Here is a 72,089-nt window from a genome sequence, read left to right as displayed (position 1 = left end):
CATCTTTTTCATCCACCAGAGGTGCCCTTGCAGCATTGCGAGGAGTTACCAAGTATCTGACGCTACGCGTACAAGGGACAGTATGTGGCCAGCGCGTATCAATTTTGGTTGATAGTGGAGCAACCCACAACTTCATCAATGCACAAATGGTTGAGCAGAGAGGCATTCAGATAGAGAGCTTCGATGGATTTTCAATATTGGTCCCAAGAGATCAGACCATGACATGTGCTTGTTATGTTCCAGAGCTTTCAATGACGATGGGCACCTACACATTGACTGAACACTTTTTCGTGGTCGGTATTCTGGACACCAACGTGATACTGGGTGTTTAGTGGCTTATTACTCTAGGGAAGGTCATGACGGATTGGAAGACCCTAGAGATGGAGTGGGATGATGAGAAGACAGGGAGGCATGAGAAGATACGGGGACAGCACACATATTTGCCTCAAACTGTGTCGGCTCATTGGATGGAGGTAGTCATCTGGAAGGGAGACATAGAGTGGGCATTGGAGCTATGTACATCAAAGGCAGTGACTACAGGGCCGATAGTACATCCAGAGATCCAGTCCATCCTTGATCGATATGCCATAGTGTTTGGAGAGATTCCACCAGGACAACCACCGGATCAGGGGTTTGAGCACACTATCGAGCTTGAGCAAGGCATCCAAGCAGTGATCACCACCCCCTATAGGCACCCCAAGGCCTATCGGGACGAGATCAAGCGGGCTATCCAGGAGTTGCTAGCTCTTGGGCACATTCGACCGAGCACGAGTCCTTTTGCTTCTTTTGTGGTGTTGGTGAAGAAGGACGGTACATTAAGGATGTGCATTGACTAAAGGGCCCTGAACAAGAAGACCATGAAGAACAGGTACCCTATACCCAGGATTGATGAGTTTATGGATGATTTGAGGCGAGCATGATTCTTCTCAAAGATTGAATTGAGATCTGGGTACCATCAGATTCGTGTGAGGGAGCAGGATATTCTCAAGACCGCCTTTAGGTGTCACTATGGGCACTTTGAGTTCTTGGTGATGCCTTTTGGGCTAACCAATGTTCCAACTACATTTCAGTCCTGCATGAATCACATATTCCGTAGTCATTTGAGGAAGTTTTTGTTGGTATTTTTTGATGATATTCTCATTTACAGCAGGACTTGGGAGGAGCATCTCTAGCACATTGAGACAATATTGCCTATCTTACAGGAGCAACAGTTTTATGCCAAACTCTCCAAGTGTGAGTTTGGGTTGACAAAGATGTTGTATCTGGGACACATCATAGGGGTGGATGGGGTGAGGGTCCACAAGGAGAAGTTCGGGGCCATCATGGAATGGCCGGAGCCAAGAAAAGTGATGGAACTTCGAGGATTCATTGGCATTTGCACTTATTATCAGAAGTTCGTCAAAGATTTCTCACAAATTTCTACACCCCTGACAGATTTGATGAAGAAGGGGGTATTTAGTTGGTTAGATACAGAGCAGTGAGCCTTTGACAGGCTCAAGGAGGTTATGAGCAGCTTCCCAGTGCTTGCGTTACCAGATTTTACACAGGCTTTTGTCTTGGAGAGTGATGCATCGAGAGAGGGGATCGACACAGTATTGATGCAGGGAGGTCACCCTATAACATCTGAGAGTCGAAAGCCCCTTCCACACAAGAGCTTGTATTCCATATAAGACAAGGAGATGCTGGCCATCATGCATGCATTGGCTAAGTACTGGTAGTATTTGGTAGGCAACAGGTTCAGGGTGAGGACTGATCACAACAACCTCAAGTTATTTTTGGAGTAGAAGTAGCTATAGGAGAGGCAGCAAAAGTGGATTAGTAAGATCAAAGCATATGACTTTGACATTGAGTATGTCAAAGGTAATAACAATGTGGTAGCAGATGCCCTTTCACGTAGACCAGCCACATTGTCTCTTATGAGCTTGGATACAGATTGGAGGGCTTGACTCTTATTAGAGTACTCCAAGGATAGGTTTGCATGTGAGGTTCTGGATGGGCAGGTGGCAGATGACAGGTACAAGGTGGTCGATGAGATCATCTACTATAGGGACCGGATCTTCTTGACTGAGGGGTCTTAGCTCAAGAAAAAGATACTCCAGGCATCACATGATTCCCCATTGGCAGGACATCAGGGTTTTACCAAAACCTACAGGGCCATTAGGGAGAGGTTCTCATGGAAGGGCCTCAAGGAGGACGTACTCTAACACATCTGGGAGTGCGATGTTTGCCAGAGGAACAAGGGGGAGATGAGCCATCCCGTAGGATTATTGCAGCCTCTTCCCATTCCGAAGGGGAAATGGGAGAGTATTTCGATGGATTTCATCACAAGGTTTCCCATGGTACAGGGCAAGGATTGTATCTTTGTCATCGTTGATCGACTGATGAAGTACACACATTTCTTTGCCATATCCACACACTATACAGCATCACAGGTGGCCGAGATGTTCTTCAAGGAGATCTTCAGGCTACATGGTCTTCCTAAGACCATCGTCAGTGATAGGGATAGCTGTTTCATGGGCGGGTTTTGGAAGGAGCTTTTTCGATTGGTGGGGATGGAGTTGACACCAAGTACCAGCTATCACCCACAGGCGAACGGAAAAATGGAGATAGTTAACAAGTGGCTGGAGGGCTACTTACGTAACTATGTTAGTGGGCAGCAGCGAGCATGGCTGAAGTGGATGCATCTTGGGGAGTACTGCTCCAATACTTCACATCACATGTCCATTGGTATGTCACCATTCTATGCCTTATATGGGTATCATCCTTTATCTTTTTTCGACGTGATGTTTGGTGATAGCAGGGCTCCTAGAGCCAAGATTTGGATCCAAGAGAGTTAGGATATACTCCGAGCTCTCAAGGATAACATGGCTACAGCGCAGAAACAGCAGAAGCTGTATGCCGATAGGGGTCGGGTGGAGAGGCAGTTTGAGGTAGGGGACATGGTCTACCTACGATTACAGCCATACTGATAGTCATCACTGAAGCAGAAGGAGGCTGAGAAGCTCAAGCCCCGCTTTTATGGGCCATACAGGGTGATACGCAGGATTGGACAGGTTGCATATGAGTTGGAGATTCCCCAAGGCAGCAAGATTCATAACATTTTTCATGTGTCATGCCTGAAGATTGCATTGGAGTAGCAGGTGACCGTGACAGATGAGTTACCACCCATGGATGATGAGGGGCATTTGGTATTGCATCCAGAGGCTATCATTGACACTAGGGAGAGGCAGTTGCGGAGCAGGATGGTCCGGGAATTCTTAGTGAGGTGGAAGAATTTGTCGGATGAGGATGCCACTTGGGAGAGTGATAGGATCTTACAGCATCCATCACTTCAGTTGCTTGAGGACAAGCAACATTTTGCCGGGGGAGACTGTAATATTCCTAATTAGCTATGGCTAATTGGAATATTCGATTTTGTTCGATTTTTGCCTTCTATAGTTATTTGTAAATAAAAAGTGAGGAAGGGGGAACATAACTCACTTTAGAATAAAAAGTCACTTCCTAGGTATCATAATTTTGTGACTTAAGGGGGAACCAAGGGGGCCAAAGGGGGATGCAGAAATGGGGCCCACACAGACACATGGAGGGACTATGCAGGAGGGAAGGAACACATGGCAAGAAGGGGATCACGCAGGAGAAGGTGAGCCTAGGGATTGTGAGGGGTAGAGGCTGTAAAATAGAGAGGAACCCCCTCATTTGGGATCATCTAGTTATGTGCATTTTGAGCTATTCTTTTTTACTTATGAGCATGCTGGTTGTTTAGCTAGTCTGCAGCACTTTTTAGTGCATTGAGTGTCTCTGTTTGGAGATCTCACCCTTAGCCCCGGGGGACTTTGAGTGTCTGCTCAAGCAAGGTATTTCCATCGGTATTTCAGCAATAGTTTATTAGCATTTCAACAATAGTCTCATCAATGTTTTGGAGGACTATGCAACAACTGGAGAGGGATGTAGTTCATTTTCGTTGTAGTGCTGGATTGGGGTTTGCAGGTGGGTTTATGTTGGGTGATTGAGCAAGGGTCCAAATCTTATCTCATTGGAGGACTTTTGGCAGGGTTTTAGGCAGTGTTTCAGGCAGAGTTTAAAGGGGTTTCTTCAGTGGTAGCACAAGGCATTGAGGAACTTCGTAGAACCCCAAGAAGGTTATTTTCAGGGGTCGGCCATTCCAGGAAATCTTTCTAGGTTTTTCTAGGTTTCTTGAGTAGAGCCTGAATCCAGCGTTTCAGCTTTTTCCGAGGAGGGGAGCAGCCCAAAATCATCATTTGTTTTCTAGTAGCAACAGTAGCACATCAGTAGCATCCACGCAGAGAGGCCATTCTTGTCATTCTGAGAGTATTTCTTCACTTGCCTTGTGCAAGTCGAGGTGACATCTGTCCGATCACCTCTTGTACTCATTTTATTGCTCAGTATAATAAAATAGCTTAGAATTTCTCGTTGCATTTCTTGTGTATTTTCTTATATTTCCGGTTTACATTATTATATGTTGTTCCACTGTTATTTTATCACTCCTAGCTTATTATATCCTTTTCAAATATTTGGTTGGAGTTTTTGCTAGGGTTTGAGGAATATTCCGAGTTAGGAATATTACAGAGAGATATATTATAGGGTGACTAACTATAAGTTACATGAAAGTAGAGACAGATGGTCTCGTAGATAGAAGATAAAGTAACTGATGGCTTGATGTCCCTATTTTTATAAATGAGCTAGAGGCGGGCCCTATGATGAGGAATCTTGTTGTCTTTCTTGTAAATTAGTGCTGGTTGTTCTGCTTTTCACTTTCTTACTGATACACTTTGACCTGTTCTGATACTCTTTACTTGTTTGATCCTTTTTCATCCTCTTTTATCACCATTGATTGTAGTAAACAATGAAAATTTACTTTTTTACCAAGGATTACAAAATGTTTAGCATTTCTATCCACCATTTTTCCTGCGGTATTCTGGTCCTCTTAAGTTTCTTGAGGATTTCATCAGTCTCAGTGTACTTGAAAAAAGTAGGCTAAATTGGAAAGAAATGCTTTAACTCATGTTCAACATAGAAAAGGTTCTTTAGACTATCATAGAGAAATCTTCCCGTAGGCAATGCCTTTGGTGCTGATGTACTAGTTGATGAACTGGTCTAGTTATCTGCATATTGTGCCAATTTATCAACATAATCTATATGCCTCATCAATTTATCATTGATCACTAAAGGATTGGGTAGCCCTTTGTTCTGCAAAATACCAAATTTCTCCATAAAAACATTAATTTCCTCTTGCATGTTTTGGCATCTCCTTTCCAAATTCTACATTAGAGACCTTTTGGTCAATACCTTCTTGACTTCCAGAATAGTACTTGTTCTGTCTTCAATGCCCAGTTCTTCAAGCTAGTACTTATTCTTGCTATTCAAAAAATTTATAAGCCCGGTGGCTTCCTCAGGCATCCTTCCTAATTCTTGCTTTGTCCTCTGAATTTCTTCTAGTGCTACTCGTATCAAATCAATCTGTTCAAAAATTATTTGTATTCATGGCCAAACATCATTTATTGACTGAGTGATGTTGGTCCAAAGAATATTTCTAATGTCTGCTAAGGGCTTGTCAAATGTGAGGTCTTTCTCTAATGATTTCACCTGTTGAGCTAACCCTTTGTTTTCCCTCGCTTTTTCTGCATAATTTATTTTTGAAATATCACATTTATGTTCTAAGGTAATAAATTGCTCTTTTATCTTTTTTAACTCTAAAACTTGGAGCTTCATCTCCTCCATTGATTTTATCAATTCATCTGTGCTTAAACCTGAAGTTCCTGTTGGTGCCGTTCTTGTACTTGTACCTGTGACTACTTCAGTTGTGGCCAAAGGAACATTGGATGCCAGAGCTATTGCTAGTGTTGAAGGGACTGCAGTGGAGACCACTGGTGTCACATTCAGAGGTTGAGAGGTCGACTCTCCCTGCTTGCTCTTGAGTGATTTTTCTAACTCTTGCTGGGTCTCCTCCAACTATTCATTAAGCTATAGGACCAAGTCCATAAGCTCCTCTTCAGACTTCTTCTGAACAATTTCTGCAGTTTATGGATGTCTTGACGGTTTTAATTTTAGCTGCTTTCTCAAGGCAGCTATGTCTTCATCTTTTTTCTTTATTAAGGCTTCTGTAGCCTTCACATACTTTGGATTATGACCCAATCCAATCACTAACTCTTCCAAATATTTAATTATGTTATCTTTAGCCTATGAGGAGGCTCTTTCCAGCTGTAATTGGACAGTTGTATTATTTAAAGAATTTTCTAATCTTTGGGCCATCATGGCCTTACCAGTCAAAGTTGAATATATCATTTCCCCTGTTTGCCTGTATAACTCAAGTTAATCCAAGGGATGAATATCTTTTGCCATGACCTCAAAATTTGTTTGAAGGTAATCTGCAGCTGTCTGAGGTTGTTGTACTTTAGGCTTGAGGAGGCTCATTTCCATTTTTCCCTCGATGCCGTAGGCTGACATCAACCTATTCTGATTGGTGGGAGCCATTTTTAAACATTGATTGTAGACTTGGATCCTTAATGGCTCATTCTTAGCTTTTATTTACTTGAATTTCTTTTTAAAATCCAGGTTCTCATTTCCTGGAGGCTTAAAGGATGATACTTCCACACTCTGTTGTCTCTCTAGCTCATGTCTCTGTGAACTAGAAGGTGTCCCTCCTACTAGGAAAGTCTGGTGACTATCTACACCTTCTTTTCTTTGGCTATCTATGGTTTCTTCAAAAATTTCCTCTTCTAAATGAGGATTTAGCCTGTGCCTTTTAACACCAGGCTGGTCTGATGGACCACTAGCAGGGGTAGCTACTTCACTATCTCCCTTTTTGTTTTTTTCCTCATTCAGAGGAGTCTGCAAAATTGGGGGCTCTTCTACATTAACTTGAGTTGGGTGAGCATGTGTTTGAGCCTGCTCTTGAGAAGTTTTAAGCTATTTAGACATGACTGATTGTTTTGTTGCTTGGGTGCTGGTCTCTGGTTTCTTTCCCTTGGATGTCCCTGTAAGTGGTGTACTGGTATCCTGTGAGTGCCTCTGAGAGGTTTCAGCTATAGAGGCACTGATCTCTGATGCTGACCTTTGAGAAGTTTCAAACTGTACCTGTCCAAAAGAATCCAGGTCAAGTGTTTTTTCAAGATCCTTCATTACATTTTCTATATTGACCTGCTCAGTATCAGTTTCTACTAGGGTACCTTCCCTCCATTCATCCATATTAGCAAATTGTTCAATCTCTGGAATTCTGTGATGTATGTATGGTGATAGTCTGTTTTTCATCCTTCTATCATAGATGAAACTATGGGGATCATAAGGAATCCAACTAAAACTTTTATGTAACTTTGGCTAATATTCTAGAATTTTCTCTGCTTCTTTCCATGCTTCCCTAGTGTTGCAGATGAAAGGGCCTAGTTGATTCTTGATTCTGAGTTGTGCTTTCTTTTTGGCTTTGTAAAAATGAACCAAATCTGAATTTATCATTTGTCTGTAATATTCCAATGCAAACAGTCTCATTGGAACATATATGTGCAGCTTGAATGGGGAAAGCTCACACCCATATACTCTGATTTATGTATGGTTCTGGTATAAATACCGGTCACCCACTCTGTATTGTTTAGAGAGTTGAAGGATCCTCTTAATGTTATCACCGATTCTATGAGGTAAAATCCCTGTCAGCAAGGTGGTCACTGGATGTACAAACTGATCAATGAACTCGTTACAGGAATAAGGGTTGGCATAAGATTTATGGAAGATGGAAGTCCAAAAGATGACAGACCTTGGATTACCCTTAGTATCAAGTTTCATGACAGAAAATGGGAATTTTTCTGATTGATAGTAGAGAATGAGGTGATATATAAAGGTGGAAAACTTGAAAACCCTTTCATTCTCCAGTCTCATGAACTGGTCATGAATTTTGTCAACAATGAAGGAGGCATAATCATACTTGACAGCAGGGGTCTGTCCAGGAGTAAATATAGACAACAACACTAGGGTCAGTTCATCTACATACTCACTAGTGTTGAATCCCATGACTGCAGATATCATATCGACTATGATTTTATCCATATTAGTGGAGAAAACTTGCATATAAGGAGGTGGATCCTTAGTTTGATATTTCTTTAATATGAAGGTCTAGCGAAGGTGATCAAGTTCAGATTGGGACATTTTGGTTGATTTCTCAAGTAAATGTCCAATGGAAATGGGGGTGAGGGCCTGGCTAGAGTGAAATTGTAGCATCTCATTAATTGATTCAGCAGTTATTGGGAAAAGGACTGTTTGGTTGGGAGACATGACTGCTCTACAGTTGGGGTCATAATTGGCATGGCACTGATGGATTATGTCAGGGAAAACATGAACAGAGGGGAGAAAGTATATGGGAAGATTGGATTCCCATAGTCCTATGGCATCATGGCCATTCAAGTAGTTGTCTCTACATTGGCAAAAGACTTTGAGGTGATTTTTATCAGTGGTTAAGTCTTTTATCTGGAAGTCCTTATCTGCAAGAGGCAGATAGTCTAAATCTCGATGAGGAGCATTAATGGGTGCAATGTTCAAAGCCACCAGGGTTTCCATTTCTGGTTCTTGTGGATTCAGAAAGGGAACTGAGGTTTTCTTTGCAAAAATGTGCAAGATAGAGCATCTGGAGGACTTGAATGGTGACAATAAAAATAGAATTATGGTGAATTTGGGCATTTTTACTCAATTTACAGTGGAAAACAAGAACTTGTAGGGTTTTTTGTCGGGAATTTGATAAATACCTACTTTTGGGGGACGAGCGATGAAAGGCAGGTACTAGGTGCAACTTGAGGATTCTGGGCTGCATCGAATGCAAGGTTTGGAGCAGGTTGGCGATTGAAACTTGAGCTAGTTGACCTCGACGTTCATTTGCATGGGCATACAGGTTTACAGAATAAAGCATTGAAAACAACTTGTTTGTTTTATTTACAAAGTCAAGAGTTGGCGGGTTTTAGGATTTCAGACAGGTGACATCAATGGCAAACGACATGATGTTTTGTCATTAGTGGGGGGCGGTAAGTGGTTTATATCGCACTGCTTATGGGGAAAGGGCGGTATTTAGCCTTGGGCCAGTGATTCCATAGAGTGGTTGACACGTGGCAGGGGCACAGTACATGAAACCGCTTTGTGATCGCGCGTTAACATGTGGTCACAAAGGGCTGTGTGATATGCTTCATAGTTGTCGGATGTGGGAGGTGTGATCGGATGTTTATCGGGAGATACGAATTGACGGGGGTTTAACAAAGGCAGGCCCGATATAATTAAGGATTATTTAATCATATCGGGGCGGCAGAATTGGCTATGGAAGTTATTAATTAACCATGAGGGTTAATTAACCCTTTTTTAATACGGCGGAAGGTCGGGGTTGTTAATTACTTACTGATTAACTAATTAATCCCTTTCTAAAATGTATTATGGTTATAATTTAACCAGGGGTGGGATATGTAATATTTCGGGATTATTATACAGTTACAATAATACGGGAGCGAGTAAAAATTATAAGGGATTTATAAATTAATACAAGTTAATATTCAATATGACATAATGAACGAAAAAGCACTAAGTATAAAAACATTTGATGTGTGTATTCAAACTTAGGCTTAAAGTGAAAAAGGGTTTTTTGTGGAAAAAATTGTAATTTTCCTAATTAAAATAGATTTTACTTTAGGACAAACTTATCAAAGGAATAAATGATTTATGAATGGGTATGATGACTTAATCAATGGTTTTAAGTACTTAGGCTTTATAAATTATTGGGCCAAAGGTCTGGTCCCTCTAGAAGTCAAAGAAATGCTCTGAGCCCCTTTAATTTAATAAATACCTTGGTACTTAGGGGAAATTAGTAAAAATTTAGGGAAAATGAGTAGAGGAGTTAATGATTTTGACTTTGCTTGCTTGATATGTCTTTTATGTACTGCATGCCATTGCCTCATGATGAAAATAAAATATTTGCACATTTGAACATCATCTTTCACCACATGTTATTCTGCAACCATCATCTACCTACCCTACCTACTTTAACCTAGCATATTTACTTCTTTATTAGGGTGCACTTAGACTAGCAAACCCTTATCAAACTTTTCTTTTCTTTTACATGGCAATACCTATCTAAGTCTACACTTATTACATCCAAGGGCTCAGATTAAATTGTTGAGCTCCTTTTATTCACTCTGCCTATCTACTTATCTACCAAGATTACATTGTTTGGTCAGATCTTTATTCTCTACTTCTACAACATGAAAAAATGAAGTAGCCAAGCTTAAACTATTTGACTATTCACAAATTGTGGCATAAGTGACAAACTGCACACAATTGTTTATTCTACAACAATAAAAAAGTAGTGGAATTTAGGATTGCACATTTTCTTGGTCTTTCTTTTGGTGGGGTTCATTTTCTTTCATTTTTTGACCATATTTTTATTCTTTTCACCCTTTGATTTTTCTTTTAGGGTATACCCTCTTTACATTTTCAAAATTTTTTGATTTTTTTTGAAAATATGGAAAACCTTTGCAACAAGTAAAGGTATGAACATATTACATTGCTCATCAAGTCAATCATGATATATGACACCTATTGGTATAGGGGCATAACAAGGCCCATAGCACTACAGGTATGCACGAGTCCTAATCACTTTACTGAGCATTGCAAACCTTGGTCAGTGCATTCTCCACTACCTTATTGAATGCTTCCACTGTCCCATTAGCCCGTGGGTGATAAGGTGTGCTTTTCTAGTGATACACTTGTAATTCCTTCATCAACATGCTGATCGTTTCATTCAGAAAGTGCATACCGCGATCAGTCATCAAAACCTTTGGACACCCAAATCGCGTCAGTACATACTCAAAGAGAAACTTCACAGTGGTCACACCTGTGCAGTCCTTCACAAGCTATGCCTCTACCCATTGAGTCAAATACTCGGTCGCGGTGATAGTGTACCGTGCTTCTTTCTTCTTTCCTTGGGGCTGAATGGGTCCCACAAATTCTATTTCCCATTTCTCGAAAGGTTGTAATGTCATCTATGGGTTCAGGGGAAGCTCATCTCTCCATGATGGCCTGCCAGTCCTTTGACACACATCTCACACCTTGTAGTAAGATTTTGAATCCTGATGGAGGGTTGGCCATCATAATCCTGAGCGTAGAATCTTCTGTGCCTTCGCCCTTCCTGCATAATGCCCTCTCATGATGCCCCCATGAGCGTCTACAAGGATACTGCTCCTTTCAAACTCGGTACATATCGTCGTAATACTTCATCAAACACCATTTTGTATAGATGTCCGACAATGACAAAAAAGCCAATTGCGTGCACCACTAACTCCTTTTTCTGCTAGACGATGTAGCCTTCCTGGGTATTTCCTATCGTTAGGAAGTGTATGATGTCTTCAAAGTGACCATTCGTGACACGCACTGCAGAGAGCTATGCGTCAGGTAATCCCTCCTCCAAATTAGTGGGCTCTTCCCCTGTTTTAATGTGCGACAGATGGTTTGGACCCATGTTCAGTCATCTAGGCTTCACAATAACTTCAAAATCATACTCCTGGAATAATAACAACCATCTACAAATTCTCCCCCCAACACAGGCTTATTGACCAGGTAGTTCAATGCAGAATGATCCGTATACATCTTAAAATGTCCACCCAACAAGTAGTGTCTAAACTTCTAGGGCGCGTATAACATGGCTAGTCCTTTGCGCTCAGTGGTGGAATAGTTCTTCTCAGCCATGGATAACCTCCTACTTGTGAATGTTATAGGATGGTCCAAGTCTTCTCCAATGGCCTATGTCAGTACTGCTCCTAGTGCTATATATGACACGTCTACATGTACATGAAACTCCTTCTTCCAATCTAGGAAGACTAAAATTGGCGTGGTGACCATTTTTCCTTTCAACACATCCAAGCTTTTCTGACAGTCCTCGTTCCAACAAAATGTGACATCCTTTTTCAATAACTTCTCCATAGGCGTAGTGATCTATGCATTGCCCTTGATAAACTTCATGTAGTACCCAGTATGTCCCAAGGTTGCACGCAACTGTTTCACACTCCTCAGCGCCTCCAAGTTAAGTATCATTGCGATCTTCCTGGGATCTACCATCAGTCCCTAACTACAAACCACATGACCTAGCAGAGTCCCAAAAGGAACAAAACACATACATTTCTTCAAATTGAGCACAATATGGTACCTTCAACAAGTATCTAGCATTAAGGGCAAACTGGTCACATGGTGTTTTACCAACCCAAACACAGTCCAATCACCAAAGTACACCTCCAGAAACTTATGAACGAAGTCTTTGAATGAAGAAATGACTATGCATGAAAAAATCGCAAGTGGATTCTTTAATCTGAAAGGCATTACAGTGTACTGAAAACATCCCCATTTAGTCACGAAGGTCGTCTTGCTTCTATCTTCAGGTACAATTTTATCTGATGGTACCCAGAAAACCCATCAGTGAAGGAGTATGCTTCCTGGCGACCTACATTATCCAATATCTCATCAGTGAACGAAGTCAGAAAAGGATCATGCACGCAAGCATCATTCAACTTTCTTAGATCTATGCATATCCTTATTTCATCCTTCTATTACTTTTCCTATACCACCATTGGGCTCACCCAATCATATTCTTATGTGGTCCCAATGATGCCTACCATGAGCATCTTATCTAAATCTAAGTGGACATTCTCCTTATACTTCAGATGGAGATGGTAAGTTATTTGCTTAACCGGATTCACATCGGGTTTTAACGTGATCTTCATAATGCTCAGGTCCCCTATTATCCCCTTTAACTCCTAAACTTGGTAGGGAACAAATCCTGGTATTCGCGGAGCAATTTGGCGACCTTATATACCATCGCACCATCCTAGTAATCTCCAATCTTCATGAATTTGAGCTCTGCCTCCATACCAATATTTACCTATTTCATTCTCAGTGGCATGGTTATACCCTGATTCTCGATCTGCGATCCCTCAACCTCGCAGTGACCCTCAGTTTTAGAGATATTAGTCTTTCGTGGGGCCCCGTCTTCTTCTTCAACAACCACGTTATATCATTCTAGTGCATGGCTCAGCTGAGTAGTCCAATTGGGCTGAATCAGATCCAAAGGATCCTATGGTATCCTAAAGATTGTTTCTTTAACTTCTTGTAGTGCTTCGTCAATATAGTCAAATCCATATTCGAAATTGAATGTCATTATGAACCCTTCGTGTAGAATATCCCATTCGATTGTGCCATGGCTGATCCAGGTAGATAATTGTGGCCACCCGCCAATTCCACTTGTACCCCCACCATTGCTTCTTTCAGTTTTTCAGTTTCCTTAATTGTAGAACAATTTACTATTTTTAGCAGTTTTTCAGATCCTAAACTTCCGGAGACATTTTGAGGCCTTAAACGATGATTTTTTGGAAATCTACCGCCAACAATTCTCTATCTAAATTCATATTTCTCACCGTAGTCCTCAGAGAGATCTTTCCAATGGGTTATCATGTGCGTCAAATGGAGATAATATGACCAAGTTGCGACCCCAGGAAGTTGGCTGTCCAACTCACCCCAACGGGGCCCATAAACTCTTGCTGTTACATCTCCTCGGGTTAGGGTTTTGGTTGTTTAGGGTTTTCTTTTATTGTTCAATAATAAAAATGCCCTTGAGCCTCATTGTAAGCCAGTTTAGGTGCATGTTGTTAGCCTACTATTGCAACAGGGTTTCATTTTTCATGATTGACATTTTTACATGCCAAATATGTCATACTTTGCAGGCTGCAGTTTTCCATATTTCAACAAAAAGCCATGGAGTGTGCTAGTTCAATGCCACTGCTATATTCCAATTTTGATGAGTTGTTCCAGTTTTGAAGAGCTTTTTAAGGGAGGTCCAAACAATCTAACCTTGGTCTCCCTAGGTTTCAATTTCCTGCTTTAGAATATAGAGAATGATATCTAACCAAACAGTTTAATCTTGGCAGATCTCTAGATAGGTAGAGAATCAAAGGGACCCAACCGCTTAATCTGGGCCCTTGGCAGAAATAAGTGTAGATTTAGATAGGAAATCATTCAAAAGAAAAATTGTAAAGCTGGGTTTGCAAGTCTAAGTGCACCCAAACCAAAAAGAAGAAAAAATGTTAGGTGAGTAGGCTGGGTAGGTAGCTGTGAGGTTGCAGAATGATGACTTATGATCAATTTTGTGTTACAAAGTGTTTTATCTCTTTAGATCACAGTGTAGACAGTTTTTCATCTGAAGGAGCTCGAGGTGGACATCACTAACTTCCCCTTCTTCTAATTCCCCAAGCCACTTACTAATTTCCCCAAAAGAGGTCAAGATCTGCTTGATTCCTCTTAGTTTCATCATTTTCCATGTCATTTGTCTTGGTGAAGATCTTTTTCACTCAAGGATTTCTCATCTATGAGTCACTTTTCCCTCGAAAATTAGCCTAAGGTCCCCTACCTTAGCGCCTACTTATCATCACCATATTCACCACTAACTCTACTATATAACTCCCTATCAGTTTTTCCCCTTCCCCTACTAAAAAAATGTATATAAAACTCCCCTATGTAAATATCCCCCCCTGGCAATATAGCCATATTTCTTCTAAGTCCGAGGAAAAATAGTCCATCTAGGGCTATTTTTAGCCCATCCGTGTCATAGCAGGAGTTAGATGACACCTGGTCATGCTAATAACCTCCCCCCCTAGCCCTAAAAATCCTCAAAAAACCCACACTTCGCCCTTATCCTAAGTTTTTGTGCATAAATGCATTAACCCGCGCTCATTAAACCTTGTAACCCACTTTCCCTAAGTCTAAAAACCCCCACCACGCTATATTTAAATTGGAATATTCCCATGGATATCCCGCCCACTAACCCGCCATCGCCCCGTCCCTCCTGCCAGCCGTCCGATCGTCTTGCGCCCAGATCAACGACTGGCGGGCCTTCCCGTCTCACAATGCGCCCGAAGGTTAGCATCCGAGAGATGGGCGGTATTGCCGCCGTACTCCCGCCACGCGTCACCTCCTGGGCTGTGGCGGAGCCCCTCCCTCCAAAACCATTTACCACTCCGGCGCAATGATGTCACCTGTCTGCATCACCCCCCTGCCCAGTGACCATGACACGTCATCCGCACCACTGTACCGCCGAGTCACCCGCCACGTGCCCTGCCACATCATCAGATCTGCCGTATTGCCACATCACCTCCGTACGTGATGACGTCATCGTGATGATGTCATCATGCTGACGTCATCGTGATGACGTCATCATGCTGACGTCATCCCACCACGTCATCTTGCTGACGTCACCCACCGTACAAAGTCCCGTCATGTTGACGGCATGTTGACATCATCATCAGTTTTTAGCGCGAAGGGCGAAGATCGCACTCCGGAGCCCCGGAATCAGTTTCTGAGGCAGTTTTTGATGAGCGATTTGCGCCTAGTGCAAATCGCTCATCGCTGGATAAAATAGGCCGAAGTGGGGAATCTTTAGGAAATCTTTTCATTACGCAGCCCCCAGCAAGCCCGAAAGGCGCCGAATGACCCGTTTTTTTTCGCGAAGCATTCAGGAAGGAGCAAAAGACAGTTTTAAGGAAGACAGAGCCGAACAGTGGCCATTAAATGCTGATTTAACGCATAGCACATCAGAACAACATCCCAATTTATTGTCAAAGAGTATCAGAGAAGGAAGAAGAGCCAAAGACTATCAGCCGAAGATTTTTTAGGGGCTCGAAGCACCTGAGCATTGATGAGCCCCCCAAAAAGTCAAATTAAGAGGCGTAAGCCCATCCTTGCCCTCAAATCACAGTTAAAGCTTTTAATGAAAAGAGAGAACAAAGAAGTAGAAACCCATACACATTTATTGCAGAAAACACTGCACTAAGCCACCGAGGACTACATCATTTACTCAGTTTTGATACAGCCGCCCTCAGCGCAACCTGAGATATTTTCACGCATTTATTTCTGACAGAATTAGGTCAATTAATCATTTTTTAGGACCTGTTTTAGGTCAAGATGTAATAAAAGCAGTTGTAGAGAGTTTTTCCCTATATATACGGCTCTCTACATTGTTTCAAGCGTTGGTCAATTGAGAATTTTCACTAGAGACTCGCATTGTATACCTGAGTTTTTTCTATAACCAAAGATTGCTGAAAGCTTGGAGAGCAAACTGCCTATTGTTAATGAATGTTTTGAAGAAATGAAGATGGAATTCTTGTGCTACAGCCTGAAACATAAGTGCATCTTACCCCTGTTTTATTGTTTACCACTATCTAAATAGCAGAAAGAAAGAATAACTTAGAATTTGTTTAAATACACTCTATGCTCAATTTCTGCTATTTCCTTATGTTTTCCTCTAAATGAATTGGTTATGAATATGAATTCCTCCTGGCTCATATTTACCCCGATTCACCTAGGGATTCCTGTAAGCCAATTATCTAGGGATTCTTAAATGCCCCTAGGTAGAGCTCTGTTACCTACATCTGTTAAGCTGATTGAGAGATTCTTAACTGCCTCTCGTTACTTAGCATTCTTTCCATCATTTAAACCTGAAACATTGTTTCATGCGCGGCTATCTTGCTCCATTTTCCCTTATTGTGACCAAGGAAATGCACCAACAATCCTCCTCCTCGACTCCACGCCCAATGGTTTGAAACACTCAGACTGTGCTATGTCTCTCTACCTGAAACATCAATTTTCCCACCAAAACAAAACAAAAACCCTCTGAACTCAATACCTAGCCTAAAATCCTTTTTAAACACAGCTAAATCTGAAAGAGAGAGCCCTCTCTGATTGCAGGTGGGCTAGAACCTGCAATCCAAAGTTGGTTTGTGGTTACCTCGGCCGTATCTCTTACTCCAACCTGGGGACAACCTGAGTGATAACATAATGGCGACTCCACTGGGGAACATCCTCAGTTAAATTTCACGAAGAAGGTTGGAAAGATCCCCTAAAAAGGTCAATTTTCTAATTGTTGTATATCCCTTAAAACTATAGATGAAGCCTGAATGTCAGCCAGGAAGCCTTTGAAACTGTTTTTGTTTTACATTAGCAGAAGTAAATAAAAGCTGCTTCAGTCAATCTTCATGCTAGTTTTAAGATATACACAGCCATTCCAAAATCTGATCTGTCCCTTGTTAATTACAAAAATATTCCCATAAAAATACCCAAAAAACAATTCAGAAGCTGGTTCCCAAGAAGAATCCATGATATACAAGGTAAAATCCCAATCCAAACCCTCCAGCTGTTTTTGAAAACCCTAACATAATCCCGAAAATCCTTAGAAAGCAAGAAAGACAGGAAAATTTCGCTGATAAAAGTCCTGAAATAGCTTACCCTAGCTGTATTCCGACTCCTGTCAAGGTTTTGTTTCGTTCGGCCCCTATTTCCCCTAGTTCATCATCTACACCTCGAACTCCTCCTTCCACACCTTCATTCACTGCACATACTACCACTACTGTTGTTTCCAGCGTTCCAGTTATTCCTGTGATCCTCGTTACTCGAGTTGTTCCATTTATCCCCGTTGTCCCACTTATCCCTGCCAATATGGCTAATAGATATGCACCCCTGCAATTACCTGCTAATGTTGGGGCTTTACCTCAAGAGTACCAATCGAAAATTACATATTTTGATTCCACCGGTCCTTTTACTGCCATTCAGCATACCAAAAAGATGCAAGACTATTTTGAAAACTACGAAATAGATGATGATAGCGTGAGAATGAGAATTTTTGTTCAGAGTCTGACAGGTGATGTGAGAACTTGGTTCAGATCACTTGCTGCAAATTCCATAACCACCCCAGATGAGCTTTACCAATCCTTTACCAACAGATGGGAGAAAAAGAAAGACCCCTTGCACATACTGGCCGAATATGATACAATTAAAAGAGGTCCTCAAGAGACTGTTTTGGAGTACTGTGCAAGATTCAATAATGTTTACAATGCAATACCACAGAACCTAAGGCCTCCCCCTGATCTAGCCTTGTACAAATTTCCGGATGGTTTTGACTTTGATATGGCATATCAGTTAAAAGAAAGAGCTCCTCAGACCCTTGCAGACATGCAAAATGTTGCTGTCAGCGTAGAAGCCAATTTAATTGCCAAAAGAAATAGAGCTATAATGGAAAGAAGAACCACCTTTAAGGAAGAACCCTCAACCTTTGATCAAAAGCTTGATGCTATTATCAATGGCCTACAAAGGCTAGGAGAAAGAGTAGAAAATGTTGAGAGAAAAGCATCATCGGAACGACAACAGTCCAATACCATAAGGAATCCAAATTTTAGGAAAACGTAGAATACAAATGCTGGTAGGTTTAACCAAGACCATGACATAAGACCCCCTTTTCAAGATAACTATGTTGAAGGATCTACTTCTAGTGAACCCATAGAGGACACTCACATGAACCTGATGGATCTAAAGGGTGAGCACCAAACTATCCTGTCCCAAGAAGACCAAAATGAACTCGATTACAATCAGTTTCAAACTAAATCTGGTGAGTCTTTTGATTTTAAACAAGGATATTATACTGCTGTGTATGAAGTACACAAACAATATAAGTTGAGAACTAGGACCATTGACATTTCGGAACCTAGTAAAACAAAGGATGGCAAACAACCCAACAAGACCAAAGGCAAGGTTGTCATAACAGAACCCGCTGATACAAATGTTCCAAACCCGCATCAAGTGACTGTAGAAGACATAACAGAAATATAGCCTTCCAAAGATCAGCCTTTGCCACCTTCTCCCTCGAAACAAAGCTCAAACAGTGTTCCCAAAAACTTTCCTGAAACTAAAAAACCGCAAGCTATCAACGCTGATAAACAAGAGCAAATCGCAGATAATTTAAATGAAAAGAAAAAAACTGCCTTTATCAACACCAAGACTCCATTGGAAAAACCATTTAATTTAGAGGCAGAAATATCTAAGTTGAAAATATCCATCCCCCTCTCAGAACTTGCCAAACACGATGTATATAGGCAACAAATTCATAGGTCACTTCAAATTCCAGAAAACAAGGACGATGTAAATGTTTTGGATGATTCCCCTGAACTGTTGTTTGGTCTAGAAGTTAATGGAAAGTCAACATATGGACCTATTCCACCCTTCTACATCAGTTTGCATATACATGACAAAGTTTTGCACAATGCTATGTTTGACTCAGGGGCATTGCACAATCTAATGCCCAAAGCAGTTACGGAAAAACTGAACCTTGACGTTACAAGACCTTACAAAGACTTGTACTCATTTGACTCAAGTCAAGTGAAATGTCTAGGCCTCATCAAAGATCTGTGTGTCTCCTTAGTTCAATATCCAAATAAGACCATCCTCATGGATGTAGTGGTCGCTGACATTCCACCAAAGTACGGTATGCTCCTATCAAGATCATGGGGAGCAAAGCTCCAAGGATCCCTTCAATTAGACCTTTCCTACGCTACCATTTCAGTCTTTGGGCAACCAAAGAGACTGTATAGAGAAACGCTGATGAAATATGTGGTAAGTAGTGAGAGCAAGCCAGAAAATTTTCCCATTTATTCAATCCATTCGGATATGGATTCCTTTATTTTGTTTAATGACGACACAAATTCTCCAACCAAGAATGAGCCCTTGGCCCAAGAACAACAAGCACAAATCAATGAAGAATCGGTTGCACACACTGATGAAATTGTCACAACAGTTATTGCGACCAGCATGCAAGAAGAACTTCCCCAAACAGAAATTTCAAATCTGCCCAATCCTAAATTGATTGACACTTTAGGCATCAACCACAAGCAAGAAATCACATGGTATTTAGAGTTTGATGGCTCTGTTAACAAGTTAGGAGCAGGGGCAGGTGTCTGGATTCACAACACATGTAACAATCATGCAGAAGGCCATGCCTACAGACTGAATTTTAAATGCACAAATAACATGGCAGAGTATGAGGCTCTGTTGTTAGGCCTTAAACTGCTCAAAGCTCTGGGAGCTGCTAAAGTGTCTATTTTAGGAGACTCTGATTTAATCATACAACAAATGAAAGGTAATTTTGTTACCAGCGACAATAGAATGAGAGCCTATAGGACTGCTGCCACTAATATACTCAATGCATTCACTGAATTCAAGCTTGACAAGATTTCCAGAAATCATAGCATTCATGCACACAGCCTAGCCACCTTTGCTATCACATGCAAGCTTCCTTTTGACCCAAACCATCACTTCACAGCTGAAATAAAACATAGGCCCGCTGTCCCAAATAATGTTAAAGATTGGCAAGTGTTCGAAAATGACGTCCAAATTAATAATTTCCTTACCCTCGAGCATGAGTTTTCAAATATTAACATTGACATGGATGCTATGATAGATCCAGAACAGCAAACAAATGAGAATCAGCAAACAGTAACAGCTACAACAGCCAAACAAATCCTAAAACCGACTGTTTTTGACAAAGAAAACATAGAACAGCTGAAACAAATGCATTTGGAAGACATTGCCAAAGAAGAGGCAGAGATCATTAACTTAAAGGATAACTTTCTGCCTGCTGGCTTAACCCCTTTAGAAGACATGTTCGACGCCAATGACGTTCCTAGAAAGCCAAAATTGCAACCCATTAACATTGATATAGAGGAACACAACATTGGGACGACTAGAAAATCCAAAAATGATCAAACTATCCAAAAATTTACCACCTGATCAAAAGCCCAAATACATTGATTTGTTCAAAGAGTTCCAAGATGTATTTGCTTGGAGCTATGAGGATTTGAAATCCTATGACACCTCGGTGATCCAACACACAATCCCCTTAAAACCGAACCAGAAACCCTTCAAGCAGAAACTTAAAAGAATTAACCCTATGCTTCTTCCACCGATTGAGAAGGAAGTAAAGAGGATGTTTGAAGCAGGCATCATAGCACCCATCAGATTTTTTGAATGGGTATCCAATCTTGTTCCTACAAGAAAAAAGACAGGTGAAATCAGACTTTGTGTAGATCTCAGAAATTTAAACCAAGTCTCCTTTAAAGACCATTACCCTTTGCCTAAAATGGACCACATCTTGTAGAGAGTGGTGGGGTCATCTAGAATCTCTTTGCTAGATGGTTTTTCAAGTTTCAACCAAATACTTGTTCACCCAGACGACCAAAACAAGACAGCTTTTACCACACCATGGGGAACATTTAAGTATGTGAAGATGCCATTTGGTCTTAAAAACGTTGGTGCAACTTTTCAACGAGCAATGGACATTGCATTTGCCAAAGAAATACATGACTTCCTAGTTGTTTATCTTGATGACTTGACCCCATTTTCCAAATCTGATGAAGAACACCTCAAGCATCTTAGGCAAATTTTTATGACATGTAGGAAGTATGGCATTTCCTTGAATCCCAAGAAATCCCTATTTGGCCTCGAAGAAGGCAAGTTACTTGGCCACATTATATCAAAAGATGGGACCAGAATTGACCCTGAAAGAATCCAAGCCATCCTCCAAATTCCATATCCAAGAAACATAAAAGAAATACAAGCGTTCCTTGGGAAAATCAACTTCCTAAGAAGATTTATCCCAAATCTAGCTGAATTAATAAGACTGTTAAGCAACATGTTAAAAAAGGATGCCAAGGTAAGATGGTCCCTGGAAACCAAGCAAGCATTCGAAAGTATCAAATCGGCATTAACACAAACCCCTGTACTCACCAGTCCACAGTTTGACAAAGATTTTATCATATTTTCATTTGCATCTGATCACACAATAGCCGCTGTCCTTTTGCAAAAGGATGAACAGGGAGCTGAAAAGCCAATTGCTTTTTTTAGCCGAGCCTTAAGAGACGCCCCTTTGAAGTACCCAATCATGGAAAAACAAGCCTACGCACTTGTTAAGGCCATCAAGGATTTCAGAGTGTACATTTTATGTTCACATGTGATTGCGTATGTCCCACAAGCTGCTCTAAAAGACATATTGACCCAAGAGGGATTAGAAGGCAAAAAAGGCAAGTGGATTTCAAGCATCCTTGAGTATGACATAGAAATAAAACCAACCAAGCTGATAAAGGGACAAGGTTTAGCTAAACTGATGTCCGAAACAAACTTTCAAGCCCTAGACATAAACCAGCTGGACAATGAACCGGAGCTGGCGACTCCACAGATCAGTGAAATATTTCTGCAATGCCCTTGGTACACTGATATTTGCTTTGTATTGTTAAACCTGTGTGCTCCCCCAGGATTGTCCAGAACCAAGAAAAGATTTTTGAAAATGAAGGCTTTAAAGTTTTGTGTTATAGATGGTGCATTATTTTGGAGAAATCATGAAGGTATATTGCTTAATTGTTTAACCATGAATGAAACTAACAATGTCATGAAAGAATTCCATGCAGGTGACTGTGGAGGACATCTATATTGGAAGTCCACTGTTGATAAAATTCTAAGGGCTGGTTTCTATTGGCCCTCTCTTTTTGCAGATGTAAAGAAGTTTGCCATGTCATGTCACAAATGCCAAATCTTTGAGGGCAAGAGAAAGTTGTTACCCCTGCCCCTCAAACCCATCTCAACCGAACAACCTTTTCAACAATGGGGTCTTGACTTCATTGGAGAAATCCATCCCTCTTCCTCAGGCCAGCACAAATGGATCCTAACAGCCACTGACTATTTCACTAAGTGGGTTGAAGCCATTCCCTGCAGACAAGCCAATGACACCATCATTATCCAATTCCTTGAGTGCAATATCCTATCTAGATTTGGCTGCCTTGAGAAAATCATCACTGACAATGCCGCTGCCTTTAAGTCCAAAAAGATGATCAATTTTTGCCACAGATTTCATATTACTTTGGGCCACTCTACGGCCTATTACCCTCAAGGTAATGGCTTGGCCGAATCATCTAACAAAAGCCTCATCAACATCATAAAGAAAGTGCTAGAAGAAAACAAGAAGAACTGGCACAAAAAGTTGGTAAATGCCCTATGGGCAGACAGACTCTCGAGCAAAAGATCCATTGGGATGAGCCCTTATGAGCTAGTATATGGCATGGAGGCTAGATTTCCTTCATCCTTGGGCATTCCTACTATCAAATTGTTACAAGAAATTCAGGCTGAACCAAATGACATTCAAAGAAGAATCAATCAGACCATTCATCTTCAGCAAACCAGAGAACAAGTTTATGACAGAGCTCAAATTTTGCAAGAAAAGCTTAAAAAGATGTTTGATAAGAGAGCTAAAGCTGAGGATTTCAATATTGGTGACAAAGTTCTGAGATGGGACTCAAGAAGGGAAGACAAGGGCAAACATGCCAAGTTTGATTTTTTATGGAAAGGACCATTGGTTATTTCTGCTGTTCAGGGAAATAACACATATTTTCTCAAATCTGTAGAGGATAGTTCTACTGAAGAAGGCCCTGTCAATGGCTGTATGCTGAAACATTACCATGACCCCTTTTAAGGGACACAATGCAGTTTTGTATATATCTTTGTACAATCTTTTTGTATATATCAGCACTCTGTTTTTATTTTTGTATAAGCAAGCCGATTGTTTAAGGAAAAGCAGTAAATTTGTGAAAGACACAGTTTTTAAAGCTCTGTTTCTACACCAGTTTTCAGCAAAGTATCAAGAGAAAAAATTGTCACATTACAAGCAATTCATGGTAGAAAAGAACTATTTGCAGTCTTTGTGCATAATTATCAAGCACGTAGAAGAAAGCAGGTGATGCTGCACAGTTCACAGTAATTCAGTTGAGGAGGAGGTTGTTCATAGTTCAAAGTTTTACATTTTTAGCAGCCAGAACAAATGTTTCCAGTCTACAGCAACAAATAGAAGATCAAGGCAGTCTGACCTGCTGTTCTTGACTTTTCACAAGGAAAAGCCATCCCCAAGTGGAGCCACTGTTAGCCTCCTATTGCAACAGGGTTTCATTTTTCATGATTGACATTTTTACATGCCAAATATGTCATACTTTGCAGGCTGCAGTTTTCCATATTTCCACAAAAAGCCATGAAGTGTGCTATTTCAATGCCACTGCTATATTCCAATTTTGATGAGTTGTTCCAGTTTTGAAGAGTTTTTTAAGGGAGGTCCAAACAGTCTAACCTTGGTCTCCCTAGGTTTCAATTTCCTACTTTAGAATATAGAGAATGATATCTGACCAAACAGTTTAATCTTGGCAGATCTGTAGATAGGTAGAGAATCAAAGGGACCCAACTGCTTAATCTGGGCCCTTGGCAGAAATAAGTGTAGATTTAGATAGGAAATCATTCAAAAGAAAAATTGTAAAGCTGGGTTTGCAAGTCTAAGTGCACCCAAACCAAAAAGAAGAAAAAATGTTAGGTGAGTAGGCTGGGTAGGTAGCTATGAGGTTGCAAAATGATGACTTATGATCAATTTTGTGTTACAAAGTGTTTTATCTCTTCAGATCACAGTGCAGACAGTTTTTCATCTGAAGGAGCTCGAGGTGGACATCACTAACTTCCCCTTCTTCTAATTCCCCAAGTCACTTACTAATTTCCCCAAAAGAGGTCAAGATCTGCTTGATTCCTCTTAGTTTCATCATTTTCCATGTCATTTGTCTTGGTGAAGATCTGCTTCACTCAAGGATTTCTCATCTATGAGTCACTTTTCCCTCGAAAATTAGCCTAAGGTCCCCTACCTTAGCGCCTGCTTATCATCACCATATTCACCACTAACTCTACTATATAACTCCCTATCAGTTTTTCCCCTTCTCCTACTAAAAAAATGTATATAAAACACCCCTATGTAAATACCCCCCCTGGCAATATAGCCATATTTCTTCTAAGTCCGGGGAAAAATAGTCCATCTGGGGCTATTTTTAGCCCATCCGTGTCATAGCAGGAGTTAGATGACACCTGGTCATGCTAATAACCTCCCCCCCTAGCCCTAAAAATCCTCAAAAAACCCACACTTCGCCCTTATCCTAAGTTTTTGTGCATAAATACATTAACCCGCGCTCATTAAACCCTGTAACCCACTTTCCCTAAGTCTAAAACCCCCCGCCACGCTATATTTAAATTGGAATATTCCCACGGATATCCCCGCCCACTAACCCGCCGTCGCCCCGTCCCTCCCGCCAGCCGTCCGATCATCCTGCGCCCAGATCAACGACTGGCGGGCCTTCCTGTCTCGCAACGCGCCCGAAGGTTAGCGTCCGGGAGATGGGTGTATTATCGCCGTACTCCCTCCACGCGTCACCTCCTGGACTGTGGCGGAGCTCCTCCCTCCAAAACCGCTAAGGCGCTAAGGCAGTGCGCCCAAAACCATTTACCACTCCGGTGCAATGACGTCACCTACATGTGTCACCCGCCTGCCCAGTCACCATGACACGTCATCCGCAAGCGCGGCCCTCCTGCCACTGTACTGCCAAGTCACCGGCCACGTGCCCTGCCACATCATCAGATCTACTGTATTGCCACATCACCTCCGTACGTGATGACGTCATCCTGCCACATCATCTTGCTGATGTTATCGCTGACATCACCCGCTGTACAAAGTCCCGTCATGCTAATGTCATGCTGACATCATCATCAGTTTTTAGTGCGAAGGGCGAAAATCGCACTCCGAAGCCCCAGAATCAGTTTCTGAGGCAATTTTTGATGAGCGATTAGCGCAAATCGCTCATCGCTGGATAAAATAGGCCGAAGTGGGGAATCTTTAGGGAATCTTTTCATTACGCAGCCCCCAGCAAGCCTGAAAGGCGCCGAATGACCTGTTTTTCTTCGCGAAGCATTCAGGAAGGAGCAGAAGATAGTTTTAAGGAAGACAGAGCCGAACAGTGGCCATTAAATGCTGATTTAACGCATAGCACATCAGAACAGCATCCCAATTTATTGTCAAAGAGTATCAGAGAAGGAAGAAGAGCCAAAGAGTATTAGCCGAAGATTTTTTAGGGGCTCGAAGCACCTGAGCATTGATGAGCCCCCCAGAAAATCAAATTAAGAGGCGTAAGCCCATCCTTTCCCTCAAATCACAGTTAAAGCTTTTAATGCAGACAGACAGCAAAGAAGCAGAAATCCATACACATTTATTACAGAAAACACTGCACTAAGCCACCGAGGACTACATCATTTACTCAGTTTTGATACGGCCGCCCTCAGCGCAGCCCGAGATATTTTCATGCATTTATTTATGACAGAATTAGGTCAATTAATCATTTTTTAGGACCTATTTTAGGTCAAGATGTAATAAAAGCAGTTGTAGAGAGTTTTTCCCTATATATACGGCTCTCTACATTGTTTCAAGCATTGGTCAATTGAGAATTTTCACTAGAGACTCGCATTGTATACCTGAGTTTTTTCTATAACCAAAGATTGCTGAAAGCTTGGAGAGCAAACTGCCTGTTGTTAATGAATGTTTTGAAGAAATGAAGATGGAATTCTTGTGCTACAGCCTGAAACAATAAGTGCATCTTACCTTCGTTTTATTGTTTACCACTATCTAAATAGCAGAAAGAAAGAATAGCTTAGAATTTGTTTAAATACACTCTATGCTCAATTTCTGTTATTTCCTTATGTTTTCCTCTGAATGAATTGGTTATGAATATGAATTCCTCCTGGCTCATATTTACCCTGATTCACCTGTGTAAGCCAATTATCTAGGGATTCTTAAATGCCCCTAGGTAGAGCTCTGTTACCTACATCTATTAAGCTGATTGAAAGATTCTTAACTACCTCTCGTTACTTAGCATTCTTTCCATCATTTAAACCTGAAACATTGTTTCATGCACAGCTATCTTGCTCCATTTTCCCTTATTGTGACCAAGGAAATGCACCAGCAGTCCTCCTCCTCGACTCCACGCCCAATGGTTTGAAACACTCAGACTGTGCTATGCCTCTCTACCTGAAACATCAATTTTCCCACCAAAACAAAACAAAAACCCTCTGAACTCAATACCTAGCCTAAAATCCTTTTAAACATAGCTAAATCTGAAAGAGAGAGCCCTCTCTGATTGTAGGTGGGCTAGAACCTGCAATCCAAAATTGGTTTGTGGTTACCTCGGCCGTATCCCTTACTCCAACCTGGGGACAACCTGAGTGGTAACACATGTAGCCACCACATATCTTCTCAGAGATAAGCTGCCATCGCCCTAGCTGGTTTATTTCCATTTTTATTTGTAAGCATATTCAGTATTTTATATTAATGAAATGAAGTATTATTTCTGTTGCATCTCTGTGTTTATGGTTATCTCTATAATTTGTTGCATTCTTGTTTAAATCTGGATTAGTGGTATCAGAGTGGTCTTTTCTCTATTTTTCTTTGCATGTCCCCAACGAGGTTGGGATATAAGGAGTTAGGGTTTGAACTAGTCGAACCTCTGCAAGACTAGCCTCATAAATCCCGACAGCCTCCCATGGCAGATGAAAAGAAAGATGAGGGGGCAGGAGATCCTATCAAAATATTTCTCGAAGAAGCCCTCAAGTGACAAAGGAACGTGATGATGGACAGCTTTTCCCAGATCCTTCAGCAGCTACCCAGGGGCGACGCATCAACTTCCAACAGCTACTCTGGAAACAATATACCGTTTAAGGTACAAGTTAATTTTGAAATCCCCATATTCAAGGGTCAGATGGACGCAGATTTTGTTGATAAATGGTTAAATCTGCTAGAGGTTTATTTTTTTTCATGATTTTTCCAGTCGGGAAAATATTATTTTCTCTCTTCTCAAAGTAGCCCCCCGCATCAAGGACTGGTGGGAAACCTACTGCGAGCAGAAGGATGAAAGTACAGGCTCACTATTTTCAGCCACACCCACTTGGAATTCATTCTAGGATGCCATCAAGGAGTAGTACTACCCTATTGGAAGCTATGAGGATCAATACATAAGGTGGACCACGCTGCGGCAGGGAAGGGACCAAGACGTGTCGGAGTTTACCAATATTTTCCATACCCTTCACACAAAGTTCGGAATTAAGGATTTAGAGCAGCATTTTGTACTTAAATACTGCGGCTATCTGTACAAGTACATCCATAAAGAAATAGAATTCCTGAACACCTCCTCGCTCGGCACGACATACCGATATGCCACCAAGGTTGAGCAAAAGTTTAAACAAAATAAGCGAGACTTTGGATCTGTGAATCCGAAGCAAGGGAAAGGTGCCCTCAAACTACATAACAAAGGACACAGCCAAGGTGGAGTGACCCAAGACAACCCGCCAAAGCTGCAAGCAAAAAACAGTGCCGTGAAGCCAAAAAAGGACATGGGAAAGTGGTGTGAGTTCCATAAGAGCTCCACTCACAACACAAGTGAGTGTCACAAGCAGCCACTGGTGGCCGAGCTAAAGGTTTCAGAATCAGATGCATATTTTGACTCTAAGCCAGAACTCAACAAGGGGAATGACAAAGGGAAGTAGATTATCAATGCAAAGCCCAATGCCACCATTGCCACCATGAAGAACCAGAAGGAGGAACCCGAAGATCGAGAGGAGGAGGAGCGTCTCTTCCACTCCTAGATGTGGGTAAAGGGCTCCCCGCTACAGTTCATTGTCGATAGCAGGAGCCTGTTAAATTGGCAACTAGGACCAAACTTCATGTGGGTCATCTTATTCATGGATAATAATATTTTTATTAGATTCCTCTCATCGAGAGGTGTAGGATTGATCTAAAGATCATCCAATTCCGATAAGTATTTATGGAGATATGAATTTATTTTGATTATGGAATTATTATCAAGCCAACTACAACTCATGTAGGCTCAGAAGCCCAATAGTCGAATCTATTCAAACATCAACGTTGTGTATAAATACAGGAGGAATTTCCCTCATTTTCACTCACTCATCTCATCACATCTCTCTCTTTCTACTGTGCAGAAAAGAGTCTCTTCTCCACTGCGCAGAAAAGGGTCTCTCTCTCACACATGTGAAGCCGAAAGTTGCTGAAACTGAAGATACAACTGCAGATCCAAAATTTGACCAGTGTGGACCATAAAACCTCCTCTTCTAATCTATGCTATAGGTTCATCTAAACCTCATCTGAAGGCCGCAACTTTTTGTGGTGGAATCAAGTTGATCCGACGGACGGTTTGCGAGATATCAACTGCCCTAGTTTGAAGGAAGCTACTGAAACTGAAGCTGTAACTACAAAAGTGAAGTTTGACCTGTGTGGAATAGAAGATCTCCTCATCTAAACTACGTTGTAGGTTCATCTAAACCTCCTCTAAAGGCTAAATCTTTTGGTGGTGGAATCAAGCCGATCCAACGGTCAGTTTGTGAGATATCGACTGCCCTAGTTTTGATTATGAAGTCACTAATGGTAATGTTGCTAATCTATGGTTTGCTACTGCTGATATAAATCAGATTTATTGTACTATTTCTCTATGCTAAATTATTGAAGATAAAAGAATATTTTATCAAAGGGTTTCCCCAAACATTGTGGGATTTTTCCCTGGCTAGCCGCCACATCTTGTGTCTCTTGTCTTGGCTTGTTTTTTGCTGATCGTTTAATGTTCTATCTGCACTTTACTTTATGTACATGTGATTGCTAATCTGTGGAATATAATAAGAAAAAGAAGTAAATTTTTATAAGCATAGAACATACCATAAATTAACATGGTATCAAAGATGAGGTGAAGACCAAGCTCGAGCAAGAGCAAGAGTAATCACCGAAGAGAAGATTGGCAAGGCTATCCTAAAAGAACTATGGGGTCGTCAACACTCTTTCCTGCCGAAGACAACCTCCATGAAAAAGCTGATTATCACGGATGGAATATGTATATCGATCTAACCCTAGAAGATTAAGGAGTGTTGGACCATGTTAGAGGCAATATTGTTGAGCCTCCATCAAATGCATCCGTTGCTTCCTGGAACAAATGGAAAAATGGAGAAGTCAAAACAAAGAAGATCATCCGAGACTCTATCAACAAGCACTTGGTGGCCTACATCTATGAACTGGACACCTCAAAGGAAATATACAATAGATTGGTGATTTTATTTAAATTCAATGATGCAAATCATGTTTTGTTTCTTAGAAATAAGATGAGGAAAATCAGGAAGGGTAATGATGAGAGTATGCAAGCATACTTTTTAAGAATCACCGAGATCAAGAACGATCTCCTATCTATTGGGGAAACTATTACTGACAAGGAAATGGCACTCACAACTCTTTGAGGATTACCATCTGAAAGGTACGTGTTCAAGACCACTCTTCTAAACAATAATGTATTTCCTAGTTTCGAGGGATTAATGGCTAGATGCATTCAAGAAGAAACAAGGGTAGAAGAGCAAGAAGTGCCCTTTCCTAAAGGTCCTCCTGTTGCTTTTTCTTCTCATGCTAAGAAAATAAACAATTCCGGGTCTAAATAGAAAAGAAAGGATGGACCTAAGGGTGGAAGAAAAGGACAATGTTACATTTGCAATAAAGCAGGTCAATATGCAAGAGAATGCCATGATAGAAAGGAATCTCATCGAGATGATGATCAAAATCCCTCCCATGGAAATCAAAGGAATGGAAAATCTAATAGCAGAGGTAAAAGGAGTTCTGGAAATCAAGGAAGAGGACAACCATTCAAGAAGGCTAGAAATTCCAAGTATGAATCTAACACTATTGACAATAAGCAGTCTGCATAATATCTACCAGCTGCCCTATCTACCTCTGCTCCTTCGGAATCAATGGGAATTTGGCTCATTGATAGTAGTGCCTCAAGACACTTCATTGGTTACAAATAAGTACTCCATAATCTAGTAGAGAAAGAAACTAACCTAGAAATTTTCCTTGGAGATGACATGAAATACCCCGTGAAAAGTGTAGGCAATGTTTCTCTCAAATTGAATCAAGGTAATACGATCCACTTACAAGATGTATTATATGTACCTAATCACAAAAAGGACCTGGTATCCATCTCGGCAATGGAAGACAAAGGCTACAAGCTAACCTTCAGCAATGGCAAGGTACATATATGGAAAAATAATGTTAAAGATGCTTTCACTCTTGGGTTTCAAGTTGATTCTTTATATCAGGTCGGTGGAAGTCTGCTAGGTGTCATGTCTTGTGACACAACTCTTCAATCCGAACTTTGGCATCAGAGGTTTTCCCACCTTCATTACAAAGCTCTACCCAATGTAAGACAGATGGTAACAGGGATGCCCGAATTCCAAGTAGAGAAAGAAGGTGTATGTCCGGGATGTGAAAAAGGAAAGCTCAAAAGGGGACCATTCCCCTCAAGTCAAAGCAAGACCTCTGATATATTAAAACTAGTTCACTCAAACATATCTGGTATGATGCTTGTGAACTCCTTGGGATGATATTCATATTATCTTACTTTTACATATGACTATTCTCGAAAGACCTGGATATACTTCTTGAAAAAGAAGGATGAAGTGTTCTCTTGGTTTTAACAGTTCAAAGCCCTGATCGAGAATCAAACCGAAAAGAAGATCAAGAACTTAAGAACTAATAATGGGACTAAATATGAATCTAATGAGTTCCATGATTTTTGTAAAGACGCTGGCATCAAGAGGGAGACTACTACACCATATGCTCTTGAACAGAATGGTGTGGCGGAAAGGAAGAACCCCACGATTATGGAAGTTGTCTGGGCCATGCTACATGATCAAATACTTCCAAAGTTTCTATGGGCTGAAGCTTCAAACACCACCGTATATGTACAAAATCGATGCCCTCATCAAGAATTGGGTTCCAAGACTCCTGAAGAAATGTTCACCGGTAAGAAACCTGATGTTTCTCATTTTAGAATTTTTGGAAGCCCTATATATTTTCATGTGCCAAAAGAGAAAAGAAGTAAAATGGGTGCATTTGGAAAGAAAGGAATTTTCGTGGGCTTTGGTGAAAATACTAAAGGCTATAGAATCTATGTAGCCGGTCAAAGGGAATTCGTGATTAGTCATGATGTCACCTTTGACAAAGATATGGTTCTCATCAAGGTGGACAATCTTCTGACTTTGAGGAGCTCTCAAGAAGATGACACCAAGGAACCGAAAGAAAAGGATGATGAATCAATGCCTATTGTAGAAAAACCCATGGATCCTATTGATCCTCCTTCAAATGAGCCTTCCTCTTCTAGGAAGAGGCCTTCATGGCTTAGGGGGCTACTTGATGATGCTGAAGGACATGTTGCACCCCAACGAACCTTTTGTGAAAGTAAGAAACCTAACAGGTATCAGGGATACTTGACCATCATGAGCACAACCATACAAAATGAGCCTTCATCATTCTCAGATGCCATCAAGCATCAAGTATGGAAGGATGCTATGACTGAAGAATATGAGTGTATTATGAAGAATGATGTCTGGGAAGTAGTTCCCAGACCCCAGGACAAGACAATTGTTACTTCCAAATGGCTTTACAAGATAAAGCATGCAGCAGATGGAAGTAGGGAAAATCATAAGGCTCATTTTGTTTCTCGTGGTTTCTCCCAGAAGGAAGGTATAGACTATGATGAGATATTTGAACCTGTTGCCAGATATACGACCATTCGCTCGATCATAGACCTTGCCGCTTCACAAGGATGGAACCTACATCAAATGGATGTCAAGACCACATTCTTGAATGGTTCAATCAAAGAAGAGGTCTACGTGGAGCAACCTGAAGGAATTGAGATTTATGATCAAAAATCTCATGTATGCAGGTTGAAGAAGGATCTCTATGGGCTGAAGCAAGCACCTCGAGCATGGTATGAGAGGATCAATAGCTACTTGATGAAGCTTGGATTCACTAGGAGTGAAACCGATCCTAACCTTTACTTTAAGGTTGAAGATGACAAACCTCTCATACTGGTGTTGTATGTGGATGACCTCTTTCTAATAGGTGCAGACCCTCTCATTCTCAAATGTAAGAGGGAGTTGGCTTTTGAATTTGAAATGAAGGACCTAGGACTGATGCACTATTTCCTAGGACTTGAAGTGTGGTAGAAGCCGGGGGAAACTTTCCTATCTCAAGGGAAATATGTGGTGAAGATATTGGAAAGATTCAGTATGGTGGGCTGCAAGCCTGTAACTAACCTGATGGAGCTTGACTTCAAGAAGTTAAGCGGTAGTGTTGCTGGACCTGTTTTATGAAATTCTACCAAGTATCGACAACTCGTCAGATCATTAATGTTCTTAGTGAACTCCCGTTAGAGAATCCCATGTTTCATGATGGCTCCAAGCATATCAATATTAGGTACCAATATATTCGAGATATGGTGCAGCGGGGAGCTATAAGGCTCCAACATATCAGTACAGATGAATAGGTCACCGACATTCTAATAAAGTCCCTTGGGAAATTAAAATTCTTGACTTTCCAAGAATAGCTTGGAGTTGTTCAAAGACCCTCCAATGAGGGTCTTGTATGATGCATTGGGCTCTGGGAGCTCCAGGGGGTGCGAGGTACTTCTTGGAGCAGCATATGACCACAAGATGATTCACTATCCCCTGGTGGTATACATGTACACCCCGTGGCAACATTGTAGTAGGATTGATGTGTTCTCCTGTGAGGCCTAGATTGATGTGTTCTCCATGGCGATTGTAGCAGGATTGATGTTTTCTCCTATGAGGCCTGGATTGATGTGTTCTCCATGGCGGCCTGGATTGATGTATCCTCCATGGTGATTATAGCAGGATTGATATGTTCTCCTATTAGGACGGGATTGATTTAAGTTCTCCTGTCAAGACATCCTACCCATGCAGTCTAGGACTCATGGGAAGTACCTCTCATTTGATCAATGAGTAGGGAAATGAAGATAGGGACCAGAGTAGTACCAATGGATGCGTCATTGTATCTACCATACTCCCTATGCTAGGATGACCTCCATTGATCTGGGATCAATGATACTAGTCTGGGACTAGTGGTAGGAGTGGTACATTTTATGACACTGACTTCAGGTCGGTTGAGACTGGTCTGGGACCAGTGGTACGCACTATGAGACTAAATTTGAGTCATTGGAGGATGTTACTAGTCTGAGACTAGTGGTAGGAGTTGTACATACTATGACACTGACTTCAGGTCAGTTGAGACTGGTATAGGACCAGTGGTACATACTCTGAGGCTGACTTTAAGTCAGTATGATACATCCTCAATCATTTATTCTTCTTCATAATTCGGAAAAAAACATAGCAAAGCAGAGAAGAATAGAGCAAAGTAGTACAGATCAGTACAGGGCAGAATGAGACAAAGCAGAATAGGTAGAATAGAGCAGAGCAGGGCAAGGGTCAGGCTGTACAGGGCAGTGCATTTAATGGATGAATAGTAGCGACCGACAGATAAATTGCAGATGAAGTTCTCCCTAGTTGAGAGGGAGTGTTAAATTGGAAACTAGGGCCAAACCTCATGTGGGTCATCTTATTCATGGCTAATAATATTTTTATTAGATTCCTCTCATCGAGAGGTGTAGGATTGATATAAATATCATCCGAGTCCGATAAGTATTTATGGAGATATGAATTTATTTTGATTATGGAATTATTATCAAGCTGACCTACAACTCATGTAAGCTCAGAAGCCCAACAGTCGCATCTATTCAAACATCAACATTGTGTATAAATACAGGAGGACTTTTCCTCATTTTCAATCACTCATCTCATCACATCTCTCTCTCTCTCTCTACTGTGCAGAAAAGAGTCTCTTCTCTAATGCACAGAAAAGGGTCTCTCTCTCTCACACATGTGAAGCCGAACGCTGCTGAAACTGAAGCTACAACTACAAATCCAAAATTTGAATGGAGTGGACCATCAAACCTCCTCTTCTGGTCTACATTGTAGGTTCATCTAAACCTCCTCTGAAGGCTGCAACTTTTGATGGTGGAATCAAGTCGATCCGACAGACGGTTTGCGAGATATCGACTGCCCTAGTTTGAAGGAAGCTGCTGAAACTGAAGCTGCAACTGTAGAAGTGAAGTTTGACCCACGTGAACCAGAATATCTCCTCATCTAAACTATGCTATAGGTTCATCTAAACCTCCTTTGAAGGCTGCAACTTTTGGTGGTGGAATCAACCCGATCTGACAGTCAATTTGTAAGATATCAACTGTCCTAGTTTTGATGATGAAGCTGCCAATGTTGATGCTACTGATCTAGGGTTTGCCACTACTGATATAAATCAAATTTATTGTACTATTTCTCTCTACTAAATTATTGAAGATAAAAGAAGATTTGATCAAAGATTTTCCCCATACATTGTGGGGTTTGTCCCTGGCTAGCCGCCACATTTTATGTCTCTTGTCTTGGCTTGTTTTTTGTTGATCGTTTAATGTTCTATCTGCACTTTACTTTATGTACATGTGATTGCTAATCTGTGGAATATAATAAGAAAAAGAAGTAAACTGTTATAAGCATAGAACATACCATAACTTAACGGAGCCAAAAGAACCTCATTTCAGCAGAGGTTGTGAAGCGGCTAGGCTTACCAACCACAGCACATCCACAACATCGGGTGGCTTCACCAAGGACAAGATCTTTGCGTGAGCCAGCAGTGTCGCCTTCCATACAACATCAAGCCCTTCACAGATGAGGTATTGTGTGACATTTATCCCCTTGAAGTTTGTGATGTATTATTAGGACAACCATACTTGTGGAAGCGACATGTTGTGTATGAATCAAGGCCCCATGTTGTTATTGTTACTTTGGGAAACATGTTGTATAAGATACCGAAGGTAGCACTGCCTACTGTCATCTCTTTGGTTACTACAAAAAAATGCAGTAAGCTCATTTCAAAAACTAGGAAATTTGTTTTCCTGATGATACGCCCTCAAGGAAAGAATAATACACTGTCCACAACCTCCAAACAGGGCCCCTCCACATGAAAACTACAGATGGAGAAGGTTGTGGAGGAGTATCAGGACATCTTCACCTCCCCTGCAGGGGTTCCTCTACATTGTCAGGTCAAGCACTCCATCGATCTGACCCCAGGTGCGTTGCTACCCAATGGACTAATCTATCAGCGCTCTGTTCTGGAGAATGATGATTTTAGGAGGCAGATTTAGGTGCTGCTACAGAAAGGTCACATCTGTCTGAGTTCATTGCCTTGTGGGAGCCCGATTGTGTTGGTACAGAGGAAGGATGGGACTTGGAGACTCTGTATTGACTATCGGGCATTGAACAAGATCACTGTCGGTAATAGGTATCTAATCCCACGGTTTGATGACATCCTGGACCAACTAAAGGGGGAAAATATTTCAGCAAGATCGATTTGAAGTTGGGATATAACCAGGTACTAATCGAACCCTCCAATGTGTGGAAGACTTCCTTCAAAGCCAAGGGGGGCCTTTTTGAATGGTTGGTTATGCTTTTCAAATTGACGAATGCTCCTACAACCTTCACGAGGCTAATGGATGACATATTGCAGCCATTCACCAACTCATTTGTAGTGGTATACTTGGATGACATCCTAATCTTCAACCAAATTTGGGAAGAGCACCTCCACCACATCCGACAGGTTCTCCAAACACTGCGACATCACGAGTTATGTGCCAATTTGGAGAAATTCACTTTTGGCATGACCCAGGTTCAATATCTGGGATAGATTATTAATGAATAGAGGGTGCATGTGGATCTCGCCAAGATCCAAGTCATTCGGGATTGGCTATCTCCAACCACTCTGACAGAGCTTCACAACTTTCTAGGTCTTGCCAACTTCTACTGCAGGTTCGTGTTGGGATTTTCTCATATCACTTGGCCCTTGAGTCAAGTCACCAAGGGAGGAGTAAAAGCAAAATTATTTTGGTCTGAATCTCAATAGAAGGTATTCATAGAGTTGAAAGATCGCCTATGCTCGGCACCAGTGCTCGCATTACCAGACTTGCAACAACCATTTGAGGTCAAGACAGATGCCTCTGACTATGCTATTGGGGTAGTACTTACTCAACACATGCATCTAGTGGCATATCATAGTGAGACACTTTCAAACATAGTCTGGAAGTATCCCACTTATGACAAAGAGATGTATTCCATTATGCAGGCCTACCGACAATGGAAGCATTACATTTTGGGGAAGGAAATGGCCATCCACACAGACCACTGACCCTTGTAGTTCATATAGACCCAAGGGAAATTACAGAATGATCACCATCAGAAGTGGTCCACATACCTACAACAGTTCCATTTGAATATTAGGTATAAGAAGGGTGGCACCAATAATGTTTCATATTGTCTCAATCAACCACCAATCATGGCGTTAACCACCATGCTCAACTCTTATTGGCACGAGACTTCTGATTGGCCACTTCTCAACAAAAGTGACCCAAAATTTGGCCACACATACTAGACACTCTGGGAGGGTCAGCATGTTCCAAATTTTCACCTCTAGGATGCCCTGTTATGCCACCTAGGTAACCTTTGTGTTCCTTCAAGTAAGCGTGCCAATATGATTTGGGAAGCACACTACAGTTGGGCTGTTGGGCATTTCGGGGTCGAGAAAACTGTGGCAATACTGCAGAACTATTTCTCAGTACAAGAAAAAAGGACATTGGTGAGGGGCGAAAATGTCACCATAAGCTCATTGGTGATGGTCAAAAGAGCATTTGTCACCAAAAACTGAACGTCACCAAAGGTGGCGTTGCTAAAAGTATAGGTGTTGTAGTGGCATACAAAGTCCGTCACCAATAATGATGGATAATGACCATCACCATTTCATATGAGCAATGGTGATAGACCATAGCCTCCATCACCAAAACCTGAACATCACCAAAGGTGGCATCGCCAAAAGTATAGATGTTTTAGTGACATTCAAATTTCGTCACCAATAATGATTTATAATGATGGATAGCGACCGTGACCATTGCATATAAGAAATGGTGACAGAACATAGCCTCATTCACCAAAAACTGAACGTCACCAAAGGTAGCATCACCAAAAGTACAGGTGTTATGGTGACATCCAAGTTGTTGGGCATGGAATCCCCACAAAACATGTTTTGGGGCTCAAAGCCTAGGTTCCAGTCAAATGTATTGTAAGACTACATGAATTACGGGCGCAAAGCACGAAGTATAGGATGAATCATAGGGTTGTCCACCCTAAGTATTGTAAAGTAATGTAATGCCATCTTGGCCTACCCATGGTCCGCGGACCATGGGATTGTATAAATAGAGCGAGGCTCTAAGTTGTAAAGAGAGCGAATTGGAGAGATAGATGAATACGCATGGTTCAAGCATAGAGTAAGAGTCTAAGTGTATTGGGTCGTAGTAGTAGGAAGAAGCTATGCAGCTGAGTGCACAGAGGCCTAGCAGAGTCCGCAGTTGAGTGTGCAGAACCCTGCATCTAAATGCGCAGGGCGGTGTCGAGTTTGTAATCTTGATCAAAGAATAATAAAGAGAAGTTGATTCCAATTTTTTTGTATCTACTTGTGTATTGCCTTCTTTACATTTATATTGTTTTGTTTATTGCGTGCACTGATATGATCGTTGGATATGCTATTAATAATAACTAGTCTTACACAAATAGTTTGAGTAATCAGGTAATAACATATTAAATAGCAAGGAACTGGGGTATAATACGGGTCATGACTCGAGTAGGGTTGCACGAAAGCAACATCACAAGTTGCGAGGGACTTACAGGTGCACGTAGCGACGTGCGTGCAAGGTCAAACTGTAGACCTCGAGAAGCTCATCAGACATCCCCAAGGTGTCGAAACCTAGTTCTAGCACCCTCTCATACTACTTCAGGTGAGACCTCAGTCCACGCTCAGCAAATTGTTACAAAAAGGGCTAGTAGTACTGGGATTTTCTTGGCTAAATCACCTCTGAACCTGGGTCAAGCCCATACAAGCCAACAAATGGCTCTACTGCCAGGACTGGGATCTACATAAGGGATGTCTGATGTCGTGCCATTGGAATCCAACAAAGAAAAAAATTGAAGAGTGGTTGCATAAGAATATTTATGAGTTCACGGTGTAGGAAAGCACAAATCTGCAAGTGACTAAGGAACAGTGGTTGGAGCGCCACTTTTATACGAAAATCCACGAAATTTTCTTTGCATCCTTTCCTTCTGAGATGTATGAGTGGTTCGCGAAGCTAGCAGACAATCAGGGAAGGTGTAGGCTCGACAAACCAATCGTGTGGAATCCAGAATTAGTGCATAGACTAGAAGCATCAAGAGATAAGGTCACGTGAACTATGGACCATTGGCTCAATCGAATTATAGGTGGATTTATCACTAAGTTCGTGGTAGATACGATTGTCAGCTACAGTGAGGCGGAGTGACATTTCCTCAAGGGACCACGAGGTAAGTATATTAAATCTTTGAACACTTGGATTAAGATGCTATTGTGTGAAAAGTAGGTTATGCAAATAAATTAATGTTTGGGACTATGTGAAGTGGGAAGATCTACAGAAGCAGAAGTAGTGAAGAATTGGAAACCAGTCCCTTAATTTCCCCCTCGTGGGAAAGTGAGGAAGAGCTCGTGAAAGTTTCTCCGAGAAGCACAGTTAGTCTGATAAGGCAGCACATTCCGTGTTTACCACCTCCACCCACACTGCCACCTGTCTCACCCTCCTCACCTCCATCTCCACCCACCCCACCTCCACCACCACCACAGTTTTGTATGGCGAGTGCAATCAAACTACTAGTATTCAGAGGAGTAGGGAATGAAGATCTGGACCAATTTTGGTTCGTGGTAAGAGCAGTAAGGGAAGCACAAGGCCTTGTGGATGATAATATCAGGAAGGCTAAATTGGTAAGCGCGTTGCAGGATCGCACATTAACATGGTACATCAAGAATTCTAATGACCATCCAAACACAGGAATCACAAAGATCCAAGCCACGCTGAATAGGGAATTTAGCAGGCCAAAGTCAGAAACAAAATCAATCATCGGGTTTAAGGAGATCACGATGCTCCTGGGTGAGACCCCCTGGGATCTAGACCAAAGACTGAAGGGTATGATTCGTGAAGCCAACATGAAATTGACAGATGGACAACACCGCGCATGGTTTGTAGCATCACTGACACCGCACTTACAGATGGCGCTATCACAGCAAAAAATTTCCACCCAAGCCTAAGCTTTAGAAATGGTGATGAGATTGCATGAGACCCCTACACAAGACCCTAGTCTGGGAGTCCAACAAATCCACGTGCAATTGCAAAATCTGTGTCTTGAAATGAAAAGTTTGAAATAGGACAGGACACCTTGGCCAAATGCACGCGAGGAGGTATGGTGCATAAAATGCAAAGGCCAGGGACATGACAAGGACCACTGTCCAGTGTTCGCAAACTACTTGGCAGGAGGAGGGATGATTCCATTAAGACTTGAGGCATAGACAGGACCAAGCGCACTGCCTACATTATGGTGCACAATCTGTCAGATAGGAGGAAAACACACTATAGACAATTTTCATCTATTGTAGAAGTATAAGCAGACATCCCAGCAATTGTTTTGTAACTTCTACAAGTTAGTACGCCATGATGAGCACACCTACGGAAGCTACAAACTAATGATGGATCAGACCCCTACCTACAGGGTGCAGACCGAAACATGAGTCCTCCACCCGAATGCAGGAATGGCACGCGCTATATTTCAAGGGCGCGGTCGAGGTCGAGGTGGAATGGGATGAGAAAGGGGTCATGGACAGTTAATTTGTTATAATTGCAAAGGGCCAAGGCACTATGCCCACGATTGTACAAACCAAAAAAGGACATCATGTTTTCACTGTACTTAGTTTGATCATGAGGTAAAAGACTGCCCTACATTGATAGTGAGACTACGCGAAAAAGGGGTACCTCAGCCCCCTTTGACTCAAAATTTGCAGATGATGATGTCTGAACCGCGCGAAGAAGACCCAAATGTAAATATGATGCTCAAGTGTAGTGTGACCATTGGTGATGACAAAGGGAAGCATCTAGAAGAAAGTGCGTGGGTTCACAAGGCTCCTACAAAGGAACCCGAATTTGGTTTAGAACGTGCGAAGGAGACATTCATGGAAGCTAAGAAGAGCTTCATGGAGGCCTCCACTTCAGGTAACAATGATCAATTAGAACCATAAATGGATCCTTCAATGCTACGTGACAGTATAGCAATAAAGGGGCTATAGGAACTTATCACTAGGTGCGCAGAGTCAAGAGAACTGCCCATGGTTCAGAAACTTGGAAAGCATGCATTGTGCATAGGAAGGGAAATGAGGTTGACTGCGCAAATAGGTGAATATGAAATGGATCAGGTAATCCTAGATCTAGGATCAAACACGAATGTACTACCAAAACAAACATGGGAATGCATGGGCAGACCCGTGCTACAGTGCTCTCCTATTCAGTTACGAATGGCGAACCAACAAAATATCTTGCCCATGGGAAGATTGCAAAGGGTAACAGTAGATATTGAAGGTGCAAGTTCACAAGTAGGTTTTGAAGTGATAGAGATTTTCGATGAGAGTAATCCCTATCCTGCGCTACTAGGAATAGACTAGGCCACCGATATGAACAGAATCATAAATCTTAAAAAGTGAAAAATGATCTTTGAGAAAAAGTCACTATGCGTAGTAGTACCGCTAGATCCAGCCGGAGGAGCATGATACACTGAACCAGTGCACAACGATGATAGTGATGACGATCTCGATTGTATTTACAAGATAACTGCATGAGAAGAGGATTAGATGAATCCAGCTATAGATGGAAGGATTTCGTGGGAGCTTGAAAGCTCCTACACCTTGGATTTAGACGAAGAGATAGAATGATGGAAAAATCAGCTGCACGAAGTAACAACGCTTAATTGCAACATGATGGTTAGATCACTACGCTGCCTGACAACAGAAGCAAGGGATCTGCTGACATATGACGGGCTAATAGCGATGGATGAATTCCTAAGAAAATTTGAAAGCGTAGTACCAAAACAACAGTGGTTCGATGCGTTGAAGTGGGCACTATGTGCAATGCCTGCACGATGGTGGGGTACGCATCAAGGAAATTTTGAGGACTGGCGCGAATGCAGAAGAATGATGCACCTACGATTTGGGAAACCGCAGATATGGCTAGTAGACAAATATGATGGACGAGATGATCCACACACACACCTCGTGAAATGGACCAATTTCTACGGGGAAGAGCCACAGCCTGAATGAGTACATTTATTCTATCATACCCTAGATGTCATACCCATGAATTGGTATACTGAGACCGAGCTCCGCCATGGAACAAGAAAATGGGATGTCTTACGTGAGGGATTTCTGTTAACCTTCATGTTTGAAGATCATTGGTCAAATACTGTTAAAGATGTGCTACAGGTAGTAAAAGCAGCTATCTTCAAAATACCCCAGGAGCCAATGGAAATACTTCAACGAGAATGGGCGACAGAGTTGAGCTGCGCACTAGAGTGTTATAATGTAAATGTTGAGGAGGATGATGAGGACCCATGAAACATTTACATTTCAGAAATAGAAGGTTTTCATGAGATGCGCGAACCATCACTTGAAGACCCCAATATCACCACACCGCTAAAGACAAAGTAGGTCAACATTAGAACGGAGGTGGAGCTAAAGTACGCAATGCTTAGGGACTATTAGGACGTTGCCATGGTGGATAAGGTCACTGAGTTACTCTTTGAATACCAAGACTTGTTCTCGACCAAAATTACAGACTTAAAGGGGATCGTTGGCGATTTAGGGATGATGAATATCACCCTGAAACCCGATGCGAAGCCAATTGAGGAGCGGCCTTACCGCTTGAATCAAAAGTATAAAGAAAAGGTCCATGATGAATTATAGAAAATGCTCGTAGCTAGAATTATTGAACTAGTGGAAGAATCCAACTAGGTGAGTCCTATCATAGTATAGGAGAAAAAATATAAGGGTGAAATAATAATATGCATAGACCTTAGGAAGTTGAACGATGCTTGTGTACATGAACCATTCCCAACACCATTCACAGATGAATTACTGGAGAATGTTGGCGGTCAAGAAGCATACTCATTCACGGATGGGTTCTTAGGGTACCTATAGATCAAGATCGCGCCAGAAGATAGGAGAAAAATTATCTTCGCAAAAAAATGGGGCTGCTTTCAATACACCATTATGCCGTTTGGACTAAAGAATGCATCAACTATATTTTCACACATCATGGTGGCCGCGTTCAAAGAATACATCCACAAGTTCTTGGAGGTCTATCTAGATGATTGGACTGTCTTTGGATTAGTTAAGCACCATGTAGCAAGCTTATAATTGATGTTGGATACTTGTCATTGACACTAGATTGTGTTGAAACTTAAGAGTGCACATTCCTTGTTCCCTTTGGAAACCTGCTAGGACATGTGATCTGTAAACAAGGACTGATGGTCGACCCTGTGAAGATTGTCGTTATCCTAAATTTGGAAGCACCACGAAGTGTTAAACAACTGTGCGCTACCTTGGGACACACTAGATACTATAGGAAGTTCATCAAAAGTTATGCCCAAATAACTGCATCGATGGAAAAGTTATTGAAAAATGATGTTACATATTGCTGGAATTATGATTGCATGAAGAGTTTGGATGTCCTGAAGGAGAAACTGGCCTCTTCTCCAATCCTGATCTTCCCAAAATGGGATGTGGAATTTCATGTACATGTTCATGAGTCATGTATCACATTGGGAGCCATACTCACATAGGAGGGCACAGAGGGTGTGGATCACTCGATCGCGTTTGCAAGTCAAATATTGTCCAAAGCAGAAAAGAACTACTCTAACACCAAGCACGAAGGGTTGGCAATGGTGTACTCGGGGGCATTTCAAGATGTATACTGACCATTCCCCATTGAAATACCTGGTGAATAAGCCTATGTTGGGGGGAAGCATATGCATATGGATCTTACTATTTCAAGAATATGATTTTGAGGTCATAGTCAAGCCGATACACCTAAACGCAGGGTCAGATCACTTGTCACGAATTGAGATGGGCAAGGAACCCACAATTTTGGAGGAGGGACTACCTGATGCATAGCTCTTTGCAGTGCGTGTCACGAACTGACACTTCAAAGATATAATCCATTTTCTAACAACAATGATTGTGCTGAAGGAATACTCAATCCAATAGAAGAAGGAATTGGTGGTGTGTGTGGTGGAATTTTCTGTCATCGCGGGGCGCCTCTACAAGATGGGCAACGATGAGATATTGTAAAGATACGCACCTAAATTTGAATGAGGTCAGATCCTCACGGAAGCACATGGGGGTGCTGTAGGAGGACACTATGCAGGACACGCAACTACACAGAAGATTCTTCGCGCAGGGTTATGGTGGCCGGCCTTGTACCAGGATTCGAAAGCACACTGCAAGGCCTACGATATATGTCAAAAGACTAGAAAACCATCATGAAGGGACGAGATACCACTAAATCCCCAAATGACACTACAATCATTTGAAAAATGGGAAATTTACTTTGTGGGCCCGATCAAACCTCAGGGAAAGACATGTGCGCGCTACATCATCAGTGTGATGAAGTACCTGACACGATGGGTGGAAGCACAGCCAGTCAAGGACTGCATGGCCACTACGGCTGTGAAGTTTTTGTTCAAAAAAATGTCGACGCGATTTGGCTATTCGAAAATCTTAATGAGCAATCGCGGAACACATTTCCAGAATGAAACCATCAGTGTTCTCATAGAAGAGTTCCAGGTGTATCATCAGAAAAGTACACTGTACCACCCACAAGCCAATGGGATAGTAGAGGCATTCAACAAAATATTGGAGACTGTGCTAACCAAAGTATGTAACGCGCAGCGAAACGACTGGGACATGCATGTACCTATTGTCTTATGGGCGTACAAGAAAACGTGCAAGAAATTGATGGGACAGACACCTTTTCGGTTAGTCTATGGCATGGAAGTTGTTATGCTGATGGAATACATTGTACCTAGTCTACGAATAGTAGTGCTCATAGGCATGACATACTGCGAAGCTCTGGAAGACAGGCTCACGCAATTAGAAGAACTCGAGGAAAAATGGTTCCTGGTTGGATTTCATCAGCACGTACAAAAGCAATGCGAAAAGGCCCGGCACGACCACCATATGAAGTTGGGCACCTTCAAGATAAATGACTTAGTGCTGCTATATGACAGCAAGTTTGAAAAATTTCTGGGAAAATTCAGAATGCACTAGTTGGGACCATATGTGGTTAAGGAGGTCACAGACAAAGGCACTGTCTATCTAGTCAAACTAAATGGAGAACCCTTCCCAGCTAAAGTAAATGGTAATCTCTTGAAACCCTACACGGGTGGGCCGACTCTCCAACTAACTGGCCGAAGTCCAGTCTTCACGACTCAAGGAGCCAGATAAGGGCATGGGACTATAAAAACATGTAACAAATGCCAATACCAAGGTAAGGACACAATTCAGACACCGATGATTTAGAAGCAAGAATGGAGCAGGTCCAACAAACTATAGAACAGTGCGTTGCAGACCTTCGAGCAATTTGGGACCAATTGGAGGGGCTCTGTGCCAAGATCGTCATACCAACAGAGTGATTTGGGATGAGTCACAATGATTGTGTTAGGGGCTTGTTGGGCATGGAATCCCCCCCACAACATGTTTTGGGGCTCAAACCCCAAGTTTTGGTCAAATGTATTATAAGACTCCGCGAATTACAGGCACAAAGCGCAAAGTATAAGATGAGTCATGGGGTTGTTCGCCCTAAGTACTGTAAAGTAATGTAATGTCATGTCATCCTACCCATGGTCCGCAGACCATCAGATTGTATAAATAGAGTGAGGCTCTAAGTTGTAAAGAGAGTGAATTGGAGAGATACATGAGTACGCATGGTTCAAGCATAGAGTAAGAGTCTATGTGTATTGGGTCATACTAGTAGGAAGAGGCTCTGCAACTGAGTGCACACAGTCCTAGTAGAGTCTGTAGTTGAGTGTGCAGACCTCTGCAGCTAAGTGCGTAGGGCGGTGTCGAGTCTGTAATCTTGATCAAAGAATAATAAAGAGAAGTTGATTCCAATTTTTGTGTATCTGCTTGTGTATTGCCTTATTTACATTTATATTGTTTTGTTTATCACATGCATTGAAATGATCACTGGATATGTTGTTAATAATAACTAGTCTTACACAAATAGGTTGATTAATCAGGTAATAACAGATTAAATAGCAAGGAATTGGGGTATAATATAGGTCGCACCCTGAGTAGGGCTGCACAGAAGCAGCATCACAGGTTGTGAGGGACTTATAGGTGTGCATAGTGACGTGCACGCAGGCTCAAACCGTAGACCTCCAGAAGCTCATCAAACATCCCCAGGGTGCAGAAACCTGGTTCTAGCACCCTCCCATACTACTTCGAGTGAGAACTCAATCCGCACTCCACAGACTATTGTCGAAAGGGCCAGTAGTACCAAGAATTGCTTGGCTAAATCACCTCTGAACCTGACTCAGGCCCATACAAGCCAACAAGGGTCCATCATGAATATTGATTATAATGACAGATAGCAACTGTCACCATTTCATATGAACAATAATTATTTATTGTGATGGACCTTTAATGGTCATCACTATTGGTGCATATATGGTGATGTTCATTGACCGTCACCAAAAGCCGCATTGTTAGAAGTATAGGTGTTGTAGTGACATTCAATGTCCATCATGATTAATGACTATAATGACAAACAAAGACCGTCACCATTTCATATCAACAACAACAATTTATGTTTACGGACCTTTGAGGTTCGTCACTATTGATGTGTATATATGGTGGCGTTCATTGACCGTCACCATTTCATATTTTTGGTGAGGGTCAAAAAATGTCACCAAAGCTCATGGTGATGGTCAAAAGAGCCTCCATCACTAAAAATTGATTGTCGCCATTCCATATGGGTGTCAAAGCACGATGGAATCGAACCACCAACCTCCTGCTTGTAAAACAGGTGCTCTTCCATTGAGCTAGCACCCTTTAAACAATTATATTTTTAAAAATTAGACCTTGAAACTTCATAAATTGTAAATTCTAAAGCTTACAATAAATTAAAGTCTCATCAATATTTTACTAAACAAGAAAAGCAACATCAAAGATGTAGGTTCCTACCTAATGGTTATTGAAGTTATGAAAATTGGGTGGAGGGAAAAATAGTTATGTATAAGAGAATCAATATGTTCAGTTGAATAGTCAATTAGAAGTGAAACTTTGAAGACATTTGTAACCTATAAATGACCTATAACTATCAAATGCACCAAATATTGCGAAGGAAATGTCATAAGTGGATACCATATGGAAGAAGAGGAGGTAGGGACTTAGAACCCTTGTACATCTTGGCATGCCTTAGCACTTGGCACATCTTAGCTTGTTTAACATGTCTTCATACTATCTGACACATTTTAGCATGCCCTAGCATTCCCTAACACACCTTGGCAGTCATGACCTTACAACTAGCATTGCATTTTTCCATGACTTGGGAACCTTACATTCACTAGAACACCTTGGCACTCACTAGTTTTCATGCCCTCTGTTATCCTCCATAATGTCCCAGGCTGATGAAGAGATCAATGGAGGTAACCATAGATCAAAGCTTTAGTTTGGTAGCTAGTCCTACCAAATCAGAGAGGGCTCTTTCTATGAAATCACATCTAAGAGATGACTGGAATGTAAAGGATTTTAGGCTAGATAGCTAGGGTCAGATGGGTTTTTGGAAAATTTAGGGACTTGGAACTCTATCCACTGGTGTCTTGTTTGGCAAGGACTTTGTCAAGGAGGTAAGGACTTGGAACTCTGTCTAGGATAAAGCACCTAACATGCATGACAGAAGCTCCCTAGAATAGAGTACCTCCTACCTAGAAGAGTGTCCCCTACTCAAAATATAGAACCCTTCTCTGCTGTCCACTTTTCTTAAAGAAAAGTTTGTGCATAAAATAGTACTAAGAAAAACACCTAAATTAAGAAAAGTGAGCATCTAAGTCAAACTATAAAAGTATAATAAATATGGCTCTATATAAGTTTGGGAAACACTAGACAAGCATGCTTTCATACAACAACAATAAGATGCCTAAAATCGATGTGATTATTTCATCATTGCTATACCCTCACAACAAAACTGGAATCTATAGCATGTACCCCAAGGCTATATGCATTTGCTGAAGGTGTAGATTGAAAGGATTTGCTAAGATGAATTACTATTGAAGGAGAAACACCTTCAAAACAATAGATAAAATCTATTGTGAATTCAACCCATTTGCACATAGACCAAGGCTGCTACTAGGTACACTTCTCTGCTGAATGGAAACTACAATATATTATAGTGCTGCAAAAGGAAAAACACCTTTAGTGCAACATGGATAAAACTCTAACAGATATTGTCACTATGGCCTCGGTTGTCAATGATCTCATCAATATAGGTAACAACTTCGATAATTGAAAAACCAAAAGGTGAGATGCATATATCATTTGAAATGACATATTTGCGCATGATTTATTATTTTTTAGGAGTGTTAGTATAGAAAATGCAAGGTAACTTGTTGCGTTACCTTCTACTCACACAAGACTTGGAGAGTGCGGCCCTCCTTGGTCGAAGCTCAGTGGTTACCCCATCCTGCAGCCGGTATAGGATTTCTCTGGGAAGGGGGGCCAAATTCAACCCCCAGCCTCTCAGTTCACCTTCAGCTTCTACTAATATGGCACCTTCTGGTAACACCAAAGTGTTCATTGTGCGACCGCGCAACATCTGCTCAGCTTCGGATGCACCTTCCGCAAGGTGCGGTGTCACCACTCCTAGGGGTCACACTTGTAATGCTTGTAACTGCGCTCTAAGCGCCCCCAACATAGTTGTCTACTCCATCATTAACTCCTCCAGAGCATCCTTAGTGGCATCCCGAACTGGTTCACTACTATTAAGAAGGTTGCCCTCAGGGGTCTTCGTTGTCTTTGTCTTCTTCCATGCAGTTGGCTTCTCCTAGACACGCGGCCTCTTGAGTTGGGACAATTTTGCTGTGCATTCCTCTGTCTCAGTCTCCTCCTGTATGTCCTACTCCGTGGACATTTCCTAACCTTCCTCGGTCTCTTCAGTGGCCGTGGTTGTGGTTTCTGTCGTCTGCGTTGTCGCTGCTACCTCGGTCGCCTTCCACTGCACGACTGCTTCCTATTCCTAGCGCTTTCACTCCGCTAGCTTCACGATGCGCAGCTTGGTTTCCTTCTTCTGCTGTTTTATTGTGATCTTTTCCAGCTCTACCAAGTCTAGAGCATGCCACTCTAGAGAACATGTCACCATTACCTTGAAGATTGCATCATCTGTTGCAATGAACAGAAGCTTTACCCACGTTCGGGTTGGATCCTTTCGTGCCTGGATATACAGATTATGCATATGCACCTTGAACTCTGCAGCACTTTGCAACCTATTGTACACTAGTAGGGACAAGCGCAGCCTGCAATTGATCTAAGTTTAGATGTTCACCTCCATGAACACCCAAAACACCCTGATTTCGTGAACCCTCATCGCCTCTTTCATTGCCCAAAGCGAGGTGTACCTCGCAGCTTCAGGTAGGTTCCTCTTAATGGTTGGAAATTGGTTGTCCTCCGATAGCTCCCCTGCAACCAACCGGATGGATAAGAGCAACCACGCGTAGTGGAAGGTCTAACCTTTCTCCCGGGCCTCCTGAAAATTCGTCAAAAATTCATCATAGAGAAACTACGCCCAGTTGAACTGGACCCCCTCTGCACACTGCTCTGCCAACGCAATTACAAATGTTGGCACCTCGTCTGTGCAACATTTCCTCAAGATTTCCAGCTAGTAGCTGGGTGGCTAGGTGCACTCTTTATCCTTGATGCTCACTATGACATACCCTCGCTTCCTCTTGTCCAGCTTATACTTGGCCTTCATAGCTTCTATAAGGACCAAGTTTCTCCTCTTCCCTACTATGGCTGCGGGATTATTTCCTTTGATGGGCAGCCGCGAAATCTGGTGAATTAAATCAGCCATGATGGGAATCAACTCCTCCAGCCAGAGATACCCATCATGTACTAGACATAGTGTCTTCCGAATGACAAAAATTGTGATGGGCACGTGGTGGTAGTGGGGTATCCACCGCAGATGGAGTAACCCAACCTTCTCCACACTGCGTAACCATTGCTACTACAATAATTGCTCCATGGCCAGCTGTGAAAAATTCTCACTGTCTGCGAGATCCCAGTCTTCAAACTTTATGTTAGACACCCGTCCTAGTGGCAGACCGTCAAACCTTATTTTGTCCGAAAGAAGAGGGGTCTGGAGCGCACTCTTCGTGGCCTCCAGGTCCTTCGATATCTTGGCTGTCCCCTTCCATGGGGGGATGTAGGGGGGTAACTTTATCGCCGAAGGTATGTGGGAAACATTCTCTGCCTCATCATCCTATGCTTCAATTTGGGCGATCAGGGCTTGCAAATCTTCCTCCTCCTTCTCTGTTTCAACGACAGCGCTTTGCCCTTCTATGTCATTGACAATTGACTAAATCGTGGGTTCTGTGGTGACACACAGACTGGTCCAATGGGCTGCTTGTTTTTCTGGGGTCGTGGTGTGCATGGGGATTTGGGAACCTCTAGTGCAACTACTACCTCTCCAGGATCCTCCTAGGTTACACGGGGTTTCGAGGTTACTTCCGCGAATCGCACTATGTTCCTCATAGCCAACATTGTTTCTACACTAGATTTGTTCAGTTGTGTACTCACAGGTGGCAAGGTAGCTTGGGGCTTAATACTCTATACAAGCTCAAATATCAAACAACCAAGTTGATGAGCCCCAGAAATGGGTAATTATATAGGCTCATTTAGCCTCCTAATTCAACTTAATCCACCATTATCATTAGTTTATTGCATGTTTTTTATTACATTTATGCTAATAGAGTGAATTGGGTTAGTCATTATGCCAAAAAGTCTAATGTGTGCTTTATGCATATTTTTGGTCAATTTTGAGATAAAATCAAAGGTTTAATGAGCACTTGGTAGCCAAATTCATGGAAAAACAAGTGAGAGGATTTGTAGGAAGGTGTCCCCTTCATTTATGAGCCCTTACCTCTAATTCTCCATCAAAAACTCGGAGTACAAGGGGCAGCCAAGCAAGTCAAGAAGGACTGCTGTTAACTGCAAGTTTTGGCAGCCGAGTTCCTAAAGTTTAGGAGGACTGTTGGGGTCCTCAATTTGTATAAATAAGAAGGCTTAGGGCCTCAGTTTAGTTAGTCAGGAGTTAGTCAGATTTTATTCAGACTGTAGTTATATTTTAGTCAGTAGGTTAGTCATTTTGTTAGCCTATTTTCACACTTTAGTGTAGCTCTGTATTAACACATTTTTGAGCTTTTTCTTGTAGACAGTTTTTGGGATGTAACTATTATTTTTTGATCAATAAAGATGAATCCAGCTTTGCACCACTGTTAATCTTTCTTAGGAGGTTGTAGCTCTTGGGGTTGGGCCCAACCCAAGTGCCAATACCTCCTTTGTGTGCTTTTATGTGTCTCTGCTGCATTCATAGAATAATTTCTGCTATTTAGGTTAAAATCTTGCTTTGTTACTTAGGTTGTTTTTTTGATGGTTAAAGTAGCTTTTCATGCTTTAGATTGATTTGGCAGTTTGGTAACAGAAAAGATCTTCAAAAAGGCCATCAAGAAATCCTTGATCTCACCTCTCCGTCCTTGGGACCATGAGCTGAGACCAAGGCATACTTGCTGCTACAAAAACACTGTTTTTGCCTTTCCATGCAATTGGTAGTGTTAGATTTTTAGTTGGAAAAGTTGATACCAATTGTACTTGCATGTTTAGATCTATTCTTGCTTATTTTTCATAGTTATCTTGCACGATTTCCTATCTATAAACTTTTGTTCATCATGTTTCTGGTTTTTAGGTCAGATTAGGTCAAAATAGATAGATCTCTGGTTTTTCTAGTCTTTGTTTGATCAGTTTTGGAAAACAGTGTCTAGAACAGCTGTAACACATCCCTACCTATCCTTCCTCCATCATACAACCTACTTCAACCCCTAATCCAAGATTCCTTCCCTTCATTTTCCGCACTTTCCCACTTTGCCCTAATTTCTACATTCTTGTGCAACATTGCTCCCTCCATCTTTGAGAAAATCCAACCACCTTCATCACTCCTTAGTTTCATTTACCAGGTCCTAGACCCCTTAACATCCTTATCCATCCTTCATTTCCACTTTCCCACCATTTTTCCACCATCAACCATCCAAAATCCTCTTTCGGATCTTCCTGTAGAACCCCTGCAGACTTCCTGTAGAAGTTCACGTGAGCCATTTTTCAAGATTTGATCACTATGAAATTCTCTGGAAGGGTGTTAGGGACCCCTTAGGCCCTCTTCTCACCTTACAAACCTCCTACAAGTGCCTACTCCATTTCCTTTCACCAATCAACCTCTGTACAGTAAAAAATTGTTAAAGCACATGCATAATAATTCTGCAAAATTATTCAAAAATACAAAAATATGTTTTTTTCCAGATTTTACTTCAGAAGTAACTTAGTCACATGCATTTTACCTTTACAAGAGTCAATGGCATCCATTCCCACCGCTTTCATCTCTTTTCTTGCACCAGTAGGGTTAGTCGGTAGAACTAGGGTTTGCTAGGGTTTGCATTTCTTTTCAGCTTTCAGCTTCTTTCTACAAGTAGACTAGCCTCCTTTGAGTTAGCTTTCGTCCATCACAGTTAAAAGCTTCTGCTAAGAGCTCATAGAAGTTGGCTTAAGCTCCTAGCAGACTTGTGCCAGCTGATCAAGTGACAGCTTCTGGCAAGAGCTAGTACTTGTGCATATAGCACCATCGCTTCCAAGTTTGTTACAAACAACCGGTTGATAAAGGTAAAGAAGGGAGTCACAGGAGTTGCAACATCATTGCTACAATACTGGAGCCCACCATCTTTTTGGCGCCGTTACCGAGGAAGCGTCAGAGTATTTGTGATTGCTGCTTTTCTTCTATTTTCTACTGCAACCTTCTGCTAAGTAGGTTATTTCAGCAAGAGTAGAGTAGTTGTTTCATTTCCATTCAGCAATTTCATTTCCGCAAAAGTAGATTAGACATTCCCTGCTTTGCTAGACTAGCATTTTAATTCTGCAAGCATAGATTAGAATTGCAATTCCGAAATTTCAATTCTGGAAGCGTAGATTAGCATTTCAATTCCATAATTTGAATTCTGCAAGTGTAGATTAGCATTTCAATTCTGCAATTTCAATTCTCCAAGCGTAGCTTATCATTTCATTTCTGCAATTTCATTTCAGCAACATAGATTAGTCCTTCCCTGCTTTCATTTCAATTCTGCATTTTCATTTCAGCAAGATAGATTTTAGTTAGTTGCAGTTCAATCTATTTTAGTTTTTGCAGGTACAAGTAGAAAAAAGAAACAAAAATCAACCAAAAAGATTTCCTTTCATGCCTTGTAGGAGTAGAGATAATTCAGAAAAATGTTTGCACAACACCCCCACTGCTTCACACAGCCAACCTTCTCTCTTCTTCGATGGTTGTGATTAAGAATAACCCTTAGGTGGATAGCAAGACATATTTGAAGAACCTCTAAGGGAGAAGAAGAAGAAAACATTCCTCTGGAGCAAATGGCTGAAAATAGAAATGTTGGGAGCAGTACCTTTTCTTCCAACTCATCCCTTTATGTTGGAAAAGGTGAATGTGAAAATATGCTGGAAGATTTCAAGAGTGATATGAGGCAGTTTCTTACCATGTAATTGAATACCTTGTGGATCCAAAGGAAGCAAGAGGGAGCCAAGAGGGCTTTGGCCATATTTTGTCCTAGGTGCACTAAAAAGAATCTTAGGAACGAATTTCCATTGCACTCTATAGAAGTGTGTTTTTTCTGTGAAAAATACCATCCTACGAATCAGTGCCCCTCCTTGCCCAGAATTAAAGCTACATATCAGAGGGCCAAAGGAGCCACTGAACCACTCCATTATATGAACCAAAGGAGGCCACATGGACCCATACCTTACTAGCAGGGAATGCAAGGGACATCCCAGACCTATTACAACCCCTATTAAGACACTTCCATGCCTTCTTGGGGTCCCCCTGCTCATCCTTCCTTGTCCACACCTCCTCCTTTATCCTTCACATCAACCAGCTGCTCATCCATTTCATCCCTACACTCAGCCACAGCCTCAATGGAATGCACCTCATCAGGGGTGGAGGCCCCAGTACAACACTCCTTCCACTCCTTTTCCTCCACCACCTGCTCAACTGCAACCATCGCCTCCTGCTCCACTAAGGTAGCCCCAAATTCCTGCTCAACCAAACTCGAACCCAAATAACAGGCAGGCTCATCAAGTATATAGTGGGAAACCACCTACCCAACCACAACCCCATCCACATTCATCTCAAATGTACACCCCCACTCAAATACCTGTACCACCATTTCCAAATATGCAAATTGGAGTAGCTCGACCCAATTACAATGCTGAGGCACAACATGTCCAAACAACTCCTCTTGAGCTCAATGATATTCACTATAGCTCACGAAGAGTATTGCAAAACAGAGATTATATTGATATCATTGAACGACCTCATCCAACAGACGAAGATGCAAAAGAGAAGATCAAAGAACCATGGGCTGCACTTGATAAAGAGAAGACAAGAGAATCAGAGATCGAGAGAGTTCCCTCATGGTTACCATCAAATCCTCCATGTATTCAAAAGAAAAATCAGCAAAAAGAGGAAGATGTGAAGGTCATGATAGAAGAAGATATGAAGAATGATTCAGACCAGAAAAAGGACTAAGGATATCAGAGCTATATTGAGATATGGTTCCAGATGGTCACTAAGTTGTAGCATTACTCTCTTCCTCAGCTATGTTTTATCCCTCAAAGTCGAAGCATTTGGTCTCTAAAATCTGGATACCTGTTAAAGCATGCATTTCAAGCCTCCACGTCATTTTGTCTCTAATCTCGATGTGCACATGGCTCCATTGGAATTATTCTTATACTTGAAAATGATTTTTTTGTTCAAGTAGGATAGGGTAGGAAAAAATGTTGAAAAGTGTGCAACAAGAAATGCTTGTTGAGAATGCAACAAGATGATGGAGCTTAGGGAAAAGAGTCGCCTTCACTAAGTGGGCCCGCAAGCAAATTATGGCGCAAGTTCTATTTTTGGATCCCAAAAGGGATGATCACAGCAGGAGTGACCACAGCAGGGATGATCACAGCAGGAGTGACCATAGGAGGAGTGATCACAGCAGGAGTGATCAAAGTCTATTTTTAGAGTGGCTATCAAAAATAGAAAAGTCAAATATTATTGTCTCATAATAATATTTGGACTATAAACTTGATCTTATTCTCTTGGAGCACTTTAGTTTGAGCTACAGATGTGGCACATGCAGCTGAAAGAAGGAAATACGAGTTTCCTATGTTTAGTTGAGTTGTTGCATGCAGGGACTTCAGTTAGAACTCAATCAGTTGAGTTTGGTGGAGTTGATTGTAGAGTTGATGGAGTTGTGTTCAGTTTGACTTGGTTAAACTAGTTGTAATTAGTCTAACTGCAAATAGACTAATGATGAGTTGTTAAACTAATTATTAACTCATAATGCAACTATAGAATACATCAGTTAACTCAGTTGCATGTCAGTGCATGTTCAGTTCAGCAGGGATAGGTGTTAGAGGATCAGATTGCTATCAGTTGTGACTATAGTTGTGCATGATGATTTGCACAATCAAAGGGATTGAGTATGCCAATGAATTGGCCAATACCAAGTATTATAGCCTCTGCTCATGTCTTTCCCAGTGTGAGTGATTCTTTGGAGGTTAAATACGAGTTTGATAAACCATTCTCATCCATTCTTGAGCAGGTATTGAGCTGTGGAGGCAGGCAAGCAGCGGGGGAGATTTGGAGATCAAATCTGGGCTGTATTGTGTGTAGCATGTGGAGATAGTACTGAGTACTTGTGAGGAGTACTGTACTATGTATTGTTACATGATTCAATCAGTATAATATACAGATAGTTGGGGTTTTTAGCGAGATGCTTTCCCCGGGAAAATACTGTGTTGATATGTGTGATTGATGCTTCTATGTACGCCTGTGAATGTTTCTGCTTCTGTAAATTGATGATCAACGTAGAGGAGGTTATGTATTATGCATGTTCCGCTTATAAGTGTATAATCAAGATAATCTCTCTGAATATGTGTCATATTATTCAAAATTTCTACATGGTATCGGAGCGAGCTAATTTGTAGAAGAAGTTCTACATGATATCAGTGATGTATTGATCATCAGATCTATTATTCAGAAAGTGTTTACATTTTATTTCTTCAAGCAGAGTCTGTAATCGGGCTAGGTAGCCTCTGGATTCATCCTTCTTTTGGAAGGTGAGATATGCCCCAGTATCTCACAAAGTTCACCCAATGCCGAGATGAGCTGGGAAGTGTGGGGGTAACTGTTGAGGATGAGGATATGGTGAGTCTAGCACTCCTTGGCCTTCCTAAGAGTTGGCATAGCTACCAGGACTCAGTGAATGGAAGGGAGAAATTTCGAGGATGGGAGAGACTTTGGTCGAATCTTGTGCAAGAGGAGATTAGACGGCGCACCAGAGACGGTTCTTCATCCATGCAGGATGAGGAGAATTGTGCCTTAGCGAGTAAGGTGAAGAAGGGGAAGGGGAAGGTTTCTCTTTCCGAATCCAGTTCTTCCAATGATGGGAAGAAGGTTGACAAGGCGAAGGTGAGATGATTTCATTTTCATGAGTTGGGTCATTATGCTACTAATTGCCCAAAGAAGAAGTCCAAGAAGGGATCCGGGGAAGGATCTGAAGGTGAGGCACTTGCTTCACAGTTTGAGTTGGAATTCACACTCTTCACATGCATGGTTTCATCCATGGTGGGAAGTGGTTGGTTTCTTAATAGTGGAGCTTCTTTCCACATGAACGGTGACAAAAGTTTGTTCAATACTTTGGAGGAGAAATATCTCCAGATACTCATAGCGATGGGTAATGATGAGACGTATAGTGTCTCAGGTGTAGGCAAAATTATTTTTCAGAGGGAGCATGGAGCTCACCTTACCTTGATCGATGTCAAGTATGTACCAGGACTGAAGAGAAACTTGGTGTCGATCACGATGCTAGAAGACAGAGGCTATGATGTGGTATTCAGTAAGGGAAAGGTTTTCCTTAGACACATCATCATTAGACAGGTGAAGTAGATTGGTTCATGGATCAAGAACCTGTATGCTCTTGAGGTTCAAGATGCATGCAAAGCCTTGAGTAACGAGGCAACTGATGGAGACTTGGTGGTTGAGAGGGAGCGTATATTACCTCTCAACATGTAGAGCCAGAAGAAGTCTCAGACAATTGTGGAGGAGCCACGATTGGTGCAGTAACTTCAGGAGGTTGTGGAGGAGCCACAATAGGGGAAGCTAAGAGGAGATCGAGTAAAGACATCTACTCATCCAGAGACCTCCAGTAGGGGGAAACTTCGATCCAGGTGGGCTGAGGGATCGCATGCAGCCATACCTCCAGGTAGGAGGTGGGGTGATGTGGATTGATCATCCCAAGGAGGAGGGGTAGAATCCTTGAGGTAACCAACCTCTTGGATGAGACCTTACTACGGGAGCCCCGATGTGTAGTAGCAGGAACGGACTGATTGGGTAGAGACAGATGCGAATGGAGTGGCAGAGAGAGCGACAATGCAGGGAATCCCAGGACAGCGCATAGCTAGTAGGCGGCAGCAATGCGAGAGGCACAAGTGTTTTGCATAGTGCTAGGTGGCACAGAGAGGGAGCACTTGTCAGCAGCAGGTAGAGCTTCAGCATCAGAGGGTGTTTCTAGCCCAACAGGGAGGTCAGTTGGGAGGTGCAGTGCAAATGCAATGCTGGGAGATAGAACTAGCAGTAGCACAGATGCAGTTAGAGATCAAAGTGACAGAGGCTAGAGCAGTCAGATACTAAAGAGCATAGAGATGCAGAGTTTTCAGTCGACAGAGGCAATAGTAGTCAGAGACTTTGATGACAGAGCAAGTGGATTGGCTAGATGTGTTGCATGGAGAACATTCCAGAGTTACAGGATTGGGTTTGAGAGGAAGCCTTTCTTGTTGAGAGGGAGTGTTGAAAAGTGTGCAACAAGAAATGCTTGTTGAGAATGCAACAAGATGATGGAGCTTAGTGAAAAGAGTCGCCTTCACTAAGTGGGCCCGTAGGAAAATTATGGCGCAAGTTCTATTTTTGGATCCCAGCAGGGATGATCATAGCAGGAGTGACCAGAGCAGGGATGATTGCAGCAGGAGTGACCACAGCAGGGATGATCACAGTATGAGTGACCACAGCAGGAGTGATCACAGCGGGAGTGATCAAAGTCTATTTTTAGACTGGCTGTCAAAAATAGAAAAGTCAAATATTATTGTCTCATAATAATATTTGGACTATAAACTTGATCTTATTCTCTTGGAGCACTTTAGTTTGAGCTACAGATGTGGCACATGCAGCTGAAAGAAGGAAATACGAGTTTCTTATGTTTAGTTGAGTTGTTTCATGTAGGGACTTCAGTTATAACTCAATCAGTTGAGTTTGGTGGAGTTGATTGTAGAGTTGATGGAGTTGTGTTCAGTTTGACTTGGTTAAACTAGTTGTAATTAGTATAACTGCAAATAGACTAATGATGAGTTGCTAAACTAATTATTAACTCATAATGCAACTATAGAATACATCAGTTAACTCAGTTTCATGTCAGTGCATGTTTAGTTCAGCAGGGACAGGGGTTAGAGGATCAGATTGCTATCAGTTGTGACTATAGTTGTGTATGATGCTTTGCACAATCAAAGGGATTGAGTATGCCAATGAATTGGCCAATACCAAGTATTATAGCCTCTGCTCACGTCTTTCCCAGTGTGAGTGATTCTTTGGAGGTTAAATACGATTTTGGTAAACCATTCTCATCCATTCTTGAGCAGGTATTGAGCTGTGGAGGCAGGCAAGCAGCGGGGGAGATTTGGAGATCAGATCTGAGCTGTATTGTGTGTAGCATGTGGAGATAGTACTGATTACTTGTGAGGAATATTGTACTATATATTGTTACATGATTCAATCACTATAATATATAGATAGTTGGGGTTTTTAGCGAGATGCTTTCCCCAGGAAAATACTGTGTTGATATGTGTGATTGATGCTTCTATGTACGCCTGTGAATGTTTCTGCTTCTGTAAATTGATAATCAACGTAGAGGAGGTTATGTATTATGCATGTTTCACTTATAAGTGTATAATCAGGATAATCTCTATGAATATGTGTCATATTATTCAAAATTTCTACAAAAAAGAAAAAATGAAAAAAATGAAAATAAGAGGAAAATAAAAATCTAAGATGAAAACCTCCTTAGAGGCTCCTCAGATTGGCTCATTGATTGAAAACCTCCATGAGGTGGTCAATGGGTTGGAAAGAAGAGAAAAGAAAAAGAGAATAAGATCCCTAGGTAAAAACCTCCCTTAGAGGTGCCCAAGGTAGGGAATTAGGGTGAAAAGCTCCATGAGATGCCCTAGTTGTTTTCAAAAAAAAAAAAAAGAGAAAAAGAAAGAAGAAAAGAGAAAAATAAAAATAAACATAATTTCTGTTGAATAATTGCAGGTTGCAGGAAGGACATTGCAGGTTAGGAGGGTCGCACAAAACAAAGACAGAGGTCAACACTAGGCTGCAAGCATCCCTCACAATCCATTCCTCCATGACCACTACCCTTTCCCAAGATTTGGTTTCATTCAAACTAAGATTTCACCTTCTACAGGAAGTTTTGTGTTTTCTACAGGAAGATCCTGTAGAGCCTACAAACAAGCCAAAATCGATCTCTGAGGAGGACCCGAAGGTTGGGAATCTATCCATGAGGCCTGTAAAGATCCTTGCTTCCATCCATCACCATATGTCACCTTTTTCCATCTCCATACACCTCCATTGCACTCAATTTTTTTTTATGTTCCTGCACAGTCGCACACAGAAATCATGTTTTCTTCATACTACCAGAAAAAACTCCTTAATGATAAATCAAGCAGCAGTTTTTCACTCACCATACCTTTTACCCTCCATCTACATTCCTCATCAGCCGAGACCCAAGTCTGCATTACAGCCCAAGCTCATTTTTTCCTTACTGTGCAAAAACTGCAAAATGCTCTGATACAAAAATACATAGAGCAGAGATTGGTTTTTTCCCTAACTTGAAAACCATGCATCCATTTAAAAACTGTTTGATGGGGAGTTGTATAGGGATGATGGCAACATGCCCAAGCAATTTCAACCAATTCCAATGCACGGTTTCCAAGAAATCAACCTCCATCACCTTCAGCCATTTTTTCATTTTCTCCATATCCATGCATCCATTTCAAAACTTGTTTCATGAGGAGATGCATATGGGTGATAGTAACATGCCCAAGAAATTTTAGCCAATTCTATTGCACGGTTTCCAAGAAATTGACCTAAGTCACCTTCAACCATTTTCAATTTTTCTCGAAATCTGTGCATCCATTGACCACAATTTTTCTATGGGAGGTGCACAATGATGACAGAAACATGCTTAAAAAGTTTCAGGTCAATCCGGTTTATCGTTTGGGAGCTATGGACAAAACAAGTTGCTGTCCTTCAAAAATCCAGCATCAGCAGCATGAGGTTACAAATCTGAACGTTGAAACAGACTCCTGCAGCTTACATCCAGCTAGAGGATACCTGCACAAGAAAAATATCCATTATCATCAACAAAACCAGCATGCATCCACAGAAACAAAGGCATGCAGCAGAAGGAAAGGCCACAACACCTCACAGCAAATGCATTCGACTTCCAGGTACGTGACTAAACTCATTCCTCTGTTGCATGAATGTAATTTAAGAACTGCATGGACAGTGAGATGTTTGTGATTAAACAAGATCGGTGGTTAGCTATCTAGCCACCCTCATCTAGCTCAAACAGTGCCTCATCTAGTTCAAACAGCGCTCAGTGGGTGTAATCGGCACGTGTGCTCGGCCATCTTGAGAAAAAAACTGAAAACATGTAGTGGTGGTTGTTTAAACTCCAACGTAATTGATCGAAGTGATTACGGGCAAGCAGCATATAGTTTCATAATAGCACTGCACGCTACATGGGGCCAACATACATCCAGCCACCTCATCTCCTCACCACGAATCACGCCAGCAGTTAAAAGATAGCTCAGTTAACGCATTCACCACTCTTTGTTCACTGTGCCTTCATGATGTTCTCGACTAGAGTACGCATCTACCACTTCCAGAGCATCTAAATAGTCGTCCTCCGCCAGATTTGTGCCTGTTTTTTTGAAAATCTCCTGCCTATCGGGCTCTACAGAAAGCACAGTTTCATTCTACAGGAACACTGTCTACAGGAAGGGCAAAGAGCAGTTCTGCAACCAGAAAATTTGAGATTTTTGTCAAAATTTGAGCTTGACAAGGGGTAGGCTCGGGAAACTACTCTGCATATAATATATTTATATAAGGTGGAGGATTAAAAACCCAATATTGGGTTGAAAGAAAGGAAACTGAAGCTTAAAATTCTGCCTATGTTTTTTTCCTTCTCTGAGTTCTACACAGTCTCTTCATTTTGCTGCTTTACATCCAAAATCTGCCTTTTTCTTTCTCACATTCTTCTAAAAAAGGGATGCAACCATAGAATCCAACCTGTGAAAAACCAAATTTGCAACACTGCCCACTCTCTAAAGAAAAGACACTGTGTTATAAATATTCTCTGTTCTGTCAAAAGTATTGATTTTTCTCAAAAACCGAGAAGCAAATTCAAGTTGGAAACAGTTTAAAGAAAAAACTGCAAATTGATGTTGTGAAAAAGAAGAACATGAGAAATTCCTGATTCCAGAAAGACAAACCTCGGCCATTTCTCTATTTCTGGTTTTGAAAGTTTGTTTCCTCCGTCCTCACCTAAACATGTCCAGCAGTCACTACACATCATGATAGGGATATTTTTAGAAATATGGCAGGGGAAGATGACGAGGAAATAGAAAAAGAGGAAAATACCAAAATGGAGAAAAAAGAACTTGAAACGGAGGAGGAAATCAAAACAGAAGATGAGAAGGAAGACCCAGAACAGAAAAGAAAAAGACTAAAGTAGAGAAGGCAAAAACTAAATAAGATGAGAATAAAACCAAAACAGAGCGTGAGGAAGCAAAGCTAACAGAGGCAGAGAAGACAAAAGAATAAGAAAAAAAGGGAAGAAGATACACACCTTGAAATATCAAGGACACACACAGAAACAGGTGGCATAGAGATTTCTACAAGAAGTGAAGGAAAATAACAACAGAAAGAGAAATCCCCTGTAATGTTGGCAAGGGAAGCAACAACTGTGCTTGCTGCATTAAGCACACCTACAAAACAAAAAAAAAGGAAAAACAAAAAGGCATGCCTCCATGTATTTCAAGGCCAAGAAAAGCACAAGAATTCAAACAAGCAGAATAGGAGGAGCAGTGGAAGGACATGGACAAGAAGGAAAAATTTTATGGCACACATGAGTAGACCACATCAGAAGCTTCGGATGATAAGGAGCCAACAAGAATGAAGAGATAGATTAGTTGCTCAGAGGATGAGCAACACCTTCAGTAGGGGGGTGATAATGAGCCCCAGAAATGGGTAATTATACGGGCTCATTTAGCCTCCTAATTCGACTTAATCCACCATTCTCATTATTTTATTGCATGTTTTTTATTACATTTATGCTAATAAAGTGAATTGGGTTAGTCATTATGCCAAGAAGTCTAATGTGTGCTTTATGCAGATTTTTGGTCAATTTTGAGACAAAATCAAAGGTTTAATGAGCACTTGGTAGCCAAATTCATGGAAGAACAAGGGAGAGGATTTTTAGGAAAGTTTCCCCTTCATTTATGAGCCCTTACCTCATATTCTCCATCAAAAAATCAGAGTACAAGGGGCAGCTAAGCAAGTCAAGAAGGATTGTTGTTAACTGCAAGTTTTGGAAGCCGAGTTCCTAAAGTTTAGGAGGATTGTTGGGGTCCTCAATTTGTATAAATAAGAAGGCTTAGGGCCTCAATTTAGTTAGTCAGGAGTTAGTCAAATTTTAGTCAGATTGTAGTTAGATTTTAGTCAGTAGATTAGTCATTTTGTTAGTCTATTTTCACACTTTAGTGTAGCTCTGTATTAGCACATTTTTAAGATTTTTCTTGTAGACAGTTTTTGGGATGTAACTATTATTTTTTGATCAATAAAGATGAATACAGCTTTTCACCAGCTCTAATCTTTCTTAGGAGGCTGTAGCTCTTGGGGTTGGGCCCAACCGAAGTGCCAGTACCTCCTTTTTGTACTTTTATGTGTCTTTGCTGCATTCATAGAATAATTTTTGTTATTTAGGTTAAAATCTTGCTTTGTTACTTAGGTTGTTTTTTTTATGGTTAAAATAGCTTTTAATTCTTTAGGTTGATTTGAAAGTTTGGTAACAGAAAAAATCTTCAAAAAGCCCATCAAGAAATCCTTGATCTCACCTCTCCCTCCTTGGGACCATGAGCTGAGACCAAGGCATACTTGCTACCACAAAAACATTGTTTTTGCCTTTCCATGCAATTGCTACTGTTAGATTTTTAGTTGGAAAAGTTGATACCAGTTGTATTTGCATGTTTAGATTGTTCTTGCTTAGTTTTCATAGTTATCGTGCATGATTTCCTATCTATAAACTTTTGTTCATCATGTTTCTGGTTTTTAGGTCAGATTAGGTCAAAATAGATAGATATCTGGCTTTTCTAGTCTTTGTTCAATCGGTTTTGGAAAATAGTGTGCAGAGCACCTGTAACACATCCCTGCCAATCCTTCCTCCATCATACAACCTGCTCCAACCCCTAATCCAAGATTCTTTCCCTTCATTTGCCACACGTTCCCACTTTGCCCTAATTTCTACATTCTTGTGCAACATTGCTCCCTCCATCCTTGAGCAAATCCAACCACCTTCATCACTCCTTAGCTTCATTTACTACGTCCTAGACCTCTTAACATCCTTATCCATCCTTCATGTCCACTTTCCCACCATTTTTCCACCATCAACCCTCCAAAATCCTCTTTCGGATCTTCCTGTAGAACATCTTGTAAAACCCCTGCAGACTTCCTGTAGAAGTTCACGTTAGCAGTTTTTCGAGATCTAATCACTGTGAAACTCTCTAGAAGGGTGTTAGGGATTCCTTAGGCCCTCTTCTCACCTTCCCAACCTCCTGCAAGCGCCTACTCCATTTCCTTTCGCTAATCAACCTCAGCACAGTCAAAAATTGTTAAAGCACATGCATAAGAACTTTGCAAAATTATTCAAAAATAGAAAAAGATGTTTTTTTCCATATTTTACTTCAGAAGTAGCTTAGTCACATGAATTTTACCTTTACAAGAGTCAATGACATCCATTCCCACCACTTTCATCTCTTTTCTTGCACCAGTATGGTTAGTCTGTAAAACTAGGGTTTGCCAGGGTTTGCATTTCTTTTCAGCTTTCATCTTCTTTCCGCAAGTAGGCTAGCCTCCTTTGAGTTAGCTTTCATCCATCATAGTTAAAAGCTTCTTCTAAGAGTTCATAGAAGTTGGCTTAAGCTCCCAGAGGACTTGTGCCAACTGATCAAGTGACAGCCTACGGCAAGAGCTAGTACTTGTGCATATAGCACCATCGCTTCCAAGTTTGTTACAAACAACCGGGTTGATAAAGGTAAAGAAGGGAGTCCCAAGAGTTGTAGCATCATTGCTACAATACTGGAGCCCACCATCTTTTTGGCGCCTTTGCCGGGGAAGCGTCAGAGTATTTGTGATTGCTGCTTTTCTTCTATTTTCTACTGCAACCTTCTGCTAAGTAGGTTATTTCAGCAAGAGTAGAGTAGTTGTTTCATTTCCATTCTGCAATTTCATTCTCCAAAAGTAGATTAGACATTCCCTGCTTTCCTAGAGTAGAATTTCAATTCTGCAAGTGTAGATTAGCATTTCAATTCCACGATTTCAATTCTGCAAGCATAGATTAGCATTTCAATTCTGCAATTTCAATTATGCAATTTCAATTCTGCAAGGGTAGATTAGCATTTTAATTTCGCAATTTCAATTCTACAAGCATAGATTAGCATTTCATTTCTGCAATTTCATTTCAGCAACATAGATTAGTCCTTCCCTGCTTTCATTTCAATTCTGCATTTTCATTTTAGCAAGATAGGTTTTAGTTAGTTTTAGCTCAATCTATTTTAGTTTTTGTAAGTACAATAAAAAAAGATAAACAAAAATCAACCAAAAAGATTTCCTTTCATGCCTTGTAGGGGTAGAGATAATTCAAAAAAAAGTTTGCACAACACCCCCACTACTTCACATAGCCAACCTTCTCTCTTCTTCGATGGTTGTGATTAAGAAGAACCCTTAGGTGGACAGCAAGACATATTTGAAGAACCTCTAGGGGAGAGGAAGAAGAAAGCATTCCTCTAGAGCAAATGGCTGAAAATAGAAATGTTGGGAGCAGTACCTTTTCCTCCAACTCATCCCTTTATGTTGGAAAAGGTGAATGCGAAAATATGCTGGAAGATTTCAAGAGTGATATGAAGCAGTTTCTTGCCATGCAATTGGATACCTTGCGGATCCAAAGGAAGCAAGAGGAAGCCGAGAGGGCTTTGGCCATCTTTTGTCCTAGGTGCACTAGAAAGCATCCTAGGAACGAATGTCCATTGCACTCTATAGAAGTGTGTTTTGTCTGTGAAAAAGACCATCCTACAAATCAGTGCCCCTCCTTGCCCAGAATTAAAGCTACATATCAGAGGGCCAAAGGAGCCACTGAACCACTCTATTATATGAACCAAAGGAGGCCACATGGACCCATACCTTACCAGCAGGGAATGCAAGGGACATCCTAGACCTATTACAACCCCTATCAAGCCACTTCCATGCCTTCTTGGGGTCCCCCTGCTCATCCTTCCTGGTCCACACCTCCTCCTTTGTCCTTCACATCTCCATATTATGCCCAACCAGCTGCTCATCCATTTCACCCCTATGCTCAGCCATAGCCTCAATGGAATGCACCTCATTAGGGGTGGAGGCCCCAGTACAACACTCCTTACGCTCCTTTTCCTCCACCACCTGCTCAACTGCAATTATCGCATCCTTCTCCACCAAGGCAGCCCCAAATTCCTGCTCAACCAAACTCGAACCCAAATAACAGGCAAGCTCAGCAAGTATATAGTGGGAAACCACCTGCTCAACCACAACCCCATCCACATCCATCTCAAATATACACCCCCACTCAACTACCCGTACCACCATTTCCAAATCCGCACATTGAAGTAGCTCAACCCAATTACAATGCTGAGGCACAACATGTCCAAACAACTCCTCTTGAGCTCAATGATATTCACCATAGCTCAGGAAGAGTATTTCAAAACAGAGATTATATTGATATCATTGAAGGACCTCATCCAACAAACGAAGATGAAAAAGAGAAGATCAAAGAACCATGGGCTGCACTTGATAGAGAAGACAAGAGAATCAGAGATCGAGAGAGTTCCCTCATGGTTACCATCAAATCCTCCATGTATTCAAGAGAAAAATCAGCAAAAAGAGGAAGATGTGAAGGTCATGATAGAAGAAGATATGGAGAATGATCTAGATCAGCAAAAGGACCAAGGATATCAAAGCTATATTGAGATATGGTTCTAGATGGTCACTATGTTGCAGTAGTACTCTCTTCCTTAGCTATGTTTGATCCCTTCAAAGTCAAAGCATTTGGTCTCTGAAATCCGGATACCTGTCAAAGCATGCATTTCAAGCCTCCACATCATTTTGTCTCTAATCTCGATGTGCACATGGCTCCATTGGAAGTATTCTTATACTTGAAAATGATTTTTTTTTCAAGTAGGGTAAGGTAGGGAAAAATAAAAAAGAAAAAAATGAAAATAAGAGGACAATAAAAATCTAAGGTGAAAACCTCCTCGGAGGCTCCTCAGATTGGCTCATTGATTGAAAACCTCCATGAGGTGGTCAATGGGTTGGAAAGAAGAGAAAAGAAAAATAGAATAAGATCCCTGGGTGAAAACCTCCCTTGGAGGCGCCCAGGGTAGGCAATTAGGGTGAAAACCTCCATGAGGCGCCCTAGTTGTTTTCAAAAAAAAAAGAGAAAAAGAAAAATAAACCTAATTTCTGTTGAATAATTGCAGGTTGCAGGAAGGACATTGCAGGTTAGGAGGATCGCACAAAACAAAGACAGAGGTCAGCACCAGGCTGCAAGCATCCCTCACAATTAATTCCTCCGTGACCACTACCATTTCCCAAGATTTGGTCTCATTCAGATTGAGATTCACCTTCTACAGAAGTTCTGTGTCTTCTATAGTAAGATCCTATAGAGCTTACAAACAAGCCAAGATTGATCTTCGAGGAGGACCCGAAGGTTGGGAATCTGTCCATGAGGCCTGTAAACATCCCTACTTCCATCCATCACCATATGTCACCTTTTTCCATCTCTGTACACCTCCATTGCACTCATTTTTTTTTTATGTTCCTGCACCGTCACACACAGAAATCCTGTTTTATTCATACTGCGAGCAAAAACTCCTTAATGACAAATCAAGCAACAGTTTTTCACTCACCATACCTTTACCCTCCATCTAGATTTCTCATCAATCAAGACCCAAGTTTGCATTACAACCCAAGCGCATTTTTTCCTTATTGTGCAAAAATTGCAAAATGCTCTGATACAAAAATACATAGAGCATAAATTGGTTTTTTCCCTAACTTGAAAACCGTGCATCCAATTAATAAATTGTTTAATGGGGAGTTGTATAAGGATGATGGCAACATGCCCGAGCAATTTCAGCCAATTCCAGTGCACGGTTTCCAAGAAATTAGTCTCCATCACCTTCAGCCATTTTTTCATTTTCTCCATATCCGTCCATCCATTTCAAAACCTGTTTCATGGAGAGATGCATATGGGTGTTAGTAACCTGCCCAAGCAATTTCAGCCAATTCCAATGCACGGTTTCCAAGAAATTGACCTCTATCACCTTCAACCATTTTCAATTTTTCTCGAAGTCTGTGCATCCATAGACCACAATATTGCTAGGGAGGTGCATAATGATGATAGAAACATGCTCAGAAAGTTTCAGATCAATCCGGTCTATCATTTGGGAGCTATGGACAAAACAAGTCGTTGTCCTGCAAAAATCCAGCATCAGCAGCATGAGGGTGCAAATCTGAACATTGAAACAGACTCCTACAGCTTACATCCAGCCAGAGGATACCTGCACAAGAAAAATAGCCACGTATCAGCGACCAAACCATCATGCATCCATAGAAAGAAAGGCATGTGGCAAAAGGAAAGGCCACAACACCTCACAGTAAACGCATTTGACTTCCAGGTACGTGACTAAACTCGTTCCTCTGTTGCATGAATGTAATTTAAGAACTGCATGGACAGTGAGATGGTTGTGATTAAACAAGATCAGTGGCTAGCTAATTGGCCACCCTCATCTAGTTCAGACAACGCCTCATCTAGTTCAAACAGTGCTCAGTGGGTGCAATCGGCATGTGTGCTCAACCATCTTGGGAAGAAAACTGAAAACAGGTAGTGGTGGCTGTTTAAACTCCAACGTAATTGATGGAAGTGATTACGGGCAAGCAGCATATAGTTTCATAACAACACTGCAGTCTACATGGGGCCAACGTACATCCAGCCACCTCATCTCCTCACCACGAATCATGCCAGCAGTTAAAAGACAGCTCAATTAACGCATTCACCACTCTTTGTTCATTGTGCCTTCATGACATTCTCGACTAGAGTACGCATCTACCACTTCCAAAGTAGCTAACCAGTCGTCCTCTGCCAGATTTCTGTTTTTTTTTTAATTTCCCGCTTATCGGGCTCTACAGGAAGCACAGTTTCAATCTACAGGAACACTGTCTACAGGAAGATTTCTACAGGAAGGGCAAAGAGCAGTTCTGCAGCTAGAAAATTTGAGATTTTGTCAAAATTTGAGCTTGAAAAGGGGTAGGCTCGGGAAAATGTTCTGCATATGATATATTTATATAAGGTGGAGGATTAAAAACACAGTATTGGGTTGAAAGAAAGGAAAGTGAAGCTTAAAAGTATGCCTATGTTTTTTTCCTTCTCTGAGTTCTACACAGTCTCTCCATTTTTTTGCTCTGCATCCAAAATCTGCCTTTTTCTTTCTCACATTCTTCTGAAAAAAGGGATGCAACCATAGAATCCAACCTGTGAAAAACCAAATTTGCAAGACTGTCCACTCTCTGAAGAAAAAACACTGTGTTATAAATATTCTCTGTTCTGTCAAAAGTATTGATTTTTCTCAAAAACCGAGAAGCAAATTCAAGTTGGAAATAGTTTGAAGAAAAAATTGCAAATTGATGTTGTGAAAAAGAAGAACATGAGAAATTCCTGATTCCAGAAAGACAAACCTCAGCCATTTCTCTATTTCTGGTTTTGAAAGTTTGTTTCCTCCCTCCTCACCTGAACATTTCTAGCAGTCACTACACATCATGATAGGGAGATTTTTAGAAATATGGAAGGGGAAGATGATCTCCTGTTCATCGCGTTAATACACCTAATAGTCGCGACGGTTCTGTAAATCGGACCATCGCAGGTAAGGCGTGTACTTCTGCGCTGACATTGCATTGTTGCTACGCGTAGTTCTTTATTAGCACATTGTTGCTGTGTATCACCTGCGCTGATTCCTGTAGAATTGAATTTCTTCAATTTTGCCTCCTGAACCTGTTGGTCTTGCTATCCCCTGCTGTTCTCACTTGGTTTATGACTTGCTCTTCACTGTCTGGAGGTTGAAGCACTCTCTTGTGAGTTTTGTTGAGCGAATCTTGCCTTTTTTCTTTGTGACCTAGTTTTATTATTCCAAATTTGTTGGATCAGCTTTGCTTGGTTACTCGTTTGCAAAGGTTCGTTTACTGCTTGCTATTGGTTTGATTGAGCCTTCCTCTTTGCTTGCTTTTGGTTGATTGTTTAAGTGATCATTGTTGAACCAATCTTGACATTGTTTCGATTTCTTTTCACTACCCGGACACAGATCACAGTTGTTTGGGGTCAACCGGTTTTCCACATTTGTTTGTTATCATTTCTCAAAGTTTGTTTAATGCACTTTGCCATCAACAAAAAGAAAAATATCTTTTGCTTTGTATTAGTTAATGAGAACTAGAAGCTTTTCATTTTGATTAGTGATTAGTGATCTCAAAGAAAAGTTTGTTAATTTCCATTAGCTGCATTAGGGAAGTTATTTGTTGTTTTGTGATCATTTCGTTTGCGTGAAAGCCCTCAAACCCTCTCGTAACTAGCATTCATCGAATGGAATGACATATTTTGGCATATAGTTTGCATTTAGGGAATTTTGAGAGATTACATACGATAAGGCCTGAAAACTAAAACCTAATACAAGATCAACCTTAAAATGAACTGAATGAACCTAAAAACACATTGGAACATAACGCACACTGTTTAGAGGTCTAGGCTAGAGACGTGCTCTGGCATCGTTAAACCTAGTCACTTTTGTTTCACTTAAGGTTGGGTGATTCCTCCTTCCATGACGCAATAGTGGTCTAGCATGGATTTGAGCTTCCACGTACCGTCGAGTATATGGGGAGACCCCACTAGGTTATCATCCTTTATCCATAGGAAGCCGTGTCTGCCGCCTTACAAGCCGTAACGCACCGAACACAGCATTTGGGAAGATTGATTGCCATACGGAAAGTACTTGGTTTTCATATGACTGCCAAGGTGTATATGCAGTTTTACGGATTTGTTTGGTAAACCCTTTTGTCTAGTTTCTCCAGAGTAGTCACTTTCGTTCCTTTTCGAACTCCCTAAAAGAAAAGGTCCATCTGAGCACTTGTCACTTCAGGCTCATTAAACATTCGAAGGCGACTAGAGTCATCTTTTTTTCCTTTTCTCGACTCTTAAAAAGTGAAAAGGTCAAGTTATGTCCTTGCATCTTAAAATTTATTCAGCCACGATTAACATTTACCCGGTTAGATCTTGTTTGCGTTAGTTTGAGTAGGGTCCTTTCTCGTTAGTTTCCCTAGGATTTTTTGAAGTTTTTCATCCTGGCGGAATCATCGATCTCGTCTCCTGTTCCAAGTGACCAAGGGCCTCCTTCTTCTGTTGCTCCTAAGGTACGATTTGTGAGTGATACTCTCCCTATTATTCCGAGTATCCAACCGATTAACTCTCGCGCCCCAGATGACGAGGCTTACGAATTTCACTGGAACCCCATTTGGGAGCCTTACGAAGACGATATTCCTTTTACCCCTACTGGTGTTTCGACCCCAATGTCTTCCTCTGACATGGATGACACATCTCCTAGAGCGAGTGAGACACCTGTTTTGTCAAGTATCGAAACTCCTATCCCGGCCACATCCCCGGTACCCTCACGCTATAAGTCTTTGAGGGATAATATGGGTACTAGGAACCCCTCTTCAAGTACCATGTGGGATCACCACATCACTCCCACTACGGGATATTTTATTCCACAAGTTCACAATACACCCGTCACTTCAGTTCCAACTGTTCCGACTATTTGTGTAGTGTATTCAACACCGGTTGTTAGTTCCGTTACGGCATCTTCGGCTGTGACTACTGTTGCAAGTCCGTCTCACGGCCTAGTAAATAGTAGCCAGCCGGCACATACACCCAGAGTTGTTCATCTTGCACAAAGTTCCCCGCCCTCTTCTGGTCCCACTCTAGCAGGGGGGCCATATGATCGCTATTTGCAAGTTGTCCAGGATCCGATCTCGCAAGGTCTGTTTTATTACTACGATTCCACTGGTCAGTACCTTTATCTTTCCAGGCCCTTGCCATATCAACCTGTTGTTGAGGTCTCGATACCATTATCCGTTGCTTGGGGCACCACCACTTATCATGGTGGCCAAGCAATGCCTGCACAGCCTCAGGGACCACCTAACCAAGGCCAGCTGTCTTACGTGCAAACCCCCCAAGGGCAGCAGTATTACAGCCAGTCTCACCCAGGGCAACCTGGGGGCCCACAAGGACAACCCTTTCAGGGACAACCTTCGGCCTCTACTGGTCCGTCTTTGACTTATCTTGCTCAACCTTCTGGTAATCTAGGGCAACCTGGTATTTAGCAAGGTTACCCGTCTGGGCAACCGGGACAACCTTACATCCAACAAGGTCAACCTGGTGTCCAGCAAGGTTATCCATTTGGACAAGCAAGACAACCTTATATGCAACAAGGACAACTTGGAATCCAGCAAGGGTACCCTTCTGGGCAGGGCGGTTAGCCTTACGTGCAGCAAGGCCAACCCACTGCCCAGCCTAGTCATCCATCTGGACAAGTTGGTCGACCTCAAGGTCAACCGGCCGTCCAGTCCGCTCAGCCATCTGTTCCGCAAGGACAACCCTTGGTTGTACAAGGACAACCTAACACCCAACAAGCT

The sequence above is a fragment of the Pinus tabuliformis genome, chromosome 2_1 (genome assembly GCF_031772625.1).
Source record: "Pinus tabuliformis cultivar Carrire ecotype Pingquan chromosome 2_1, CPIR1, whole genome shotgun sequence".
Taxonomy (NCBI): domain Eukaryota; kingdom Viridiplantae; phylum Streptophyta; class Pinopsida; order Pinales; family Pinaceae; genus Pinus; species Pinus tabuliformis.
This window is presented reverse-complemented; position numbering follows the sequence as displayed.